Source organism: Panicum virgatum, chromosome 7K (genome assembly GCF_016808335.1).
Source record: "Panicum virgatum strain AP13 chromosome 7K, P.virgatum_v5, whole genome shotgun sequence".
Lineage (NCBI taxonomy): Eukaryota > Viridiplantae > Streptophyta > Magnoliopsida > Poales > Poaceae > Panicum > Panicum virgatum.
In genome coordinates, this window is record NC_053142.1 from 4,387,952 (window position 1) to 4,459,806 (window position 71,855).

Sequence of the window (71,855 nt, forward strand, 5' to 3'; positions counted from 1 at the left end):
GTGCCCCCAGGTCTCCCACCCTTCGGATGGACGAGTAAAACACTAGAGCAAGCCCGAAAGCACAACGAACCTCTATCCGTACTCGGATCATCTGGCCTAACCAAGATCGTAGCATAACTTATGAACGAACTAAGCATGGATTGATAAATTATCAAGATAGTAAAGAAACAATGGCAAAACTCTATATTATGAATAGAAGCCTGACAAGTCGGATACAAAGCCATACCAGGAGCCGAGGATTGCTCAACGACCCCGAGGATGACTTGCTCGCTAAAGAGAACTAGCCTAGCTCCACTACCTAGCTAAGAGAGCAAGAGAGAGGAGAGCCTTCTTGGAGAGAATGGAATGAAGTGTGTGTGTGTGTGTGTGTGTGTGTGTGTGTGTGTGTGTGTGTGTGTGTGTGTGTTGAGGGGGGTGGAGGAGGGGCCTATTTATAGCTCTAGAGGTCGGTTTCCCGCCAACACACATATGGAAGGTGATTAGGTGCCTTGGCAGCCACTCCTCCTCGAAGTGCACCTGGACGGGAACCAGGCCAGGTTCGGCCGACCCCACCTGGCAGCCTCTCGGCCTGATCTTCTGCTGGATGGTATATTCTTTAATCCTTATCCTTATCCTCTGGTGAATCTTACGTGGAGGCCCCGTTTCCTCTGACATGTGGGCCCTCTTTGTAAGGGTGTGACGCCGGATGTGATATTCGGCATAGTTGTATGGCGTCTGCTACGTGTTTTCGTCTTATTCCGCTCCTGCTCATCTGAAATGTACAAAACTCAAAAACAACTGTGGAGCGAGGTTAGTGATACAAATATGTGAGTAAGGCATGTAGTTTTCCTTTATTATTGAGTATAGTTGACGAGTGAAAATGTCACTTAAGCACCGTCAACAACTCCCCCAAGCTTGCCCTTTGCTCGTCCCGAATAAAGTTTTAGACTTAGGTTGTTGATCAGGAGTTGCTACAATGTCGCATTCCTGACTTATGCCCAAGGCACAACCGAGTGTTCTTACCTTTATTCTGAATAAGTTGGCCTTGTTCGCACCTTTTACCTTATTCATGTGGGGCTTATAGCATCATCCTCATCTTTGGCGGTTGAGGGTCAGAACGGCTTGTAGAGTACCACTTACCACTCCTTTGTTCAACCGTCAATCCGGAGGTTTTATAAAGTTTTTGAAAAGAAATATTGTAGTTCCTCGGGTGATCTCTCGGATCGCTCAATGTGTTTAATTCCTCACCAAGGCCTTTTTATGCGCCTTTCTTTTTCCATCCTACTTCTAATGGCTTCTTTTTGGTGGATCTGTAGGTATGGAGGATATAATGGCAAACTTGCTTCTCATATTTCGCTAAGTCAAAGACTAGATCCATAGGAGAAACAAGTCATAATCCTTGATCAAGATGTGCAAGTGTGTGGATATTTTTGGTGGATGGTGGATGAAACTCCTTCATATGAATTCTTTCCCTTATAAATTTTTTTTGGTATGGGCTATATTTTCTCTTTCTTTTTTTCTTTTTTTTTGACACGCCTTGTGGGCATGTGGCATACCTTCTTTGGGTATGCATCTTTTATTTCTTTTTGTATAGCCCATACATCATGATGATAACTTTGGAGAGAGATAAACATAGTACAACATGGAGTTTTATTTGTGGATGGATGGATGTACTTGCTATCTTCCCGGTGTTAGAAGTATAGCATGTGAGTGGTCGTGTACGTGATCTTGATCATGGGCGTATAAAGTGATTCTCACAAAGGGTCACAACAATTTGACAAAGCTCAATGAGAAGACAAGTTGCATATGTGGAAAGGCTTTCAAACTTGTAACTCATATGGCTCTGGATGGGAATTGCATATCACCGAGGAACTTTTATTTTTATTTTTGTATTTTTGAAAAGAAATACTCCGGATATCAAGCATCACGTAGGAGAAGATCATAGCAACTCTTTTCAGCCATATCATAACCCACAACAAATTAGATTTGAATTCTGTTTTTTCGCTACCCACAAGTTTCAAGCTTAAGGTTTAAACATCTAGCCACCAAACTCAGAACTTAGGGAGAGCACAAGGTTGTAACTAGGCATATGAAAGGAACTAATAGAGCAACTATTCATCATCTCAACAAGGAAAAATTGCACATGCTTACTACACATACTAGAAAGCAAGTAAATATTTTTGGATTTTTAAAGGTTTTGCCTATTTTTATTTGATTTTAGTTATGCGAATTTTTATGGATTTTCATAATTTTGCAAATTTTTGTTTGGTTTCATGCAAGGTTTTGAAAGCAGTAAAGATAGAGTTTGATACAAGGTACCTCTCATGGGGGTCCTCCCCCAAGCTAGCTTCAGGCTCACTGCTGCTGGTTGGGATTAAACCCAGCCCAACAGTAGTAGGCCCTCCACTCCTCCTGGGATTGCTGCTGTTGCTGCTCCAGGTTATGGATCCTCTCACCTGTGTATCGCTACCAGTTTTGAGTTGACTCAATGTGCTGGCCCAACGACTCGTCGATGTTGGTGGTGCGCACGTTCAGCTCGTCCATCTACCGAGTCAGAGTGGCGAAGCCTCTGGACGAAGCTGTACGACGCGGGGGACCACTGGAGCTGGAACTGGTGGACCGGTGCCCTGAGACCTGCCGCGCCCACTTGGTGGAGCTGGCACTCTGCCATGACGAACCTCCAGTCTCATATTGCTGTGGTTGAAGCTGAGGTTGCTGCTGCATGAACTCCTCCCTTCTGGCCCTGCTTCTTATAACCCTGCCAGGAAGACCAGAAACACTATGCCTACGGCTCTCCTCTTGTGGAACAAGAGAGATGGTTAGCGAACGGCAGTTATACAGATGATACCCCGCGTTTGGCAACGGGATTTCATTTGCATAACCAAGCGAAAAGAAAATCAAGGAGTCATCCGGGCCTTTCTTGAGTGTGTGGCCTTGAAACAAGTACGCATCATCGATCATAACATGAGGCTTCTCAATGAAGGGAACGGGGTTCCCATCTACGATTCCCATGTTTGATGCGATGCGGGTGATCAAAGAAGTGCATTCAATAGGACCCGTCATCCGAAAACTTGTGAGCCATTGCTTAACCATTGCTTGTGCGGGAGAGATTCGGATTTTGTTGACCATGGCGTATAATATCATCAACTCATCGTTCCGCACTGGTTGTGGATCATCTCTTGGAAAGAGAGTGATAGCCACCCACTTGAGCATCAAACGAAGAGTCGGATTTTGAATGTCATTGCACCGAGGTGCAAACTTGCCATGAACAACTTGACCCGAAATCAAACCCCAAAACTCATGTCGATCAAAACCACGGCAAGCTTTTGCAAGGGAAACTGGCAAGCGCGCGCTAAAACCAAGGAGGTGACTGAAATTTCTCCAATTAAAATAGTGTTCAACTCCAAAAAGTTGGAAAGAAACACCATCGTCCACCTCCCGAAGAGTGCAAAGAAACTGGATGGTGAGGAGACGAGAACCATTCTCCTTAATAGGCACAAAACCATCCCATCCAACCACATGCCAAACACGAGCGAAGTCAATGTAGATACCTGTTTTTTCGAGAAGGTCCGGATCGAAGGCTCTGGTATGACCAAAGCTTCGATTCTTGATCATGGCGTAGGCTTGACGCTCGCGGTCATCTTGCAAGTCGAGGTATGGTGCATCATCTTCATCTATCTCCATGTCCTCGGCTTGCGGTTCTGCAGCTTGCTCCTCGAACTGTTCTTCTTGTTCGTCTTGCTCATAATCCATTGTAGTCAGTGTTGGTGCAGGTTCGGGGCAATGATGAGAGCTCGACTCGCCCTGTGAATGGGACGAGCCCAACCTCGTCGTCCTCTTGAGAGCTCCGGAAATTTTACGCCCTGCACCTCTCATGCTTGCAACAAGAACGAACAAGAATGAATGAGAACAACTCGATTCGGGCTACGTCAGTGAAATGAAAATGAAACTCTTACCCAAAAGTTGTTCCTCCAAATATGTGATCAATCTTGCAGCAAAGAAATGAGAGAGACAGAGTGTTCTTGCAATCAAACTTGAGTCAAAATCCAAAGGAAACCCGAGCAAGAATGTGTGAGAGGGAGTGAGAGTGGAGAGAGTGAGCATGAGAGCTCATCACCCCTCTCGGCCTCTATTTAAAGGAATTTGAGCAAGTGCACCCGAGGAAGAGCTAGGCACAACGGTCAGGTAGCCGTTGGAGAAGGTGGGGCCCAGGAGCCGTTGGTCCTGGGTCGGCCGGCCCCAGGGTGGGCCCCTGGTGCCCCCTTTGGCCAGATGCTTCCTCAACGGTTATGAACTTTGGAAATTTGGTGCACGGCCAAAAGTTTGCTAAAAAAGATGTTCAAATTATTTTTCCCAAAGGATTTTAAAACTCAGAAAATATTTTTGGTCTTTCTGTAAAAAGGGAAAAGTGCTAGAAAAATTCCAGCATGCAGAAAACAATTTTGAAAATTTCAAACATGCAGTGGAGAAAAATAAATAAGGTGCAAAGAGAATGTTAAAAAGCGGATGAAACAAACATGATATAAATACTAATTTACCTTTGGCAAGGGCGCGTCGTTTAAAGTCCGACGTGCACGACTTTTCTCCATCGTTCTTACCGTTCGTCGGCTCGTCCTGGAGAACTGGACGAGGCCGAACTCTCGACCTTCTGCCACACCTTCTTTTCCTTCTTCTTTCTTTTAGGTGCGGATGGTTGTTGTTCTGGCTGGGGTTCTGGTGCACCCCAGAGTGCTTGCCCTTCACTGTCTTGTTGGATCATGAGGCGCTGCTCTTCCTTCTTCTTGAACCTAAAAAATATATCCTCCCTTCTGACACGGAAACGGATTTCTCCCTTTCCGACATCGATCCTTGCCTTGGCAGACCTTAGAAAAGGTCGCCCAAGTACGAGGTCGACTCTGAGGTCGCCCTCCATATCCATTACCACAAAGTCGGCAAGGATGAAGGAGTCTCGTACTCGTACGAAAATGTGTTCAGCTATCCCTTTGGGATACCGAATGGTTGAATCTGCAAGCTGTACGAGCATAGTTGTTGGGGAAAGAGCAGGATATTCAAGTGCTTCATATATTACCTTGGGCATTATATTCACGCTTGCCCCCAGATCGCATAGGCATCGCTCGAAGTGTTTGATGTAGATCGAGCAGCTGATCATGGGGACCCCTGGATCCTCTTGCACCGCTACCACCATGTCATCCCAAATGTCGTTCCTTGGGGGATAGTACCTACCTGCATGGTTATTGTGTGGTGGCATCCAGGACGAGTTACCCCGTCCGGTAGACACCATGCTGACATTTTCAATGGGAGACTCGGGTTGTCCCGGGATCTTCCCGCTCTCAACAGCAGGTAACGAAGCAGCAATTTGTGCAAGCTGGGTTTCGATCATTTTATTGAAACTTAACTGGTTTTTAAGAGTAGAAGACAAAGCTTCAAGCTTAACATTTAAACTTTCTAGGAATTTATCATTGGCCAAAAGCTTTTTATTTATATTTTCGTTGATTTTAACTTGGCTAAGAACAAGTTCTCTCAAGGGAGGTTGGTTTGAATTGAAATTCGAATTATAAGAATGATTGTAGTTATTACCTCCCTGAAAAGGTGGACGTGGCTGGTTGCACCCCTGGCCTCCTTGTGGTGGACGGTACCCGTTGTTGTTGTTGTTGTTGTTGTTGTTGAGGTACGCGCAGTCTTCACGGGTTTTGGGGCAGTCGTTCCCCGAATGTCCATCGTTACCGCAGACTTCGCACGTGAAGTGCGAACCCATGGCGTAAACGGGAGCATGGATCGGTTGTTTGCTCCCTTCCTCCATCTTCTTGATTAGGAGGTCCAGCTTCGCTGCAATCATATCCGTCTCTTTGACGGTATGCATGCCTTTTGTACGCGGTTGGAGTCGTTCATCGCTCCACCCCTGATTGGAGACCATCTTCTCGACCAATTCTTTTGCTTTGGCGATAGTCAGGTCGAGGAAGGCTCCTACAGCAGCAGCATCAATGTTGGCTCGAGATGTCGTTGTGAGCCCGTTGTAGAAGCTTTGCAGGACGAGCCACTCGTCCATGCCACAAAACTTTCATTTCGATCCCGGTCATAACTGGATTAGTATTCGAACTCTGGATCGGAATGAAAGTTTTGCGGCAAGTCGAAACTGGTCATACACTACCCTGTTTTCATATCAACAAAGACAAGAAAACAAAGCCAAGTTAGCCTGTTTAGCAAGCGAATACCAATTTTGATTTTGTTCATAACTTTGTCTATATACTTCAATATGTGCCTTCCCCGGCAACGGCGCCAAAAATGCTTGTTGGCGCCTACCAACGTCACCACCGGGAAAGCAGCGATGACGCCCGCAGACGCCAATTTGGGGTGGCAGTATTTCATGAACCATGAATAAATCCGTAATCGCACGGAATACTGCTGTAGCATTTTACCCGAGAGTATACCGAGGTGTCATTTATATTTCCGCAAGGAAGACGGTGAGTGAAGAGATATAGATTAGTTGATGAACTTTATCTAGATTGGATATTCTCATGCATAAACAGGGGTAAGATATATAACATGGTAGGAGATAGTGTGACACACACACAAACTACCTTCTGGATAAATAAATAAAAGAAAAGATAAAAGATGCTCTAGACCAGGAGCAAGGCAGAAGTTAGAGCTCGAGTCAACTGTGCTAGGCTAGCTATATCTATGCCATCTTTTGGTTAGATCGTCAGAGATTAAACTACACAATAGGGAGACCACTATCGAAGTAACGAGAGAAGCCCGTACACCCCGGCGGCTTTATGCACCTCCTACCTCCCATACCGAATGTGGAGGATTACTAGGACTCGAACAGGGCTGTCACCACCTGCCAGCTACCTCTACAAACCGTGGGTATAGTTGACATCCAACAACTCTTAGCTAATCTAGACACTATGTCTAAACTAGTAAGCGATACTCTAGTGTCCCGCGCGGAGCCCCAACAGGCCGTCCTAGGCCTTTTTGTCCTAACCCCACTGGTCTTGGTCTGTATTGAGTGGTTCGAACTGGGTACTTGGGCTACACTGGGTCCATTTTGAGCCTGAATCGTCGCTTTGATATTTTCTGTGATTCTATGTCGGGCCAAAGTGTGCTTGCAACCTGCATATTATATCAAAAACACAACTTGAATTTTCTAGAAGGTGAAGTGTGATTTAGAGACTTTATTGGATAAAGATGCGTGTAAGAAATGCAAACTCTCATGATTTTCTGATCAAGTTGACGCCTGAAAATGGTCGTTAGTGAGCGTCAAAAATCCTCTCTTTGACTTTACAATATATGGAATGCAAGTATGCTCTGTTCTTATCCTACCTTGAGCTCCATAAAAGTTTTTTAGCAGTAGGAAAGACCGAAGGCAGATACTGCCCTGGTGAGGATAATAAAAGTTGAGTGCTTCGAGAGAATCATCCTGGGAACTTTGCCATGTTTTCAAAAATATATCTCCAAATGGATTGCAGATCGAAGAACAAGTAAGTACTACTTTATACACCATTCTAACTATCAACATCCCAAGACAAGGAGACAGCTAAGAAGTCCCATGAAGGAGTAAGGTACTTGTGCAAAGGTATGATAGCCAACTCATTTAAACTTATAGATGAATATTTTTGCTTCAGACTATGACATGACAGGTAAGGTATGAGTCAATGTGATTTCCTGATTTGTCCTACTTTGCTCAGGACGAGCGAAGGACAGCTTGGGGGGATCTTGTTGACGCTCACCAACGGCCATTTTTAGGCGTCAACTTGATCAGAAAATCATGAGAGTTTGCATTTCTTACACGCATATTTATCCAATAAAGTTCCTAAACCACACTTCACCTTCTAGGAAATGCAAGTTGTTTTTAGCTAATATGCAGGTTGCAAGCACACTTTGGCCCGACATAAAATCACAAAAAATATTAGAGCTTCGATTCAGACTCAATTGGACCAAGTGTATCCCAAGAACCGAAGCAAAACCAGTTAAGACAAGGAAAGCCTCAGTGTTTAGACAAGGCCAGGCCCAAACAAGCCCAACACCAGGCAGTTGGGGGCGGTGGGCGCCACCGGCAGGCCGGCCGACCACCCTAGTCGGCCGACCGGCCCGTGGGCCACACCGCCTTAAACCTGCCACGTGGCGATGTCTCATAGGCTCCCAATGGCGGTTCACCGAGGATTGCAGCTTCTCATCCCGTGGCTCCCTGCTATAAATATAAGGGGAGGGGTAGAGATTAGAACACATACACACATCTGTCCACATTCACCTCTCTTGCTTATCTTGCATAGTCTTTAGCCTTAGTAGAGTTTGGGAGAAGTCTAGGAGTCATCGAGTCACCGGAGTTGCTCGAGAGTTCTGGTATGGGTTCATCTCTAGCTCTCTCTTGTAATATTCGGTTGTTTGTAATAGAATTAGACTATGGTTGTCGATATCTGCTCGAAGTATGTTCTGAGTTATCGGATATATGCTTCTTGATCTGGTTGCATTATTGTTCAATGCTTGCATTGCATGATCGTCATTTGCTTGCGATGGTTAACATATCGGCCTTAGAAATCTATCAACTGCTCCAGTATTTGTATGTTTGCTCTATTGTGATGTCTGTCCATCCGAAAAGTGGGGGCTCCGCGCGAGACACTATAGTATCGCTTACTAGTGTAGACATAGTGTCTAGATTAGCTAAGAGTTGCTGGATATCAACTATACCCACAGTTTGTAGAGGTAGCCGGCAGGTGGTGACAATCCTGTTCGAGCTCTAGTAATCCTCCACGTTCGGTATGGGGGGTAGGAGGTGCATAAAACCGCCGGAGTGTACGGGCTTCTCTCGTTACTTCGATAGCGGTCTCACTGTTGTGTAGTTTAATCTCTGACGATCTAACCATAAGATGGCATAGATATAGCTAGTCTAGCACAGTTGACTCGAGCTCTAACTTCTGCCTTGCTCCCGGCCTAGAGCATCTTTTATATTTTCTTTTATTTATTTATCCAGAAAGTAGTTTTTGTGTGTGTGTCACACTACCTCTTACCATATTATATATCTTACCCCAGTTTATGCATAAGAATATCCAATCTAGATAAAGTTCATCAACTAGTCTATATCTCTTTATTTACCGTTTTTTCTACGAAGAAAATATAAATGACACCCTGGTATACTTCCGGGTAAAATGCTACAGCGGTATTCCTTGCGCTTGCGGATTTATTCGTGATTTATGAAATACCTGCCACCCCAATTAGTCTCTGCGGACGTCATCGTTGTTTTTCCGGTGGTGACGCTGGTAGGCGCCAACAACCAGCTTGCTCCTCCCATAGCCACCGCTGCCTAAGGAGAAACGGTGCGAGGCGAAGCTGCGTGCAGTGGAGCAGCACAGTGGCCGCTCGAGACGGAGCAGCAGAGCAACGTTTGGTGCACGCGGCCGCATAAGGTGAGGTGGCGGAACGACACCGTGCTCGCCCAAGGCAGAGCCACACGCGGAGCGGCCCCGCAACCGCCAGTGGCGGAGCCGCGCATGGCGCAGCATGCACCCACCCGAGGCAGAGGACCCACGCCGGAGTGGCCCTGTGACTACCTGAGGCCGAGCAGCTCACAGCAGAACGGCATGAGGAACGGACATAGATTCAGTGCCTTTGCTCTTCATATCCACCGCGAATCACACATTCGAAGGCTGCAATGATCTGCAGGTATAATCTTATTATCCATCCAAGTCTTTTTCTTGGGAGCCAGAAGCAGGAGAAGGGGGAGTTCCGCACCGCGCTGCAACTTAGGAGGTGTGTGGATCAACTAATTCGTTTTATATACTTGTAATGACTCTAAAACTTATGCAAGTGGTGTCTTGAGCAAGAGCATTATTATTGCTATTTAATACTCTCTAATTTTCCACTGCATTTTACTTCTGACTTTATGAAAACATGATAGGTTATCCACCTAGACATAGAATGCATCTTAGATTATAAAGATTTTTTTCTTGCTGAAAACCCTTATGGTACACAGCATCCAAAAGAAATGGAGAATAATGGCGGCAACGTAGGAGCAAGTGTGAGGGTTGAAGAGTACAATGTTATTGGCAGTTTTACCCAACTCGCGACTGCTCTAATTTGTGATGATGATATTCTCCATGCTGGCGATCTGTTCTAGTATGTGCAGGTTGGTTAGGTAATATTTTGGGCAAGAGTAACTATAGTATTTTGTGGATTAACTATAGTATTTTGTGGTCTAATTGTACAAGAGAAATGGCCAAGTGATAGTATTTATTGTGTCAAACCCTCAATTTAAATGATTGAAAGTGCCATGTATTGGTGGTTGTACTATGAATGTCATTTCAAATGGTTCAAAATGCAAATTTTATTTTATGTTATGTGCATGTTAATCTCTAATGAAGTATGTATAGGTTGTTGTTTTGCATGCTCAATGTTTAATGCACATTGTCTAAATGATAAGACAAATTGTGTTAGTGGATTTGCTAGGATACAATGGCTTAAAAATACTAAGGGATACAACTTTGCCTGGGAAAGAATGGGACAAGTTAGATTTGTGGTTGGATATAGAGCCAAAGGTACAACGTGCCTTTGAAGAGCAAAGGCACTGAACCTGTGTCCGCCGGAGAGGATAAGGCATGTGGAGAAAAAATAAAAGAGAAACGGGCTGAGCCTGAGGGCATGGAGGAGGTTATGATCAGTTCGCCCCACAAAACAAAATGCAGTCCAAGCCCAAAAACAGACCAAGAAAACAATTCTTGTTTTAGAAATAGATATAAATACCATCATTCGTATCTATATAATATATAGAAGCAACCCACTAAGAAGCATTTATTGCTATTTCTCTCTTCTCTCAATCAGCCACGTTACCTTGATTATCCTAACCATCCGATTAACTTCATGCACAAGTTCTATCATTTAGATGGGTGTCTTTGGTTTCTTCCTTCTCCATTCATTAATTAATCAAAGAGTAATTAAAAATTCTATTATTTTTATCCAAGAGATTGCACACATGGCTTTCAACATAATCTCTACAAGTGCATGGTTTATTCGAGCAACTAAAAAATCACATTGGTTTTTTATTTGATTTAATTATTAATGGTTTATTCCATAAGATAAATATTGATGCATGTGTGTTAGCTACTATCGGTAGAGATATTCATTAATGGTTTATCACATCTCTAAGCCAAAACTACCTCTATGTATCGTAAGCAATATTCATTTTTTTATATAAATGCCGGTAGAGATATAAGTGCCACGAACACATATTTAATTTTCCTTCCATCAAGTAATGATACATTTATTTTTATTTCAAAAATAATACACGTCTTTCTCTTCCTTCCATAAAATAATAATGTCAATTATTATCCTTCCAAACAAATAATAACGTGAAATATGGGTGAATGCATGTGCAAAGAAAAATAAAATATGTGCCAAAAAAAGTAATACGCATGTACAAAAGTGGATATAGAAAATTGTTGGTGTAAAAAGTACTATGCTTTAATTTTTTATTATGATGCCACTCAACTCACACACGCGTCTTAGGAAAGTCCATTCATCAAAGCATATCTTTTCATAGTTTGATTACACGTCCATTCATTAGAGCATACCCTTGCTAATATTACCACGCATATTATGCATCTTCGAAGAATATTATTGCAAGCAAAGTTTGAGAAAGCTAGCCACGCTTGTGCTGAGGAATCTTGTATTGCTCTGTTGTGATATTACCAGTAACACACCATTTTTTTCTTTTAAAAAATCATATACAAAACTTAACATTCCAGTAAATTGCCTTCCCGTTATGGGTTTAAGTGAAAAAAACCAGTTCCATAAAACCCTCGCTGCTGCCTGTATGCAGTAGCCTACCTCAGCGCGCCGCCGCCACGCCTTCACCATGGCCGCGACGGCGCCGGCCACCGACCCTCCGGACTCCTCCCCGGCCGTCACTACCGACTCTCCCCCTCCTCCGCGGCCCTCCCCGGAGGAGCTGGTGGCCCGCGCCGTCGCCCCCGTCAAGCCCGCCTTCCTCCGCCCGCCGCCCATCCGCGAGGTCCCCAAGGAGGAGGGTAAGGCCGCCGGCGGCGGGGCCGTCGTCACGGGAGAGAAGAAGTCCAAGCGCCAGCTCAAACGCGAGCGCCAGCAGGTAACTACCGCGGTAACGGGCGCAAGGTGCTTGTTCTACTGCCTCAGGGTGTCATTCAGCTCTGCTTGCTAGATGCTCGTTGAAATGCCTGTGCGCACTAATGTAATTGCTCCACTTTTGGGTGCTATTTGCGTTGTGCTGTAACTTGTTCCTAACAAAATCGTGTCGATTCCCATGGCCTGTGTGTCTGTGTATCAAAATACTGCCAGATTGATGAGCTCTCAGCTATTGTTGGCACTGCAGTAATCGTATGCAGCATATGAGCCGCTGCAATACTTTTTTAGGGCATATTTTGGTTCTTGCAGTTTGAGCCTTTTTTGTTCTTTTTCTACAACATGCATGAGAATTGCGTGTCTTTGCATTAACTAATGGAAAAAGATGTTTCAACCTGTTTGGATATAGTTTCCGTCTACTAGCGAGGTTCAACTGGTAGCTATATGTAAAACACTTGTGGCATTTCAGGGTATTTGTTGTGTTAAATTTTGTTGAAGGATAGCGTGTTGAAAAATGAAAACCATTGCATTCTTATTTATATGATCTGTTTTTGTCTTTTTTGACCTCTGCACTCACTTATTGCTTGATTTAGTAAGCTGAAACATTTTGTTTAATCTTTGCATTTTTTTGTTTAGTCAAATTTTATATCCTAAGATGGGACTTGGGAGTGACATTGCACTGCTGTGTTTCTTCTGATGCTTTGTTCCAGTAAAACAAAATAACTATTGTTTAATCTGATTTATTATTTGGGCCTCCTATAGTTTAAGTACTTGTCAAAACTGAACGTTGGCATATGTTTCTCTTTTTTTTTTGAGCATATGTTTCTCTTTGTATACCTGCACTTTGCACTGTTTTCTCTATGATCATAAATATCTGCATGATTTATGGAATTATAGTGCATGTTTATACTCATGGAGTGCCATCTTTGCATGCAAATGCCCAACATTATGTTGGTGATAGCTTTATTTATTGTTGTACTGCCAATGATATCACACTAATGTCATCTTAATATGGGCAATTATGTGCTCCACTGATCTTATTGCATTGTGCAGGAACAAAAGTCTGCTTCTCATCTTTGTATTGAAGTAGGGAAAAGTGGAAATGTGGACTCATGCAAATACGGTACTTCTTGCCGTTTCAGCCATGACATCAATGCTTATCTGGCTCAGGTATTGTTTTATTTGGTTATATATACGGATATTGAACTTTGTAACTTATTTAATTTTAAAATTGCTTTTCTATCACAGAAACCAGGTGACCTTGAAGGAACATGCCCATTTACCATGTTGGGGCAGTTGTGCCCATATGGATTAACTTGTCGGTTCCTTGGTACACATAAGGATAACCTTGCTCCTCAAAATCATTCAGAGGGGAACCATGAGAGAAATCCTTTGAGCAAAGATATTCAGAAGCTCTTATGGAAGAACAAATATAAATTTCCCAAGGCCAGTGCCCAGATCAAGCTTCTCGGTCTTAAGGTATATAGTCAAGTTTTACCAATGTCTATCTCTGATCCCAAATTTCTTTTTTTTTCACGTGCTTCGTGATTTTGAACAGTACAGTAACATTCTTTTGAACATTACTTAATTTCTTGGAGTATATATATATGAATTTCATTGTATTTAATTTATTTCTTAAATGGTTATCAGTTACTGATCATGGGTGCATAATACATAGGGTAGTGGTAAGCTAATTTCAAGGAACTGGTGTAGTTTTATCGCTTTCCCGATCTTAATGCACCTCTAACTGTGAAAATTTGATGCTCGAATCTTTCTTTTTACTTTCTCAAAGTGTGCAACCTTGCATTGGGTAGGTGTTTTCAACCTAAGCATGTATATACCAGTGTGTATATGTTGCATTCCAAAATGTATGGTAGTAACATAAAAATAAATATTACATTCGCAGTAAGGTTCACATGTTTCTGCTGATATTTACAAAATGGCACCAAAAATGATTTATGCTCTAGTATCATTCTGCAGAACAAACAATTTCATAGCAAATTATAAAAAAACGATTATGCCATAGTATCAGTCTGCGGTATGAATGTATGATGAACTACTAGTGCGCTAATGTAATGCATCTACCGAAAGGGAAGGTGAGCTTTGTTAGTGCTTTACTTCTTGGACATTTAGTAATTAGTCATGACAAAGGGATTTCAAATTGGAAATATCACGGCAGGTAGCACACTAATACGATTTTATCAGGAATTGAAATTGATCCATGCATTTTAAAGCGCTATTGTATTGTATTCTTAACTCTAGACAACAGATTCATGTTGCTGCTATTGGTACCAATGTTATCAGATCATTCGACTAATCACGATTAGTCATGACTAATCACCCTTATCAGTTCCTTGGTACCAATTATACCAACCGACTCGATTAGCTCGACTAGATTGCAAGTTGTCTGATTAGTCATCGACTAATCATGATTAGTCATCAATTAGACATAGAACGACTAATATCTGATTCATAATACACTCTTTCAGGTTTGTACTCCATGCTTAGGGATACTTGTTTCGTGAGATAATTATGTGTTGGACCAACCAACCATGGCTGAATTTTAATCTTTACGGTTTGCCTCCTTATTCTCTACTGTAATTTATAATTGACCATCTATTTAATATATAATATACATCGTATGTATCAGGGGATTTAGACAGGACGACTAGACTACCGACTAGGTTCGACAAGCCTCGACTAATCAGCCTGATCAACAACTAACCATGATTAGTCATCTTATCGGTGCTCTTACGACTAGGTTCAATAATACGATTTAACGATTAAGGGCAAATATTCTCTGCCCACCTTGCCTTATGATTAGTGGACAAAAATACATGTTTGGTTTGAATTTAGTACGAAGAGTTTGGATTTCCTTGCTTTTGAGGGAGATCCAAATTGTCCTTCTTCCTTCAATAGATAATTATCATGGCTATGTTAGTTTAGATAATTTTGTATAGAGTAGGACAAAGTATATCGTCAGGAATCTGCTCATGGATGATCTATGAAGTTTCTACTTAAACATGTAGTGGTGTTGGTCTACAACTTTTTTTTTTCTCCCACTCGAACAAGCAGTCCAGAACCTGTCATGGCTGCTATTTTCTGGTTACCGCTATTTTAAATCTGTTTGATATATTTATGATGCAGGATGGAAACAAGAATAAAGCTAAAGCAGCAAATGATGATAATCCAGATGAAGCATGTGAGCTAAATGACGATGACAAAACTGAATCTCTTTCTTGCATTCCCGTGAATGTTGAACCTGATCCCACTTTGTGCAAAGAAATAAATAATTCAGAGGGAGAACCTTTGGTTGTTAGCTCAGTTCAATGTGTGGAGCCAAGGCCATTAAAGAAATCAAAGGTTGAAGTTGATGAAACTCTGAATGATGGGACTGGTAATTTGTTCTTGAACTTAGATATTGTTTAAAATTCTCCTTCTACTTTTTTTTTGTTTCTTAAATCTCTTCCTATTACTTAGATAGTTTTAACCCTTTGTGTGCACTACATTATGGATTAGGTATTCATGACAATGGGGCAGAATCTGAAGATCTTAATTTAATCAATGGAATAAAAGTTTCCTCAAATAACCAAAGTTCCTGCAGAGTTGACCTCATCACAACACCTCATTTACGTGAAAAGAAAATTATAGATTTTCGAGAGAAGCTTTACCTTGCTCCCTTGACAACTGTCGGGAACCTTCCTTTTCGGAGGCTCTGTAAAACCTTGGGAGCTGATATTACTTGTGGAGAAATGGCGATGTGCACAAATCTTTTACAGGTAAATCAAAATCTTTGCTCTGTTTCATATTTCTTAAATGCACTATATGAATTGCTAAAAAGCAAAGTTAATGTGTTATTACTAGTTTGATTTTCTTTGTGAGGTCTTTCCTTATGATATTTTCATATTCATATAGGGGCAAGCTTCAGAGTGGGCTTTGCTACGACGGCATCCATCAGAGGATTTGTTTGGGGTGCAAATCTGTGGACCGTATCCAGATACAGTAGCACGAACGGTTGAACTTGTGGATAATGAATGTTCAGTTGACTTCATAGACATAAATATGGGCTGCCCAATTGATATAGTTGTCAACAAGGGTGCTGGATCATCATTGCTCACAAAACCTATGAGGATTAAAAGTATTGTACAAGCGGCTTCTACTGTTACTGAAAAACTGTTAACTGTTAAGGTAATGCTGGTGCTGGTGCAGCCATTTAATTTTTGAGGATGGCTAATTAATGCACGAGGGCTAGGTTTTTGTATTTCACACAGATGAAGAGATGCCTTGCTATATGCACCCTGACATGTATTTATGGTGCTAGACATGTGACAAATTGCTGAATTGTTATACTGATGTTCCTCTCTGTTGTTTGGTTTCAGGTAAGAACAGCTTTCTTTGAGGGCAGGAATCGTGCTGATTCTATAGTTTCAGACATATACGACTGGGGCGCTTCAGCCATAACAATACATGGTCGATCACGGCAACAACGCTACAGCAAACTTGCCGATTGGGACTATATTTACCAGTGTGCACAGAAGGCCCCTGATAATTTGCATGTCATTGGAAATGGTGATGTATTCTCCTTTACTGACTGGAACAAGCATATTTCGGACTGCTCCAAAATTTCCACTTGCATGATTGCTCGAGGTGCTCTTATCAAGGTACTTATCTGGTATTATACATGCTTCTGCATATATATGAAAATAATGACAGCAAGATTGACCCCTTCCACATTTTCATCTCTGATGTGACTTATGTTAACCTTGTTTCCATATCCATTTACATTTGTGGGAACTCACATTGAAATAATTTTATATTAAATTTTCAAATGGAGATGCACATGTCCGGCCAAAGGAGTACACTTCAGTCAGAACAATCATATTTACAAACAGAAGATAGATTTCTAAGACTTAGGAGTACACTTCAGTCAGAAAAATTACAAACGGAAGATAGATTTCTAATACTTTTCACTATAATGTGACAAGCTTCATAAATGTTTCATCCTTCGATGTTATTTGCCTTTTGGTCTTCTGCTCTTCCTAAAGTTAAAACATCAGCATCTAGCAGCATTGTTGTTGTCCAGAGCTTTTAATATGCTATTTAATTCCCTACATCACTGGAGCCTGCACATCCCGGTTGAGCAAATAAGAGCAACTCCTCCAGCAGATTACTTACCCCCCCCCCCCCCCCCCAATACCAAAAAACTCATCTTTTGGTGATTGGAGGTGCTCCAGCAGACTACGTATCCAATCCTCATTACCAAATAATTTTTGGTGATCACCAAAACACACCTCCCTCTCACCTAAATGAAAGGGATTCATCCCTCTACCCTATCAACTGATGATTGGATTTTGGTAGTATGCTGCATCAACCATCACCAAAAATTCAAAAATAGTTGTTATGGAGAGAGAGTTTTTTGGTACGATGTATGGGTAATCTGCCGAGATGCTCTAAAAGGGTGTATCCAGCAGTTCATGCTCTTTAAGCGGTCTACTTGTCAGTCAACCAAAGCTGCTTCGAATCCTACCATGGACATTAGGTTTGGAAGCATTGTGTTAATAATATCTTCTGTTTCATCTCAAACCTCCCTCTTGTGAAGTTAGAATTGCAAATTTGCAACTACACTGAACCGATTAGATCAATAGCCTAGGGCATCTTTCATGCATATGTATCCTTTGGGTATTTTTGTTCTATCAAATGTCTCTTTACCGCCTCTTCCATGTTAGGATTGCAGACCTGACATGGTTTGTTGTATGCAGTTATTAGCTTAATAAGTTTCATTTAACTTCTTTAGAACATACCTGATAGGATCGTTGATCCTACCGCGACTGCGTAGCGCGTATGGATGGGAGGAGGACGCTTGCGCAGCGGTCGGCGAGTAGGCGCCGTGGCTGCAGCAGGGAGCGGCGGCGGCGTGCGTGGATGGCGGCATGCGTGAGGGAGTCGCGCGAGAGAGAGAGATCGTGAGAGCTAGGGGGCGGCCCTGTGAGGCAAACTGGAATTAACTCCCAGCCTAATCTCATTCCATCTAGAGGAGAGTATTTAACTTACAAATTGTCCCACACTTTAGGAAAGCAAATAAAACCCAAAGGAAATAAATCGTGGCTCTCCTAGCCACTTGGGCGGCGCCCCCGGCGTTGGTACGTGATCCATGCCGGGGCCGCCGGCTGCTGCACCGGCTGGGCCTGGGCCGGCTGCTCCTGGCCCGTAACAATACCAGGATGTTCATGGATAATAGTCTGGTCACCATCAGTATTTACACATTCAAATCATTAACAGATCACATGCAAGACACTGGCAGTAAATTTCTTCCAAAGGCATTCCAACACCTAAATAGCAAAGTCAGGTAATATGGTTGAGATTTGCTGGTTAAAAGGACAGAAATTTTAACCTCCTGCTAAAAAATTGTAAATGACATTGACATATCAAGTTCGTTCCACCACTGCAGGAGACAAATGCATACTTTCTGTGCTGCTTATAATTGCCGCATTCTTTGTTCACAGTTGTTATTACTAACTTGCTTTTGTTCCTCATGAATATCCATGTCTATAGTGGCATGACTTTTATACGTTGTATGACTGATTCTGTGCTGATGCATGACGCTTCACAGCCTTGGTTATTTACTGAGATAAAAGAACAAAGGCATTGGGACATTACATCTGGTGAGAGATTAAATATCCTTAAAGATTTTGTGCATTTTGGTCTAGAACATTGGGGCTCTGATTCCAAAGGTGAGTTGTCTTTTCTTATCTCTGTAATAAACATTATAAGATCATTAATGCATCAGTTTTCCTATGTTGCAATGTCAATTCATGAACCTTCTGAATGTTCTGGTTTTGTGATTTTTTCCAGGTGTGGAGACAACACGCCATTTCTTGCTAGAATGGTTAAGTTACACCTGCCGCTACATTCCGGTTGGTCTGCTGGATATCATCCCTCAACGATTGAACTGGAGGCCACCAAGCTACTATGGCCGGGATGACCTTGAAACCCTGATGGCATCTGATTCAGCAGCTGACTGGGTAACCAGAACACTCTTTTTTTTTTCCCTTTTTCCTTGGTGCTGTACGTACTACTAAGGACATGGCTGAAAAGCTGATATATCTGTTCTGTGTACACAGATAAGGATATCTGAGATGTTGCTTGGTAAAGTTCCGGAAGGATTTACCTTTGCACCGAAGCACAAGTCTAATGCCTATGATCGGGCAGAAAATGGCTAAACACTCACCAGGCATGGGACTGCATTTATTCAGAGTTAGCCACAGCCTCTGAGGTCCATGCTGCCCTCATTATGTTTGAACCCATCAGCCATCATGTAGTGTAACATGATTTTTCCTTTATCCAAATGGCGATTGTATCAATTTGAATATAGGGTGCCAATAACTGAAAGACCAATTCTCGATTCAAAAGCAATATTTGAATAATTTCAGTGGATTTCGGAAAGGCTTGTATGCGTTAGCGCAGCACCTTCAAATATCTTCGTGTTTGTCAGATCTCAAATCTTTGGCAATCTATTCACATTTTAGCAGTGTCACCTCTCATTTTTCTCTGCTGTTCATTGTCCCACTTGTCTAGTCAACCATCTTGCCGAAACCTGGAGGATTTGTTGGAAGCTAGAGAATATACTGGCTGCGTTGTTCTGGATGATTCCAGAACATGCTTCCAAGTATCAGCTGTCGGTGCTTGTACAAAAAGTTGCCTCATTTCCAGACAAGTGCTAGTGCCAAGCGTTCCTTTGCAGGGTGTTGACGCTAATCTGGTCAACACACCGGTGCGCTAGCACGCGCGGATCGCAAACGATCTTCACCAGCGGGCTTCAGACGGCGACCGGTCAGACCGGCCGCTCCAACCGGCCAAACGATCTTCACCAGCGGGCTTCAGACGGCGACCGGTCAGATCGGCCGCTCCAACCGGTCAGACCGGTTGAAGGCAGAAACACACGAAACCTAGGGCCTCGAGCTCGTGAGGGACCCGTTGGAGCTCGAAGAATTAGGGTTGTCTTGAGGTCGGCAGGCCACTCAAGACATCCTTGAATGCCGTAGAGACGAGCAAAGAACAACAAAGGTGTTGGAAAAGATTAGGGTTTGAGAGATTGAGTAAAGAAAATAATTTTGATATGATTGTGGTTAGAAAACCCTCAATCGGCCGCAGCCTTTATATTTATAGGCCAGAGAGGACGTACCCCTTCTAAATCGGGTTACAATAGCACTCTTAACATAAAACCCTAACCCTACTTGGATTACAGGTCCAGACCGGTCTGACCGGTCGGCCCAACCGGTCGGCCTCGGTTATTGCCAATTTTGGCCTCCAACATATGCCCCGTGCCTTTTTGGTGAGCTATGCAAGCCAAAAAGCAAGTACCTAAACATGCTCTAATAATACAAAATTACAACTCTAGCACTGTCCTAAAAATAATGCTAAGGGCGATATCCAAATATCGGCTGTCTTCATCTTCAAGCGTCTTGCCAAACACTTGGGTAGTATTTCTTCAAGTATCTCCCATTCAGCGTCCTGGGTAGACATTCTCCTTGTAGCGTCTCCACCATATAAGAATTTCCGAAGATAACTTTGACAATCTTGTATGGACCATCCCAAGCCGGCGACCACTTGCCAAACTTATTGCTCTTTGTCCTAAGAGGCAGAATTGTCTTCCAAACCAGCTCACCAACTTAAAAAGATTTAGGCCTTACCTTCTTGTTATAAGCTCTAGCCACCCGAAGCTTGTCCTTCTCAATTTCCTTCAAAGCTTGCAACCGCTTGTCGCTCACTTCATCAATATTATCCATCATCAAGTCATGATAATCAACAGCGAAAAAGTCATTTTGTTTAGCCAATCTATAAGCGTCCAGATTTACCTCAACGGGTAAAACGGCCTCTTGACCATAAACAAGCTCAAAAGGAGTAACTTTAGTAGCACCATGTCTAGATATACGATGAGCCCATAATATACGATGAGCCCATAATATACGATGAGCTCATAATGCTTCGGATAAAACCTCATGCCACCTCCTAGGATTTTCTTCTATCTTTTTCTTGATGAGCTTTATCAAAATCTTGCTACTAGACTCGGCCTGACCATTGGCCTGAGCATAATATGGAGATGAATTGAATATCTTAATTTTGTAAGATTCGGCAAATTCTCATACCTCCTTTGAAATAAATGACGAACCTTGATCCATTGTCAAAGTTTGAGGAATGCCGAATCTATGAATAATATGATCCGTAATGAACTCAATTACCTCTCTACGTGTCATATTCTTCAAAGGTACCGCTTCGGTCCATTTAGTAAAATAATCTGTCGCTACCAACATGAAGCGATGCCCTTTTGAAGATGGAGTGTTAATTTGACCAATGAAATCCAAACCTCATCCTCTGAATGGTCAAGGCTTAATGAAAGGATGCAACATGCAGCGGGCATCAACTGAATATCACCAAACCGCTGGCATTCTTTACATCCTTTATAATATCTAAAGCAATATGAAATCATACTTGGCTAATAAAAACTGGCTCTCCTAAGCAACCACTTCATTTTAGGAGCCGATTGATGTGTACCACAGATGCCTTCATGCACTTCTCCCATAACAAGATGGGCCTGATCGGTACCCAAACACTTGAGAAGAACATCATTGGCGGTTCGACGATAAAGCTCAGCGGCAACCAAAATATATTTAAATGCCAAACACCGAATATTTCTCTCTGCACCACGACCAGAGTCCTTTAAATATGATATGATAGGCACCCTCTAATCTTGCACTTTGGCCTCAACCTTTTGAGTAGAATTCTCGGCCGAATTGTTGTTCATGCCGCCCTCAGCAGTCAGGCCGGTCTCTGGACCAGTCAGACCGGTCGGACCGGTTCGTCAAGAACCAGTGACTCGGCTTTAATTCGCATCAGCTTTCTAATGTTGAAATATTTCTTCGTCACATTATAGCCTGATGCTTGTTGAGCCAGAGCATTAGCCTTTTCATTATCTTCTCTTGGAATATGTCGAATCACAAATTCATCAAAGCAAGAGATAATATCAAGGCATTTATCAAGATATGCATTCAAAACTCCATTGTAACATTGGCATACCTTGAATACTTGCTGCACCACCAGAAGTGAATCACCAAAGGCATCAACATGCTTCATGCCCATGGATTGCAAAAACTCCAAGCCAAATAGAAGTGCCTCGTACTCGACTTGATTGTTTGTGCAAAACTCTTCCAATCGGTTTGATAACTCAAAAACAGCACCACTTGGAGAGATAAGAACATCACCAATGCCAACTCCTCTCCCATCATCACAAACCGATCCATCAAAATATAATTTTCATGGTGTGCAAGTAATATAGCCGACTTCCAAATCATGCTCATTATTAATCCGATGTTCAACAATAAGATCCGCTACAATTTGGCCTTTTACCAACTTCAAAGATTTATAGGCCAAATCATATTCTACAAGTGCATAAGCCCACTTGCCGATTCTCCCACTCAAAATCGGCTTTTGCAACATATGCTTAATAACATCGGCTTGACAAGTTACTATGCATGTACTAGATAACAAATAATGCCTCAACTTGGTACAAGCATAGTATAAAGATAAGCACAACTTTTCAATAAATGTATACCTTGTTTCTGCATCAATAAGTCATCGGCTCAAATAAGTGATAATATACTCTTTCCCTTCAGTTTCTTGAGTCAAAACAACATCAATAATTTTATCTTCCGCAGCCACATAAAGCCTGAAAGGAACCCCTCTCCTAGGCGCCTTAAGCACCGGCGGTGAAGACAAGTAATTCTTAATCTTCTCAAATGAATCTTGATGTCCTGCCCCCAAGTAAATTCAGCTTCATCTTTTAACCGAAGAATAGGAGTAAAACAATCAATCTTCCTGGACAAGTTAAATATAAACCTTCTCAAGTAATTCACGTTGCCTAAGAACTTCTGCAAATCTTTCTTATAAGTTGGAGCCTCAACATGCTTCATGGCTTCAACTCGCTTTGGATCAATTTCTATGCCTTTCTCATGAATAATAAAACCCAAGAACTTCCCAGCCGATACTCCAAAAGCACATTTGAGTGGATTCATCTTCAAACCATACTGACACATTCTTTCAAGAGCCAACCTTAAATCAGCCAAATGATTTCCCAAACCGGCCGATTTAATCACAATATCATCAATATAGATCTCCAATATAACACCAAGTAAATCATGGAAGATCAAATTCATAGCCATTTGATAAGTACCACCGGCATTCTTCAAACCAAAAGTCATGACAACCCACTCAAACAAACCGATAAATTCCGGACATCTAAAGGTCGTTTTAGACATATCTTCTTCGGCCATAAAAATCAGATTGTAACCGGCGTTACCATCAAGAAAACTAATGACACGATGTCCGGAAGCCTCATTAATCAACATATCGGCAATAGATTTAGGATATTCATCTTTGGGAGTAGCTTTATTAAGATTTCTGAAATCAATGCACACTCTAATCTTGCCCGAATCTTTCTTCTCAACGGGCACAATATTAGAGATCCACTCCGCATATCGACAAGACTGAATAAATCCAGCTTCCAACAAGCGATTAATTTCTTCTTTAATTCGGTCATTCATAGCAAGATTAAATCGCCTAGTAGGTTGTTTATAAGGTCTAAAACCGGCCTTAATCGACAGCCGATGCTCAACCAAATCATGACTCAAACCAGGCATTTCAGAATAACTCCATGCAAAGCAATCCACATACTCTTTCAACAACTTTATTAAGTCGGCTTTATACTCAGCCGATAAATTTGCATTTACAAATGTCGGCCTAGGAACACTACCATCTCCAATATCTACCTTTTCTAAAGGATCAGCCGACGTAAACCCCTAGCCTAACTTGTCCATGTCTTCAATGTCCTCAATGGCCTCGCACATATTGTTCATCCATGACCAACAGTGCTCAATCCTCTCCATCAACCAGTCTGCGTCAGACCGGTCTGACCGGTCAGCTCTGCGCGCCGATCTGATGACCGGTCTGGACATCTAATCTGACCGGTCTTGCCTGAGTTGCTTGCTGCACTCATTTTATTTGCAATAATGTAGCCGATTCTCCATCGTCTTTAGAGTAGCAGGCACAAACCCATCCTTGGTGCAACTGATCAGTTCAAAATCAAACAAATCCAACCCAGAGAGACACTTGATATCATCATGCACACCAAGAGTGCTGGAATCGGCGGTTGCAATGTAGGATGAAGTATCGCCATGGACTACTTCAACCTCATCACCGATCCACTGAATAAGAATTTGATGCAAGGTAGAAGGCACACATTGATTGGCATGAATCCAATCACATCCAAGTATCAAGCTGAAATTACCTTGCACCTCAGAGACGAAGAAGGCTGTTGCTAGCGTCTTGCTTCCCATGGTCAACTCCATGGAAGCCACCCATTTAGCACCAATAGGGTCGCCTCCACCTATGCCGCTGACCGTTATGTTCGTCTTGATCAGCTCTTCATCTGTCCCTCCAAGTTTCTTGTACAATGAATAGGGCATCAAATTTACTATTGCCCCTCCATCAACAAGCATGCGAGAAATCAGTCTTCCATTAATGTGCCCCCTGATATAAAGGGCTTTCAAGTGATTGTCCGATTCCTTTGGCTTCTGGAATACAACCTTGCATGGCCCGAAATCCAGAAGAGCCGCTTCCTCCTCCTCCAAAACGGCGTAGTACTCTTCGGAGAATCGCACAACATTTATCTCCATGTTGCTACGCGCCGGAGAAGCCTCATAATCCACCAGTTCCTCATCACCCAAATCTGCAGGAACTACTGGAACTTCATCGCGTGAAGCCGAAGTAGCCTCTTTGGCTTTCTGCTTGACACCAGGCTCGACCGGTCTGACAGGTTGCACCTGGCAGTCAAACCAGTCCTCTGCACCGGTCAGACCGGTCACCTAACGCGGCTCGACCAGTCCTGTTGACTGCACAGTGGGATTGGCCCGCCATTCTTTGCCCTGAGGAACCATTGGCCGATATTTATTAAAGTGCTCATCTCTGAGCTTCTCGGCCTCTTGCTCCTTCTGCTCCTGGCGCCTTAAGCGCTGCAATCTCCTCTTTTGAGAATGGCTCAAACCCGGCGGGCACCACCTAGGTTGATGGTACTTGTTCGCCGAGCCACTGCCGCTAGCCTCATGATCATTGGCCAACACACGCTTCTGGGAATCATTTTGAGCCGATTTGCCAAATACCATCGGCTTCTTTCCAACATCTTTGACCACCACATTCACATCACCGATCTTCACAACATCATCGGTGGTGGTCTTCCCAGAATCCACTTGCATGGGTTGCACATCCTCCTCCCTCTTCTTGGCACGATATTCTTGCCTTGGAGGATGAGAATGGGCCGGTCTCTGCTGAGACCGGTCAGACCGGTCGGGCTGGACCGGTCTGACCAGTGCAACCTGCTGTTGCTGACCAGATTGGCATGAGCCCAATCGGTCATGCACCGGCGTCCTGGACCCTTCCCCCTGATAATGCGGTGGATATGGCATGGGGAAGCACTACATCCAGACTCCTTCGTGTTCCCATACTAGATCTGTAGCATTTGACGCCGGAAGCATCCATGGCATGGAAGCATATGCCTTCTGTGGTGGGAACACGGTGACAACATCACCTCTGCGTTTGTTTTGGCCCTTCCCTCATTGGAGAACCACCTCAACGCGGGGGGTGACCAAGATCTCTTTTTTAGTGGCCGATCTTGTTGAACGGCATGCGTGTACTTGTTCAGAAGATGGCCAAAGGTTGGTTTCAAAGCAACCATCTTCCCTTGAATCTTTGGCACATTCTTCTTCCAAGTACCCTCTTCCGGGCGCTTGGGTTTGAAAGTCCTTAGTCGGCTCTGGGGCGGACCTGTCTGGCCGGTCGGTCCTGGACAGCAGGCTGACTTGCAGCAGCAGAAGAACTTTCTTGCCCCCCGGGCACTTGAGCTCTGATAGTAATTTTTATTAGCTCCTTGCCATCAGGAGCCTTTTCCAGAACCACTTCCCTGGACAGAATCTTATCATTGACATTCTTCGGCATTGCTTCACTAATCACCACATTTTTGCCCTCCACTCCTTCGGCTTGTTCTGGCCGAATCGGCACCTTGGCATTGCTCAGATCGATGGTATGCGTGTTGGTGTGAACAGGGAACAGTGTCTTATCAATCTTCATCTCAGGAAAAATCAATCATCCTTCATTCATGGCCGATTGAACCTGGCGACGGAACACATTGCAATCGTTAGTTGCATGAGAATGAGAATTATGAAATTTACAATATGCTCGCTGCTTTAACTCTTCAAGCGGCGGTATGACATGATTAATCTTAATATGTCCCAAACGCAACAACTCATCAAAAATACAATCACATTGGAAACATCAAATGTAAATTTCATCTCTTCTTTCCGATCCTTTTGAGTCGGCTTAAACGATGCATAAGAACAAGGTTTGGCCGATGATGGCCAAACAAATTCAGCGGTGTAGACCTCATTATCCTCATCGGCCGAAGAATCGGAATCATATTCAACAACATGAGTATTAGACTGATGAGGCTTATATGCATCTTTGGAATTTTTAGTTTTATACTCTTGGTTCATTGCCCGAAGTTGCAAAGCATTAAGATTAAAGTAATCAACTCCTTTGAGTTTCTCTTTCAAGTATGAGCGCAAACCATTAAGAGCAACATCTACCAAATCCTTATTAGAAATTGACAGATTAAAGCATCGGTTTTTAACTTCTTTAAACCTCTTGAAATAATCGGATACTGATTCATCTCTAGTTTGTTTAACCGATGTTAAATCTGTCAACTTTGCTTCATTATCCCCACTATAAAAGTGATCATGAAATTTTTGTTCTAATTCGTTCCAAGAGCGGACCGAATTTGGTGGTAAAGTAGAAAACCAAGAAAAAGCAGGTCCAGTTAACGATAAAGAAAATAAATGCACTCGCAAAGAGTTACTAGAACTAGCTTCACCCAATTGAGCAACATATTGACTTATGTGCTCCCAAGTTGACCGATTATCGTCCCCGCTAAATTTAATAAAATCGGGAATGCGCCACCCCGTAGGATAAGGAACCAAATCATAAGTATCGGGGTACGGTCTTTGATAAAACCGATTTCTATCAGGATTTATACCCAACTGACTAAGTTTGGTACCAAGCAAAGTATTCAAATCCGCTCTCATCCTAGCAAGATTGGCTTCATAATTCCCGCTACTAGATGTTTGGGCATTTGTTGCTAAATGATTAGTTGCTGGTTCAGTAGTACTCATCGTCTGTGTAGCATGATGGAGATTATTTTTTGTCAAATCATCCCAAACATCTAGTGGCATAGCGGGTGGGAAAGGAGGTTCGCCGTAAGATCTGGTGGTATACAGCGGCACGAAACCCTCCAACTCATCAGTTCGGCCAGGAGCAGCCGAACTCGGAGTTGGTGCAAGAGCCGGAGCAGACGCCGAGCCCATCACCATGGTACTGGTCTGACCAGTCTGAGGGACCGGTCTGATCGCACCTGCCGCCGAGGCAGCGATCTGACCGGTCGTTGCAACCGGTCTGACCGGTTCGGCCGTGTTTGGCCGAACGGCGCCTGACGGTGATGACTGCCCAGCGAAATAATTCGGTGGCATCCCAAATTCCACACTAACTGTAGACGTAGGAGCTGCCAAACTAGGGATAAGATCTTTGGTAGAGTATGCAGTATTTATAATCTTACCCTTCTCCATCCTATCCATACGCTCAGATAGATCAATCAGAGTGTTTTGCGTGGACAGTTGCGCGGCATTGATCTTCTTCCCAAGATCAGATAATAACATGCTGTATAGACCTTGAGGGGCAGAACTTACATTGACGACTTGAGGAGTAGGCGGTGTAGCAGATTGGGTCCCTGGCATGACGAACTTTTCCTTCTCGATCACACCTTGCCGGGTCTTCCCATAGCATGCAAGCATCTTCGCCTTGATCTCCTCGTTCTACCGCTTCAAATCGGCTTCGAACTTCTGGCGCTGCTCCTCGGATACTTCATAAGTGACATTGATATCATTCAACGGATCTACCTTGGAAGCATCTCCTATTTCACCGATAATTGTAACCGATGTAGATTGCTTCTTCTTCCCCAGCGGAGTTCCCAAAAAGTATGTTGACGCTAATCTGGTCAACACACCGGCACGCTAGCACGCGCGGATTGCAAACGATCTTCACCAGCAGGCTTCAGACGGCGACCGGTCAGACCGGCCACTCCAACCGGTCAGACCGATTGAAGGCAGAAACACGCGAAACCTAGGGCCTCGAGCTCGGGAGGGACCCCGTCGGAGCTTGAAGAACTAAGGTTGTCTTGAGGTCGGCAGGCCACTCAAGACGCCCTTGAACGCTGTAGAGACGAGCAAAGAACAGCAAAGGGGTTGGAAAAGATTAGGGTTTGAGAGATTGAGTAAAGAGAATAATTTTGATACGATTGTGGTTAGAAAATCCTCAGTCGGCCGCAGTCTTTATATTTATAGTCCCGGGAGGACGTATCCTTTCCAAATCGGGTTACAATAGGACTCATAACATGAAACCTTAACCCTACTCGGATTACAGGCAGACCGGTCGGCCTCGGTTATTGCCAATTTTGGCCTCCAACACATGGTTCGAATAAAACCAGCAGTTAACGATGGAATGTTAAAACAATTTCATGAACTGAGACAGAGCACAAGAAAATCCCAAACGCAGGACTGAATCAGGACATGAAGTGCACACAATATTAAGGGCATGTTTGGTAGAGCTCCATCTAATTTTGATTCTCTATGGGAGCTGGGCACGGAAATGGCCACCATATCCTCGCCTTCTCAGCTGGTGATTCTTGCGAGAGAGTAGCTGATTCACGCTCTGCAGATTTTCCATGTCGAAGCTTGACTCCTTGTTCTTGTTGAATAGTTCCTCCTGCAGTCTTTACACCTCTGTCCAAATGGAATATATCCAGAGAAGCATGTAGTTTATATTAGGAAAAAATTCGGTTTACACTCTCGAACTATCACAAAAGTTTGATTTTCAACCTTCAACTACAAAATCGGATAACAGAGACCATCCAACTATCGAAACCAGCCAAATTTGACACTTTAGATGGTTTCAAAGGTAGGTTTTCATTTTGTGAAAATTAAAAATATTTAAATTTAAACTTAAAAATTTAAATGTAATTCATTTTAAATGAATAAGTACGGAATAGGTATCAAAAGTTTTCTAAAAATGTAGCCTATCTATATATTTATCAGTTATTCAGATCCAAGTTTTTCATATTCATAGTATTTAGTTGCTTGTAATTATGCCTATTATTTTTGAATAACTAAAATTCAAATAAAGCAATAAAAGATAGGTTATATTTTTAGAAAACTTTTTGTACTAGTTTCATATTTGTCTGATTTAAAATAAATTAGTTTTGATTTTGTCGATCTAATTTGATTGTTTTATTTTTTAATAAATACCTTTGAAATGATCCTAAAGGCCAAGTTTCCTCGGTTTCGGCAGCTGGATGGCCTCTGTTATCCAGTTTTATAGTTGAAGGTTGAAAATTAAAATTTTAAGTTAGTTGGAGGATGGATTTTTTCCTGAATTTATATTACTGAGTGAAGTTGATCGCGCAGGTACCTTGTGTTCTCATGTGTGGTCTTCGCCTTCTCCTGAACAAAAGTTTCCATAGGATTATGTATTTTGGCATACTGCTTGAGGACACCTGTCTAAATGGTCACGTGACACTCTAGGCTAGAAAACAACCGGCTTGATTAGTCATTGTAAATAGAGATCAACTGAGGCCCTGTTTAGTTCTTAAAAAATTTTCTATAGTACTCATCACGTCAAATCTTTGGACATATGCATGGAGCATTAAATGTAGTTGAAAAAATAACTAATTATATAGTATAATTATTTTATATGAGATGAATCTTTTAAATCTAATTAGTCTATAATTGGATATTAATTATCAAATAATAACGAAATGTGCTACAGTACCAAAACCCAAAAATTTTCGCGAACTAAACACAACCTGAAACAGAGTTCCCTCTTTAGAGTAACGCTACGAGCTGCAAGGATCTTTACAGCCCATCTCACAACTCACTCGTACAAGTTAGCTCTTCACCATAATACATGGTCCACTTGTCTCTCTTACAAAATTTATTGGTTCTTATGTCGAGTTCAAACTTAGAGCCCGCTTCTTCTCCCTCCGCCCTACTCTCTTCTCCACCTCAACATTTAGCCTGTAGCCTGCTTACAGCTTATTATAATACTTGCTCCTACATCACTTACAATGGGAATGCACAATAGTATGCCGTGTCCAGAAGGAATTTTTTTTTCTGTGCCTCCCTTTATGACATGACACAAATACAACATATTCCAGCACCAAAAGCAGCAGACCATGGATTTGCACTATAGGATACGAAGACGTCCTGCACAAGATACACCAGCAAATGATGACTCGAGACCGGCAGTGTGTAACACCCAGGTGTTAATCACTTGTAGTTAAGGTTAATCATGTGTTTAACATCATCTTTAGCATTAACCGTGCATGCAAAAAAAACTATTTGATTAAATTTTGCTAGCACTTTAATACATGAAATGATGCTTAGATTTCAATCTAATAAAACATGCTTTAACAATAACTTTTAAATTCTTGCTCAACTAAACTTTTGTCTAAAAACAAAGTTGTAGAGTTTGGAGTGGTGAAAAACTTTCTTGTTTATGGTTTTTCAAGTTTCAGCACAAAATTTGAAAAAAACTTTTAATTTTGCTTTGAATAGGACAAATTTCAAACACTCAAGTTTAAGGTTTTAACTTTGAAACTAAGCTTCAAATGAGTTTGTGCCTGAAAGGAAAGTTGTAGGATTTAAAATTTTGGACAACTTTTGTATTCAAAATTTTTCGAGTTTATTTTGAAAATTTTGAGTTTGGGAGGTCAGAAAACGGACTAACTTCGGTTTGGCCGTGACCGATCAGACCAGAGGCTGGTACCGGTTAGACCGGTCCTCCTCTACTCACGCCGTCGCCGCTTCTCGACGTCTGCGTCCACGCGTCGACCGTCCAGCGATCCTTGGCCTCCAAATGAGCACGTTCTTATCCATTCACGGCGCCCGGTTCTCGTTTTCATTTTTCCCCTCTTCCTTCTCGGGTTGAGCCGAGCGGCGCCTCCGCAGCTCGGGCCTGCCCCGCCGCGCCGGCTACTCCCTGCCGCTCCGCTCCGATTCGGCGTGCCCCGATCCTTCTTGCCCCACTCCGCACCCACGCCACCCCTCCCCGAACCCAACTGCGCGTTCCCTCTTCGGAATCGGCTCCCCAATGCCGTCCACCATGGAAGCTCCGCCAGAGCTCTGGCCGCCGTCGATCCGCCTCATCCGGTCCTCCTCCGTTCGAATCAAGCCCCTGGTGAGCTTCTCGCGACCCTCTTACTCTCCTCAGCCTTCCCCCTAACCTCCACTGACCCCTGGCCTCGCGGTAATGCAGCCACTGCCGCCCGCCATGGCTGCCGCCGGCCCCGTACGCCGCACCCCCACCTCCGGCCCTTCTCCGCCCAATCTAGCCCTCTGAACGGGTTCTCCTCGTCGCGCTGAAGCTTCCCAGCCTGACCCCGCTACTCACTGCTCCCGCCGCCGGCGCCTCTCCAGCCGCCCCCAACCCCGTCCGAACCCACCAACGGGTAGAGCTCGACCTCCTCTTGCTCCTCCCCCTCTTTCCCCTCGCCACTGGTGAGCATCGTCGCCGGAATCGAGCTCCCCGTGCGCTCCTCTGTTCCAAATCGCGACCAGGGACCTCGGGCAACAATTGACACAAGTCCAGGGGGTTTTCTGCACAGCTATAGACTCATATGAATTGAATAGTGCTGCGAAGGGCTCTTTTCCAATAATTGGCTGAAACTTTGAAAAATTATAGTAAATCATAGAAAAATCAGAAAAATGCAAACTAAAATTTGTTGGATTCCTTGTTCTAATATCTACAACTTTCCTTACAGGTTGATCTTCAGTTTATAAATAATTTTTTCTCTAATTTAAATGTTAGTTTAAGTGGTTGCAAGCTTTGAAAATGCATAGTAAATGGTAGAAAAATCGTAAAATAGCAAATGAAGATGTTTTGGAATCCTTGAAAATATATCTATGCAGTAGATGCATAATATTGTATGCTTTAGTAGAAAAATATTGCTCTAGGTATTTATCTATGTTTGTTAGAAATAAATTCATATTTGTAGTTGTGTTGCTCCGTTTGCTATGAAAGTTTTATGGTAGGTTCCTCATACGATGTATGTTCTGTGGTAAAAATTTCAGAATTTTTACTGCATGTAGGACTAAGTTCTTGATTTAACTTGGATAGTGCTTTATAAATAGTCTTAAATGCTTTATAAATAATATATAAATGCTAAAATAGAAAATATGTTTCCACTACCTTTGTATGATGTTGTGATGTCTTCCCAACATTCAATATGGCCATGTGTTTACAGAAATTGTTGAGTTTTGCATTTATATTGCTCTCACATGCTTATTTTCAATAAAAGCTTGTTTTGTTGGCGCTAAATTAATTGTAAATCTTGAGCATGCAATATTCATGCATTAGCCTAGTCTTTGCATGTGTATTTATTGGTAAAGTTTCATGACCATAAGAGGTGCGCATTCTTGTAGATATTTAATTGTTTAGCTTATCTTGCTGATATATGTGTGTTACCAAATCATGGCTGCTTGTCAAGTCTTGCATTTGATTAGTTTCTAGCTAGAGCTTTTCCTTCCAATGGTTGCTAGTTAATGCTTTTCTGCATGTTTAAATGCAGCAGCTAACTTTTTGTTCATGTGTGAATAATGTTAACCCTATTAGGACCAATTGTTATTTACCTTGCCTATGCTTAGTCTCTCTAAGCAGGTTAGTGATATTTCTTATAGGAAACACTTCAGGCTAAAATAAATTGAACCTGAATTCTCTTATTGCAGCACCAACCCTTTTGCCTTTTGAGTTTGTTTGTTGTGTTTACTCGATAAATGATTGCCCAGTCAGGTCTTTCTTTTAATCGCGTTACATTGCTTTGCGTCATCAGCGCCCACGCAATTGTGACCTTATACTTGCCTCTGTGTTCTTTTTAAATGCATCATGTGGTGTTTCCTTAAGTTCGTGTGCTTGCATCGTTGCATCTCATTTAGGTACGCTAGACGCACAACGTGCGGACGTGGATCACGTGCTGACGGAACCGAACCACAAGACGGTGTTGGGTGGACGCATCCTAAAGCAAGAAGGAACCGCTGGAGCAACCGAAGACCCGGCTCAAAGTCGGGAAGGCCCAAGGCCTTGTTAATACTAACACTAGCTTAGTGTTACTCTCAGACAAGCCCCGAAGCATAACCTCTATTTTCAGTATTCAATGTTATTTTTTAAATATTGCGCAATAAGTTTTCTAGGAGTTGACTGAAACCCTAGTATGCATGTTTCTCCCTAGGTACCTATGGGTCTCTACTAGTATACAGGCACTGTTAGAATTGCTTTGCTAATTAGGAACCGGTAGAAGCCGAGTGATTCCTGTCACTCGCGAGAGATAGGTCTTGTTACTTATGAAAAAGTTATTGGAGAATGAAGCATTGAGAAAAGAAAGGAAAAATGGAGACCGGGCGGAGGAAAGTTGGACATGATTATGGGTTAAAGGAAAGTTGAGTCTCTGCCTGTGTCGATTGAGGACCGTTCCGTTGTTGGCTCTTTGACTGAGGATTGAACAATACTAACCACATGCCGGAAGTAGGAGGTAGTCGAAACCAGTAAGCTAATTACCTAAATTGCGTCAGAATCTGAGTCTCGACATGCGATGCTGGGTAGGGATGACGGATGGTGAAGTGGTCCACGGGTTCACCGGGTGTTCGCACGTGCGGGACTCATCATCCGGGTGTTTGCGGGCTCGATTCAGACTTCGGGGTAATCATGGGAACAGTTGCGTGGTGTGACCCGACGGGTCGCACTGGGCGTGTGAGTTAGGCCCACCTTGCAAGGTTAAATCGGATAGATTCGCCGTGACTCGCGGATATGAGAGCCTTGGTCAATGCGTCGCATCGTAGTAAGGATTGAAAGGACAGAAAAATGAAAGGTGGATGTATGGTTATGTTCTTAAAAAGATAATATGATCATCCGTGTGTGTATTAGCTGTTCAGGCAAATCTAGTGTTATTTATCAAACTAATTGGAGCTAAAATATTGAAAGTAAGGATCCAATACTAGTGGCTTTTCAGCAAAACAAACTCCAGAGCCAAAAAGCTTTGCATGTTTAGATAGTGGGCTAAGTATACCCGTGTCGGGTAAGTCTCGCTGAGTATTAGTATACTCAGGGTTTGTTGTCACCCTGTTTTTAGGCAACTGCTGCTGGTTGGAGCTAACCAGGATCCACATCGGTGGGCTCGATGTGACATCCTCACGTCTTCGTAGTATCGTGATTTTTTGAATCAAACTTCTATTTAATTGCCGCTGCTTTTTGAACTTTGATATTTTACATAAACCCCTTTTGTTAAGCTCTATTTTGTAATTTAAATTTGAGAAATTTCTGTCTGCATGTAACCATCTGCGCTCGCTTTCGGGTGAGACTTCTAGTGTTTTTGATCCTTAACCCAACAGGCTGCCAGATTACACCGTTTTAAGTGCGCGGTTACTTGATTAATTCTTAAGATGATAGTTAGCGCATTTAAACTGGTTTAATTTAGCCGGTTCTGTCACAACTGGTATCAGAGCCGAAACGCACTGGGGATGATTACTTGTATGCTTAATTAAGTTTAAAACTAACTTTTTGGCTTGCAAAATGTTCGGTTTCGAAAGTTTGACGCTAGTTGCGCTAAGGAATAAGATAGATAGCTCGTACACCATATCTAGGTTTTATTAGTCATGGTGGCATCTATGTATCTATTTTATTCCAGCACTTTCAGCTCTTTACTTTCTGTTAAATCTTACTTTTGTGCACCACTGTTATTCCGTAACGACGCACCTACGCTGAGGTAAGCAAGGTGAGTGCTCTGATAGTCCTTAGAATAGCCCACGTGTTTCATACGTGCGCTGGTCCCGTATGATGAGCATACCAGGAGGTGATAAGGCTCAATTCAAACGAGCTGTCGCTATCTGCCGCCTGATATGGACTGCGGATTTCCCACCGTGTGATTGTAACGTCCCGCCTCTCGCGGTTTCACGGGCACGTACGTGCGTAAGTGCGGAGGCATGAGCACGGGCACGTGGGGGCGCAGATGCCACCGGCATATGCACGGGCGCGTGGCGGGTCAGTGCGCGGGCATCTGGGATGCGCCGTTGGCACTGGACGCACGGACGTGGCACAGGGACCATTGGCACTGGACGCACGGACGTGGCACATGGGCTGCTAGCACTGGACGTACGGGACGTGGCCAAGAGAGCACGTTCCTGGCTTGGGATTGACCGACGAGGACGTCGGTCTCTTAAGGGGGTGAGCATGTGACACCCCGGCCCAGGGCTTAATAGGATTAATAGGATACTCATACCAACAAGTTACAACTTCTTTTCCGGAAGCCGGTCTCCAAAGAACTCCGAGGTTAAGCGTGCTTGGCCCGGAGAAATTTGGGGATGGGTGACCGACTGGGAAGTTCTTCCCGGGTGCGCACGAGTGAGGACAAAGTGTGCAGAAAAGACTGGTGGTTGTCTATGTCCTAGAAAGCAGCCAGATGTAAGCGGGCCTGGCCTCGGGGAGGCGGGACGCATACGAAAACACGCTAAAACCTTAATAAACAGCAGAGAAACATATGAGCAAGTTGCACCACCAGAAACAACACTTCACAAGGAATCTAGAAAAATTTGGTTTGACATTTTTAGAGTAGTACTCAAATAACTGGGCATTAAACTCACTTTTGAAAGATAAAACTAATCTAAAAAAATTTGGTTTGATATTTTTAGAGTAGTACTCAAATAACTGGGCATTAAACTCACTTTTGAAAGATAAAACTATAGATAAATCTACAGTAAAGTAACATGCAAAACCATATTTTTCTTGAGTAGATCTAAGCAAGTTTTGTACCACGAACCAACACCAGTCTTTTCTGCACACTTTGTGCTCACTCGTGCGCACCCGGGAAGAACTTCCCGGTCGGTCACCCATCCCAAATTTCTTCGGGCCAAGCACGCTTAACCTCGGAGTTCTTTGGAGACCAACTTCCGGGAAAAAAGTTACAACTTGTTGGTATGAGTATCCTATTAATCCTATTAAGCCCTGGGCCGGGGTGTCACATGCTCACCCCCTTAAGAGACCGACGTCCTCGTCGGTCAATCCCAAGCCAGGAACGTCCTCTCTTGGCCACGTCCCGTACATCCAGTGCCAGCAACCCATGTGCCACGTCCGTGCATCCAGTGCCAATGGTCCCTGTGCCAGGTCCGTGCGTCCAGTGCCAACGGCGCATCCCAGATGCCCGCGCACTGACCCGCCACGCGCCCGTGGACATGAAGGTGGCATCTGCGCCCCCACGCGTCCGTGCCCATGCCTCCGCACTTACGCTCGTACGTGCCCGTGAAACCACGAGAGTCGGCTCTGATACCATTCTGTAACGTCCCGCCTCCCCGAGGCCGGGCCCACTTACATCTGGCTGCTTTCTAGGATATAGAAAGTCTCTTTTCTGCACATTTTGTCCTCACTCGTGCGCACCCGGGAAGAACTTTCCGGTCGGTCACCCATCCCCAAATTTCTCTGGGCCGAGCACGCTTAACCTCGGAGTTCTTTGGAGACCGGTTTCCGAAAAAAAAGTTACAACTTGTTGGTATGAATATCCTATTAATCCTATTAAAGCCTTAGACGGGGTGTCACAGAGTGGCGGGCTCACAATTTAGCTGGTGGATATTCAAAATTTCAAGTAGTACTAAAAGAATTTATTTGACAGCTCAAAGTACAATTAGTAGCACATAATTAAATACCAATAATATAAATTATTTATAATTTAAAATGGTTCAACATATATATTAAAATGGGAATACATGAAATAAATAGAGAATAAAATTAGAAAACAACAAATAGCATTGCAGTAACCGTTTCTACGTCTATCTATAAAAACAAAATCATCCTCTACATACCTAGTAATTGATACGGAGGCACGGAGCGCCGCTGGTCGCCGCACCCGGACGCCGGCAGCCGGCAGCCGGCAGCCCCTGCCAGCCCGGCTGGCCGCCCGCGCTGCTAGCGCCTAGCGGTCAGGGGCTCAGGGCGCTGCCTGCCGCCGCCCACCGAGCAGGGCAGCAGGGAGCAGCTGCAGGGCGCGGCCGCCGCTGCTGCCTCCTACCGTCCTGCATGCGCCCCTGCCGGCCAGCCTCCTGTGCCTTGCGCCAGTGCCCAGCGCCCCAACCGGCCTCCGCTCCGCCCCTGCGCCGCGCACAGCCGCCCAGGCCTGGCCGCGCCGCCGCCGCCGCCGGCCCGCCGGCCCTGCCGCCGCCTCTAGGGATTGGGAGAGTTGGGAGACGGGAGGGAGGCAGTGCAGGGAATCTGGAGCGCGGGGTGGGCCGGGGAGGAAAGGAAGGGGCGTGTGGGCCGGCGGGGGATCGTGGTCCGCTCGGTTGGATGAGAAGTTGTGGGTTGTTTGTTATTTTGGAGCCCATTTGTACTATTAGAGTGTTTGTTTTTTGTTTTTCCTGCATATACTTGAGAAATGCCTATGTATACAAAATTTGTCAAAAATAATGGGTATTCAACTGAATACCTTTGCTCCATACTGAGCCCACCCCTGAAGACCGGTTTTTGTTATGCAATAGCCGTTATGTATTACCATACTGAAAAAGCTAATCGGATAGCTGCAACTGCAAATCTGTACATATTAACAATATAATACGCAAATTACAAGACTCAATGGTTGAATGAAAATGTTTGTTTCTCTGCAATCAGAACATATTTTTGTTACTCCGATCTATCCTCCTGTACCCACCCAAGAATCAAGGACAGGGAGGACAGAAGGATCGATACCTGTAACCTCTAGACCTTGGCAAAGTTAGTGAAGACTGAAGAGCCAGGTCGATCCCATAAAGGGAAGATAAAAAAAATTGCTATCTTTGTATTTGAGCAGAACAATACGCAATGTATTGTTGTGGTAAAATGAAAAAAAAAAGTCATACACTGGCAGGTCTAAAGTTATGATTGCACATTGTATATTTGTATTCCAGTTAGGGGGAAAGCACATGATGCTTGTCACAATTTGATCTGCATAAATAATAAACTTGCTTTATTGGGACAGCCTAGCACAGCCTTTCAACACAAGCAGCTTAAATACTTGATCATACTATACAATTTATAGCTAGCATACCTTTCCTATTTTGGTAAAGCACTAGGAGGTACCGAGAGGTACCTTTTTGGTATGGGTCATATCTATTTTGGTACTGATTGATACTTTTATATAGTTACCTCTTATGTCTTAGGCCATTTCAGCCTGATAGGCGATCTTCATTTATTTCAACCTTTGTAAAATTTCTCTTGTGAAGAATCTGTGAAGAATTGAAGATAGCTAACAATTGTAGGAAGATGCAAGTTGGACATGCTATGCATGGTGTATTCTTGCTGTCTTGCATGCCTCTGTACTCAATTTCCATGATCAAGAACTATATATATGATTGCCTTAATATGCTCCTGGTGAATTTCACAAGGTGACCTCGACATCCAGGACAGGATACGATATCGATCGATCAACTCCTGTTATGGCTGGATAATGATCCGTCCAACAAATTAAAGTCTGAAAAATGAAAGCATCAATTCCGTCCGTTATATAGAGATGGTCGAGCAAGTAAGGTTCTATCAAGACTCCTTGCGTGTGCAGGAGCAGGGACCAATTCATTCATGACCTCAAGATGTATCTCTCACGGAGCGTTTGGTTTACAGAGTTATGGATTACTGGGAATCTTGCTAATATTCCAACAAATGTATTCCTAAAAAAATGATCTTAATCAAAACTAGACATTGAAAGGTTCGGCTGTAAAGCAGTTTCAGACAAATGGTACCTATGCAGAACTCTGAACCCTGCAGCGACAAGAGAAGTGATTAAACCGAGGAATAAAAAGAGGGGCAAATATAAAGCAGACAGGCAGAGATATGGCCTCGTGTACAAGTGAATCTGAACCACCTCATCACATTGAAGCCACAACGACATTGTTCTTGAGCGTTCGTGAAAGAACATTGTCCTTGAAATGGATCGGATGCTCTGATCCTGTAAGCTGCAGAATATTATTAAACTGCAAGCTACTATTAGTGCTGTTAGGTATCACTGTGAGGCTCTTATCCATTGGATTCAGATCAATTCATTTTCCATAGGAGCCGCTCCAAGTTTGAAATTTCTAGAGCAGTTCCCCTCTTACAAACATGCCCAAAGAATTGTGGTCCTATGCTTTCTGTGCTATTGCGATGGCTCTTTACTTATTACTGCCTCCAGTCAGATTTACTTGACATTTTGGGCAGCCAAAGTGCTGTGCAATTAGTGTTATCATACTGTCTGAAACGTCAAGCTCTCCTGACCAGAGGGAGAACTAATTTAAGACGCAGTGAACAAAACAGAGCATAATAATTTTAAGCAGTATAATAACAAAATCTAAAAAGTTACTCCCTCCAGAAACTAGCATATTTGTAAATAGTAGGAAATTTATATTGTTTGAGAAATATTTTTCAATAAAAGAAGTGTGGGCACATATATTCCATTGGTGACAACTGCAAACCGTCCCTTAAAATTCTTTAACTGTTGGAACCTTATTATGGCGCTTGAAGACACCACCTCCTATATATAGGTAGAGCTGCATATGTAGCTCACCTATATATATAGGAAGGGCGGGCCTGGTGCAGCGGTAGAGCCTACCGTCTGTAACCGGAAGGTCTCGCGTTCGAGCCCCAGCCTCTGCACATTTGTGTGGGTAAGGCTTGGGGCTTAAAGACAACCCTTCCCCAGACCCCGCACAGCGCGGAAAGCCTACAGCACTGGGTACGCTCTCTTTTTTGCATATGTAGCTCACCTGCAAGCTTGCACTGAGACGACCATCGACCGATTGTACCAAGACAGAGATCAACCAGCAGAGCTAAGCACATGGCGTACAGGGAGTTGGAGCTGACCCTCCTGTCGGCGCGCGACCTCAAGAACGTGAACCTGATCACGCGCATGGACGTGTACGCCGTGGTGACCATCTCCGGCGACCCGCTGACGCGGCAGTGCACGGCGCCGGACCCCTTCGGCGGGCGGAACCCGCGCTGGGACGCCACGCTCCGGTTCGCCGTCCCTCCCACCGCGGCGGCGGCGGCCGGCGCGTGCCTCCACGTGCTGCTCCGCGCCGAACGCGTCCTCGGCGACCGCGACGTCGGCGAGGTGATCGTCCCGCTCGCCGACCTCCTGCAGGCCGCCGGCGCGCCGACGTCGTCGGAGTCGGGCCCCCAGCAGCCGCGGCTCGCGTCGTACCCGGTCCGCAAGGTGCACCGCTGGGAGCCCCGCGGCGTGCTCAACGTGTCCTACCGCCTCGGCCCCGTCGTCGCCCCGGTAGCAGCTGAGCTCCAGGAGAAGCCGCCGGTGGTCATGGCCTACCCGGTGGCCGTGCCGTCGTCGCAGTCGCCACGTCCCGCGGCCGATGCCTATCCGCCGCCGCCGCCGCCTCCACGTCCGGCGGCCATGCACGCCGCCAAGCACGAGGCGGCTCCGGCTCCGGCTCCACCGCAGCAGCAGCCGAGGAACGGGAAGAGAAATGGGCTGGGTCGAGAGGGCCCCACTCAGGTTTGTGTGGGCCCCCATACTCAGATCATCCTTGGTGCCCAGACCGGCCCGCTGCCGACAGGGACGATGACGATGTCCCCTGCTCGATCCAACAACAGCCCACGGAAGCCAGATGGAGCACGGCCCAAACAGGACCTGCACCGTGATGATGACGCCGGCGCCTATGCCCCTACTCAGCCCATCATGAGCCCAAGGAAGGAGGATTCAAGGTCCAAAATGTTGTCACAGCACCATGCACAAGCACGAGTAACAGCAGCAGTTCCTCCCTCAAAGGAGGAACCATGGACAAGTCCACGTCCGCCCTCCCGTCATCCGCCGGCTTCCACGTTTTCCTCCCGTAGCTCCTCGTCTTCCTCCTCATCGCCCTACAGCTCAGGTTACCCATTCGCTATCTCTCCCTGCTCCTCGGCCCATTCATCCGCTCCCTCTCCTTATTCCTCAACTCACCGCTCCACCCCTTCTCCCCGCTCTCCTAGCCAACCGGCAGCGAGAGACGGCCACGGTGACAGGGCAATTAGCCCCACCACCAATTCTCCATATTCTGCCTCCACTCCTCGAGCGACATGATATACTTTTTTTTTATTTCCCTTTGATACAAGTACCGATGGCTTTTGCAAACTTACTCAAAGTCTCAAACCAAAACATCTTTTAAGCTCTGATCTATGAGTATAGTAGTTCGCTTGTGAATAGTGGATGTGGGAACCTGTGTGTACTTGACATGTATCTATGAGGTTTCAAAAATAAACCTGTGTACGAATAACATTAATTGTTGCCCCATAAAGTTTGTATGAATGAGTTGCCCCATAGATGGTACCCAATGTCTGTACTTATGTGTCTGTCTAGATTCAACGACACACAAGGAGACAATAATCATGGAACTTCAGAATCAGAAAGAATAAAAAGAACATCGCCAGACCAACTATGCATTCAGAGGCCTACAGGTGCATCGACCCTGCAGGTTGGTTAAGCTCAAATATGCTACTGCAAACGTGTTAAGATACATGATTTATCTTCGTCCAGAAGGTTATGCACTCAGGCTGCGAAAGGGAAAAAATACAGGCCCTAAATGAAAGTCATTTGCACTAATTGCTCAAAGCCGACATTCAGCTGACAGTGTGGGCCTCTACTCAGGCAGTCCGCAGGATGATGTGAACCCCACTGTCAGTGTCCACGAGGTCGCTGAGCTCACCAACCTTGAGGGCAAAGGTAGCGTCCTCAAAGGGTTTCTGCATCTGCCTCCTCCCAAAGGAACCTGTGGTTAAAATATTACCATTGGAAACATGAGATCCATGAACCAGGACTGGCAGGGCACATGCTGCTTGTGCTAACAATGATTGCATACGAGAGGGCTACTATATTGTTTAATATTCAGTAGATAAGATTTGCAGAGATATTTTTCTTCATGTGCAGAACCCCTTTAACCATCAATATGTGTTTTTTTCCCGGCTTAATTCCAGCACAAGAGATGCACGTTGAACTACTATGCTCATGGTACACTTGGGAATTAGATGATCCAAACTCTCTTTCTTGTGAGTTAAACAAGTAAGATTCACACACCTTCAATGTCAGAGTTGTTACAAATCACTAGCTTCTGATTCTCATTAGCCACTAGATAATTAATTGGTTTTATTACTCTAAAGAGTTATTGATCTTAAATGACAAATTCTTCAAGAGTAAGGAGGGAAAACCATATGCTACCATTCATTGTGTGCAGCCATGTAGTTTCACTAAGAAAAAAACAGATTCCCTCTGACATGGCAAATATATTACAGCAGCTGAAAAGTCTAGCAACACAAACATGCATTATGGAACACCAAAACATGGAATAATGAAGTGCCGCAAAACACACACAAGCACATCCACCACAGGGTGCAGAAAACTGAAACTGACAATACGAAACAATTGTAACCACTAAACATGTACCAACCAATTGTAATGCCTTTGGAGTTCGGATTGAAAGCAACAAAAAATTATGAAACTATTTAAGCGCTTCTAAATGATTATAGCTATTATCAAACTCCGTTGATTTAGCTCTAACTAAAGATCCCTGGACTGCTACACCTTACAAAGCATGGCCTTGTAAAGAAATGACTCGAATCACATGAACATATCTTCCATAAACTACTCATACGCTTTTTATTCACACCATGATGAACCAACTCTTGTAAACAGATCATCTCATAAATAATGGCAGCAATTGAATGGGCAATCTTTTGTGCCAGACATACCATGACCAGCAGGCAATGTGATCAGGAAATGGTAAATTCAACTGATTCGTTATACTACTTCAATGATTCATTACTGATCAGGGACATAGTTAATAGTTAACACACTATCACTACCAAAAAGAGGTTGATCCATGCAGAACACACATTGTCAGTTTATCAGCTAATGAGGTCAATCAGTGTGCAGCCCATCTCATTGTTTATGCTTAAATTACTTAAATAGCCGCATGATAAATTCAACGAACTGAGGTATTAATCAGACAGTTGACAGTACTGTCAAAATTACACGACTTCAAAGATCAATGTAATGTGTTTTCGTTAAAATAAAAGGGCCCTGCCCTGGTTTTCATTACCAATAACCAAGTGATACAAATATTATGTTTCCACTTTCAACACCATGAAATCATGTAATACAAATAATATGTTTCCAATTTCAACACCATTAACATGAGTTGTTTAAACTTTAAACCCCCAAACGTGAAGTCTAATCTGCAGTATTGTGTGCTGCGCAACAAACCTATAAACTGGTTAGAAAAACAATGTCCAAATAATTCCCCAGATCTATAATAATATTCTGTACCTATGTTGAACAGGACCAAGCGGTCAGGCTGAGTTTGGAAAGCGTTTTTCTGCAATCAGTCAACAATGTTACAGCTTTACTGATTCTGTGATGGCAACTGACATGTATTTCTAGCATTCTAGACTGCAATAACACCAACAATCTATTCCGAACAGCAGTTAGTCGCATTGTAAACAAGTTTTACTTGTATGCACTGAGCAAGGCAGTTTATGAGCTAACAAATGGGTTTAGAGTGCAATTTGCGTCAGTCAAATTAGACAGGTGCACAGTCGATTCCAGTACAGAATATGTAAAATTCAGCGGATTGCAAAGGTAATCAGAAAGCTGCAAGGCTGCATGCCACCAATCCCAGATTACACGATTTGATGGCTGAATAAATTGTGTTTCTCTGCAATAAGAAGACGACATCATAGTTTGTTTGCTCCGTGATAAGACGCGAATCATATTCCCATCTGAAGACGTTTGTGTTACTCTCATCTATGGACACACCCCATCAATGCTAATAAACATAGCGCCAACAACTTGGATAGACTGACGGATCGATTCGAGTAACCACCAGATCTATCTAGCACGGCACGACGGGAGCGAAGAAATCGAAGGAGCCGGGACAGGGATATAGACCGTACCGAGGTCTCCGCCGCGGCGCGCGGAGGAGCAGTCGGAGTGGCGCGCGGCGAGGTCGGCGAAGTTGGCCTGGCCGGCGAGGATCTGGTTGCGGAGGTCGAGGAGGCGCGCGGCGGCGTCGGCGCGGGTGGTGGCGGAGATGACCCGGCCGTCGGGGTCCTTCCAGGAGGACTTGCGGCGGGAGCCCTCGTGCTTGATGAGGATGTGCGACGCCCGCACCGTCTCCCCATCTCCTGCCGCCGACGACGACATGCTGATGCCTTTCTCCGCCGCCTCCCTCGCTCGCTCGGTTGGCTGTGTGTGGGTTGGCTTTGTGCAGTTCTGCCTAGGTACAAACTGGAGAGAGATATTCTCGCTCTCGGGTTTGTTTGGAGGAGGTACAAGCGTGGAATTTGAGATTAGAATGGATGAGTGGGGGATTTAAATGAAAAATAACTTACCTCTGTTCCTAGCCATTGGATGACCATCTCCAAAATTTGCACAGGATGGTTGGTTTCTATAGGATACGCTGTCATATTAATATCTATGTGGGGCCGAGCACGTGGTGTGCGTGTGTGCGTGTGTGTGCGTGTATTGCTCAGTAGGCGCGTTCCGAGACTGCTCAGGCAGCCTAGTTTGCGTTGAGTCCGGTCAGCGTGGACGCCTAACTTCTTACATGACTCCCCAGTGCTCTGGGTGCTTTCAAAAAAAAATTAGTATCTATGTATATGCTAAAATTTTTAAACCTAGACTAAAGTGTAGCCCACCTTATTAGTACTTCCATTTGGATAATCTAGTGCTAAAGTTTAGCACTTTCACCAATTAGCACTTGGATCCAATTAGAACTTTACAGCGGTCTTCCTTTCTCAATAAACTGTTAAATTAAGAAAAAGATAGAGTAAATTGCATCCCGAATACAACAACTAGGTATATGCGTGCAAATTAGTCCATGAACATGTAATCTGCTTAATCCGATACGTGAACTTGACACTGGTGCGTCTACAGTTCAAATCCCACCATGTCACGTATTTGTCTACTGTGAGCATGAGATAGCAAGGGGAACGGCTTAGCATGAGTAGAACGGCTCAGCTCGCCGTGCTGGAGTTACCTCAGCTCACCGCAGATGTTGCCTGTGGCTCACAAATGAATCCGCATCAATCTAAAAAAATATATTCGCACACACACTCAGCTCGCACCTTGAACTACGAAGGATACGGATGGTCTGTTGGATATTTATAAATCTGGAATGACATGATCCAATTTACTCTAAAAGGTTTGTACAAGCAATATGCATTAGAATCGAAACGGAACTGGAAGGTGAACTCTGTTCTAGAACAATTTAGAATGAAAGAATTCAAAATGTGCGTTAGAAAATGTGATAAAAATATGCATGTCAAAATGATGAATAAACTCAAAGACGAACATTTTATTCACGTGGCCCCTTGTGGCATGAACTCAGTACTTCCCTGGAGCTGATGCTGTATTTGTGCATTCTAGAATCCCCGACAAATCTCAACATACAATAGGGACCATGTATCAGTGTTGCAAAATTCAAACCAATCTATCTTGTTGTCCATATATATCCTGTTCTCGCCAAGTCCACAGAAAAATCCTTCATAATGCATCTCCACACTAAAGTAGTCACCATGAACACCTGCATTGGATAACTTATCTTACATCAGTCAGGAAAACAGTAAACATGAAACACTACAAGCCAGTGCTCCAACTGTGCTAACTTTCTCCCAGAAATTAATTAAATGGATGTGCAATAACATTAACTGAAGGAACAAGTCTAGGTATCATTTCAATGGGGCATGTACATGCAGCAAAGCAGGACACGAAGCTATAGAAATAGGTCAAATAGAGCATGGATTTCCATGGATTTAGGCTACTTGATTCAGAGATACACTAGCAGATTTGCACGATCTGAAACAACTCATTCTGAGAAACAAGCTTAACATGCAAAATGTTCAAGGCATGGAAACAAAGAGAGGTTCTTGGTCGAATAATCCACATGCACTGCTCGCACATACTACAAGCTAACTGGGCAAAGCTTCTATGCCAGCATACAAACAATGCTATGCTTCCACCATTGAGCAAATTAAGGGCAAGAATAGAGTATTAGGGCCACGATTGGTAACTAACTGTGTTAAGGAGGATTAGTTTTGGCTTTCCGACGTTGAGGCTAGGGGTGGTAAAGGGCCTTAGATTTTGGCCTAGAAAATCTAAGGGCCGGACCTTAAAAGGGCCGGGCTCTAATTTTATATAATTTTGAACTAAAAAATTTAAGGGCCATTGTAAAAAGACTACTAGGGCCATGGTTCATTACCACCGGCGGCGGCGGCGATTCCTGATGTCGAGCAGCCGCACCTATTTTTATTGCCCTAGTTCATGGGTCCTGCAAATCTTCATGCAATCTGTTCATTTTAATAGCAAGCTGTCCATCAAGCTGAGCCGAGTGCTTTCGACGAGCCAGGCTGCAACGAAGCCACCTCAGAGCCCATCGTAGACATACGCAATGTGGTGGGACGATTTGGACAGTAGACGCACCTAAGTGCCAAGTTCACATATCGAATTAAGCAGATTACAAGTTCATGGACCAATTTACACGCATGTGTCTAGTTGTTGTATTCCGGATGCAATTTACTCAAAAAGATATATTCCAGCAGCTTTCCAATACCTCCCCCTTCCTAATAATCATTAGGTTGTCCTAATATTTCACCCCAACTACTTTTAAATAAAGGGAGAATTGTGGCTCTCCTAATATGTTAGTTGTATTGGGACGAGATTATTGGAGAACCGTAAAAGTATCTCTCCCAATAAACTATGAAAATGGTATTAGAATATCCTAATAATATGTTATTAGGAGATTTTTATTCGAGGACTGCTGGAGATGCTCTTAGAACGGAGAGCATGATTTGGGCTGGCATTTTTTTTCTACCGACTTTTCTTTTTCCAAATTCAATATAAATTTTGATTCCGAACCCCAACTCATTATCCTTTCTTTGGTGCACGATTAATAAAAAATAAGTTACATTGTTTGTTAAATGAATTATGAGTGAATTGTATCCGGAATACGAGAAAGAAACACGTGCGTGCAGACAGGGACGAAGTTAGGACTGAAATAACCCTGGTGCACTTTCCATTGCATAGAATAAAACTGATATAATTTACATGGTAAAAATTGAATCAACTACTAAGAATTTGCTTTTCACTGTGGTGCATGTGCACCAGGGAAAATGAACCTGGCTTCGCCCCTGCGTGCAGATTAGTCCGAGAAGTGTAATTTAATTAATCTTGTCGTGGGCTTTTGGGGTACCCACAGCCGGGTGGCGGAACGCACCCGTCTTTTCCCCGAGGGGGAGTAGTCGGGGAAGTGCTAAACTATTAGGCCGATCTAGCTTTGGGGCAAGAACGCAAGAACACATGGATTTAGAGTGGTTCGGGCCGCCGGAGCGTAATACCCTACATTCACTGTGTGGTGTATTGAACTAGGAATGAATGAGTCTATCCTCTGCCCCCAAGTCTTTCTTTTGGACTTGACCTTTCTCTAACGGGCGTCTCCCTTTTATAGAGCAAGGAGGACGCGTACACAGGCGTCGGACCCCGACAAGTGGGTCCAACAAGGATGTATATTTTACTAGACAGTAGTGGTGCTACAGTGATGGAGAATCTCTTGCTGGATACACTTCATCGTCCTGTAGACTCTCTGGCCGAGGGGGTCTTCTCCTGTCTCATCGGCGAGGCGCCCGTTGAGACAGTGTAGGTTGCGGCGTAGACTGTTGGGTCTACCGCGTAGGCGTTATGATACTCCGTCGCCGAGTTGTCGTGTCTAACTGGTGTAGCAGACTGACGTGCGTGGCGTGAGTGGCGCCAGCGGCTATACAGTGTACCTTGGTAACGCGCGGTCAACAGTACAGCCTGGCGAAAGTCTCCTCGGGCTCTGCTGTGGCAGAGCGCACTTAATGCCTCCCACATTGAATGCGGTAGGTGGCCAAGTCTTCCCGAGGAAGCTTGGCAGCCGCGCGCGTATCTGCGTCTACGGACACGCGGCGGCTCCGGACCCCCCAGGCGGGGTGTCTGTTCCCTCCCTGCCGAGGTGTCCGGATAGTATATGGGGGTCCGGGACCCCGTGGGAGGTCCGGGGCCCCCGGCTGTTTTGTCTGAGTGCTCCCTTCTCCGGGACACGTGGTGACACTGGACCCGACCCCGAGTGGGTTGCGGGTCCGAGACCGTTGGTCCGGTGAGATGGAGTCGGACCCCAGGGGTCCGGTTGCTCAGCTCCATTGGGCGTAGTTACGGATAACTACGAGTCTTGACAAAACAAGAGGGGGTACCCTAGTCCAGAGGTATCGACAGTGGCCCCCGGGCACACCTCGGGAGAGGTACGAACCCGCAGGTGGGGCCATTATTGTGACGCAATGCTGATTGCGTTGGCGTGCTCATGTTGAGAGCGAGTGCTCCGGACCCCTTCAAGGCCGTAGCACTTGTTGCCAGGTTCAGGTACTAGAGCGCTCTCCGCAAGGCGGCGAAGGTGCAGGCTTAGGGTATGGAACCGAGCTAAGCGGTTGCTCGGACCTTGAACCGCCCAGGGAGCCAGCACTACTTCCCCGGACCCGGCTCCAGGCGACCGTGGCGAGCGGTCTCCGCCGGAGCGGGCCACCGGAGTGGACTTGAATCGACCGTGGCGAGCGGTCTCCGCCGGAGCGGGCCACCGGAGTGGACTTGGATCGACCGTGGCGAGCGGTCTCCGCCGGAGCGGGCCACCGGAGTGGACTTGGATCGACCGTGGCGAGCAGTCTCCGCCGGAGCAGGCCACTGGAGTGGACTTGGAGCGACTGTGGCGAGCGGTCTCCGCCGGAGCGGGCCACCGGAGTGGACTTGGAGCGACCATGGCGAGCGGTCTCCGCCGGAGCGGGCCACCGGAGTGGACTTGGATCGACCGTGGCGAGCGGTCTCCGCCGGAGCGGGCCACCGGAGTGGACTTGGAGCGACCGTGGCGAGCGGTCTCCGCCGGAGCGGGCCACCGGTGTGGACTTGGAGCGACCGTGGGGAGCGGTCTCCGCCGGAGCGGGCCACCGGAGTGGACTTGGAGCGACCGTGGCGAGCGGTCTCCGCCGGAGCGGGCCACCGGAGGACTTGGATCGTTGCTGACGATCCCATGAATTACGTCACCGGGCCTTGCAGTAAGGTGTAGGAAACCAGGCCTTATACTAGAAAGGAGCCCGGGACCTCTAGGGACAGCAGACTCGGATACTAGGGGACTCGTAACAGGGCAGTGAAGTACGTAGGCTTAGGGTACATTACCAGGCTAAGCTACGCAGAACTTCTCTACCCCAGGATACGGGCACCACTTCTCCTGAGCAGGTCCCTAGGGGTCCGAACTGCCTTCCAGCTAGAAGGGGTGTCCCAACCTGACCACAAGCTAGCAACTCAATTTGGATTGTTAGCAACTAAAGAAAAAAAACTCCGTGCGGGAGAAAGAAACATGGAGGTTGAACGAACAAGTGCTATTAGGTTAAAGTAAAGATAGGACCGAGGAAGCAAATCTCCTTTATTGCTTGACTCGTGGTGTACATCAAAGGTCGGGATTACGAGGGCGGACCTCTACCGCTATGGACCACTTGCTGGTGTCGCCTGTTTGTGCGATGAAGCCAGAGATCGGATTTACAAGGGCGGACCTTTACCGCTCTGGACCACATGTAGGCACCAAATCATTACAAAGGAGAAACACACTCAATCCTATCTAGTGATAACCTACAGCCGTCGCCCCGCCAGGCGTGCACGTTGCTGGCCGTAGTGGAGCTACCTTCTTGGGGGCTCTTCTGAGTCGTTGGGGTGATGGCGCCTTGGACATGCTTGTACAACATCATCCTGCATCACCTCGGGATCTTGCGGGGCTCCTCGCAGCACAATAGTTGTCCTATGCTCAGATAGCATGGGAACAAATTTTTTGACTTTGAATGGGAGTGGCCCTGCCGTTGCTAGCTGTCGTCGTCTGCCGTCGGAGGCCGGCCCGATGACCTCTCATCATGAGCTGGGTGCTTGTTTGAATGAGCACGGAGCGTGTAGAAGGGCGGTCGTTCGCCGGCTCGACCTTGGTGCTGGCGTTGGGCCCCCGCGCCTGGTGGCGGAGTCCTGTCTGCAGCAGCACCGAGAGAGACTCAGCCCTGGGGAGGGAGGAGTCGACGGTCAACTTCCCCAGGGCGACAGTGGTGGGCTCCAGGCTTCGTGTTGAGAGAAAGCCTTGAGCCGACATCATACCGCTGCCGGGGAACCCTGGCGGTTGCTTGAGAGAAAATCTTGAGCCGACGCAGAGGTGTTGTAGGGTGACGCACAGCGGGTATCTCCGCGCGCGCGCCGCCGCGCCGGCCTTGAGGTGTCGCAGTGGCGACGCATAGCAGGCGCTGCTGCCGCGCGCCGCCGCACCGAGGGCATCGTCGTCTCGGTGCCGTGGCATGCGGCGTGGGTGACGCCATGCCTTTCTTCATCTTCTCGTCGCTGTTGCAGAGGATGAGCTCAGCCTCCGAAGCCTGGAGATCTAGCCAATGCTTGCATATATCCCCACGGATGGCGCCAAATGTCGTGGGCTTTTGGGGGTACCCACAGCTAGGTGGCGGAACGCACCCGCCTTTTCCCCGAGGGGGAGTAGTCGGGGAAGTGCTAAGCTATTAGGCCGATCTAGCTTCGGGGCAAGAACGCAAGAACACACGGATTTAGAGTGGTTCGGGCCGCCGGAGCGTAATACCCTACATCCACTGTGTGGTGTATTGCACTAGGAATGAATGAGTCTATCCTCTGCCCCCAAGTCTTTTCTTTTGGACTTGACCTTTCTCTAACGGGCGTCTCCCTTTTATAGAGCAAGGAGGACGCGTACACAGGCGTCGGACCCCGACAAGTGGGTCCAACAAGTATGTATGTTTTACTAGACAGTAGTGATGCTACAGTGATGAAGAATCTCTTGCTGGATACACTTCATCGTCCTGTAGACTCTCTGGCCGAGGGGGGTCTTCTCCTGTCTCATCGGCGAGGCGCCCGTTGAGGCAGTGTAGGTTGCGGCGTAGACTGTTGGGTCTATCGCGTAGGCGTTATGATACTCCGTCGCCGAGTTATCGTGTCTAACTGGTGTAGCAGACTGACGTGCGTGGCGTGAGTGGCGCCAACGGCTGTACAGTGTACCTTGGTAACGCGCGGTCAACAGTACAGCCTGGCGAAAGTCTCCTCGGTCTCTGCTGTGGCAGAGCGCACTTAACGCCTCCCGCATTGAATGCGGTAGGTGGCCAAGTCTTCCCGAGGAAGCTTGGCAACCGCGCGCGTATCTGCGTCTGCGGACATGCGGCGGCTCCGGACCCCCCAGGCGGGGTGTCTGTTCCCTCCCTACCGAGGGGTCCGGGACCCCGTGGGAGGTCCGGGCCCCCCAGCTATTTTGTCTGAGTGCTCTCTTCTCTGGGACACGTGGTGACACCGGACCCGACCCCGAGCGGGATGCGGGTCCGAGATCGTTGGTCCGGTGAGATGGAGTCGGACCCCAGGGGTCCGGTTGCTCAGCTCCATTGGGCGTAGTTACGGATAACTACGAGTCTTGACACAGCAAGAGGGGGTACTCTAGTTCAGAGGTACCGACAAATCTGATGTAAGAACCTCACATTTTGGTGCGTATATGGTTGAAATCTCGTCACATCGGGTATTTGTCCACGATGGACTATAACGTGGTTTGGTTGGTCCTTGACAGTCTTGGCTCATCATAAACATGGATCGGGCTCGGCTTGACTCCATGGACGATGTGCTACCATAATCGGATCGCATGAGGGTTTGCAGGTACGAAATAGGTCCAACTCATCCTGGACACGCGGCTGCTGGAGCCCCTCTGTCATGCTTTGTGTCCATCGGGGAACCGGCTTAGCCGTCCGTCCGCGAAGAAAAATGAGACGGAGAAGACAACGTAGAAGAGGGACAAGTCTGTCCACGCGATTTGGCCTCGTTCGGTTGCTGGGGCTTGGTTCCTGTCCCTGAACAGTTCCTGGACAGGATCAAGTGGATCCTCTTCCTCCACTCATTCCAGGTCCGATTCAAATCCTGTTCTAATCCATTTTAGGTCTGTTTGAAATTGTGTTCGGCAGGACATGAATAAAGACTGTAAACGTCACAGATTAATTAGTACTACAGACCAGGACTTGCAAGACATGTTATCACTTGCATTGATTGATAAGCTTCAGACTACCAGTAACACTACACCAGATCAGTTTTCTCCCGTCGGTGTGCAGTATTCCCCTCGGTTGAGAGGCTTCCGTCAGAGCCGCACAAGTTTTCCCTCACCCTTGCACTGTACCGTCTGGGAAACTCACTCCCGTCGGAGAGACACCGTCACAGGCCAAAAGCTGAGCACTTGCAGTGCCCTCCGCGCGCTGCAGATTGGGCTCGCGCGCGCTGCAAGCGGTGCGGTGGCCACGTTACAGAGAGACACAGGGCACAACCACCAAGGCCCTGTTTAGTTTTAAATTCCAAAATTTTACAAGATTTTCCATCACATTGAATTTTTCAACATATGCATGAAGTATTAAATATATCTAAATAAAATAACTAATTACACAGTTTATCTATAATTTGCGAGATGAATCTTTTGAGCCTAATTAATCCATAACAAGACAATAATTATCAAATACAGATGAAAATATTACAGTGCTTTACACCCAAAATTTTTTGCATCTAAATAAGGCCAAAAAAAGCGCGCGGGGTGGATGAGAAGCGCGTGGCAACTGAGAAAAATTCCCCGCTCTCCGTCCGTCTGTGACTCCATAGTTTCCCCCAAATTTGTCCTCTTCCAGTCTTTTTCCACCTTCTTTTTATTATATGTTAAACGCGCACTGCTCGGCGCCCTCTCATGGCCACGATAGTAAAAATAATTTACAACATTCGATGGTAAATCTGCGGTTCATGTTTACTCCACCCGCACATCACTGTTCCAGTAAATGTCTCCACATCCATCTTCTTCCCGACGCCTCCTTTCCTCTGCGCCCCGTCCCCGGTCCTCTCCGCGCCCCTCCCCGGCGCCGTCTTCTCCGCCTCCCCCGCGCCCCTCCCCGGCGCCGCCGTCTCCGCCTCCCCCGCGCCCTCCCCACCACGTGTCCTTCCTCCTGCGCCCGCGCGCTCTCTGCCCCCGAACTGCCGCCGCCGCCGGCCGTCGCCTCCCCATCCCCGATCCCGCCGCTCTCTTCCTCTCGCTGGGGAAGCCCGCGGCGGCGGTTGCTCGGACGGCTCCGCGCTCACTTCGTTTAGCGGGGAGCGGCGCAGGGATATGGCGGTGGCAAGCACCGAGCAGCCGCCGGCCTCGGTGGCGCCGTCGTCGCTACCTGTACGCCAGGGTCGCCGCTCCGCCACCGCCGCTGCTGCCGGCGCATGAGGCGCCACTCTGCTCCCCTCCCACCGGGGCTCAGGTGTCTCCTTCCTCATCTATTGCTGCCGCTGGTGCCGCCCCCGCCTACCCGCGTCTTTCCTGTGACCTTCGTTCCCATTGATTGCTCTGTTGTTTCCCAGGCGTGCCGTTCGATGGCCGTCCCTGTGCGCAACGCTCGTGGGTTCTCCCAACCATGAGTGGCTGAGTGCATGTACAAGATCAAAATGATTTGTACAGTATGGTGGAGATGATGCTCACCAGCGCTCTCCTTGATCCCACAGTTGCGTTGTTCTCTGCTCTGCAGGCTCAAATCGACCGGCATCGATGTCCAAGGCGGATGCTGGTTAAGCGACCCCGACGCCCAGCTTTTTTTACCGCCTGGACGCCTAGGCGACGCCTTGAAAACAATGGTTGTAAGTGCTGATGAGCAAGTACATGACCAAACCTTGCACTCTAGTCTATCTGCTGTTGCTCGTTTATTGGCTATTAAATCTCAATACAATCTCTCAGTGGCATGCTATGATGATTTTGTGGATCTTCTGCATGAACTCCTCCCTCCCAATTCTAGGTTTCCTAAGAATTTTTCCATTCCAAACAATTATTTGAGCACACTGGTAGATGCAGCTGAATTTCTACTTACTTTCAAGCTTAAGTGTGTTTCCTTTTCTGTTTTTAGCTTGCGACTACTAACTTTTGTTATTTCAAGGATGACTACAATGCAGCACTCCAGGAGAAGTATCCAGATAATTGGCAAGAGAAACCTTTTGATGGGCAGATAGCATATAACGTTGATGGTGGCTTGTCCCATGGTCGTCTTGCAATAGGAGATGGTGCTGTCAAGAAGGGTCCAATTATTGATTCTGCTAAGGCAAGTGAGATAAGGCCATCAACCTCAAGGTCTTACCAAAATCTCTTCAGAAGGTATGAGGAGGAAGTTCAGAACAACCGTCGCTTAACTCAACAAAATGCAGTCTTGACTCGACATGTGAAGCGGACGGATTGTCTACTCGAGGTCAAATTCTAATTTGCTAGATTGTCTATTTGCAACTGAAGGTCTAAAAATATGCTCATGTTGCTACTTCTTTGCTTGCAGTTCATTGCTAAAAAAGCCAACATAGTTATACCGCCTGACATGCTTGTGGAGGAACAAAATGACATGGTAAGGTGGATCAGATTGCTAGAACATTGACTTTTGACAAAGAACCAAACTATACCTAGCTTTTTTGTTAACTGTATAGTCAATCATGAAATATCTATCCTCATGAATTGTTTCTTCTTTGGCTTTGGATGTAGAGAGAGACTGGAGATGGATCCTCCCATGCTCCAGCCTACTTGGACAACAATAGTGACGGTCACTGAGTAGCCTTCTATTGTGATGATCTCTGTTTTCAAGGCGTCGCCTGCGTCCAGGTGGTAAAAAAAAAACTGGGCGTCTGCGTCGCTTAGCCATTCCTCGCCTTGCCGCCTTTCCAGAGCTGCGCCGTCGAGGGTCGGAGCCGCGCGCTGCCTCCTGTCCTTTCTCCTCCGGTCTTGCATCGTGCGGACACAGGCCTCCATCGGACAGAGAGAGTCCGCGGCCGGAGGAGGAGGCAGGGGTGGGCGACGGAGGTGGAGGATGTCAGACCCGGGGCAGCGGGACTGCTCACAGGCGTAGAACATTCTTGAGTACGCGGGCCTCCACCGGACAGAGAGAGTCTGCGGCCGGAGGTGGCAGGGGCGGAGGAGGAGGCAGGGGTGGGCGGCGGAGGCGGAGGAGGCAGGGGCGGAGGAGGAGGCAGGGGTGGGCAGCGGAGGTGGAGGATGTCAGATCCGGGGTAGCGGGACTGCTCACAGGCGTGGAACATTCTAGAGTAAGGAATAGCACGTGGATGTACCTTATCTCTATTGTAACTACTCGTACGGATGTAGGACTAGTTGATGTACATGGAAACTACTTGACCTCATTGGAGTAGGACTCTAATAGTACTCGGCTAGGACTTTCCATGTAACTCTGTTCTCCCAGACTATATAAGGGCGGGTCGGGACCCCTCCAAAAAACATCAACACCTAAGGCAATACAAACAACCACATAGGATGTAGGGTATTACGCTTCGGCGGTCTGAACCTGTCTAAATCTTTGTGTTCCTTGCACCATCGCATTCTGATCTCGGTGAGTCCCTACCTACAAACAATCTCCTCGGGGTATACCTCGGAGAGCTTGGCGGTAAAACACCGACAGCTAGCGCGCCAGGTAGGAGGCTTCGCCGACGATCATCGAAAGAATTCGATGGCATCCTTCAACTTCGACCTCCCTGTGATCAGTGCAGGCACAACCTTCATCTTCGGCTCATGGATCTGCACGGCCAACGGGTCTGGCGGCTTCGATAGCCATCTGGCCACCACCATGAGCGCGGAGGCACCTTAGCAAGAACAACACGATGGAATCATTTCCGCCGAGTTCTTACTGCCAGAACTCGTCGACGAGATCAAAAAGCTGTCCCTATCAGACACTTCTTCGACTTGCTTGGCGCCTCTCGGATTAGATTCGATCTACTTCGAACCATCTCAACCCGAACTATCGTTGGGACTTCAGAATGCGGCCGCATCGTATGTGACAACCATGTGTGGCAAATTCAACCAAAGGATCGTCAACCGGGAGGTCACCGCTCATCGGGAGGCACCTGTTTTCGACTCCTACCCTGACTCGGATGACAAATTCGATCCAGAACTCGCTGATCACCCGAGTTTGACTATCATCGCTACGCCACGAAGCCGTTTCGTGTACTGGAAGGGCTTTGAGCCTGCCGAACTACTCGATAACGCTCGTCTCGTCGCCTGCCTCCAGGATCTACCCTATCAAGCGGGTAGACCACTCTCCCCGATCGAGGAAGAATGAGTAGGCGACATTGCCCTGGTCGACTACAGTACTACTCATGCGACACTCGATCGTCAGGTGTACATCTCGATTCATGGAGAGAACAGCGGCCTCGGTTCTCAAGCTGAACAATATGCCAATGAAAATTTGGATCAAGTCTCTGATGATGGGCTCTCGGTAAACGCTCCGCAAGGCGAATCCCAGCAAGACAAAGATAATTGACGCCGGAGGAATCGTAGTCGCGCTATCTGCAGAAGGAACGCCACTGCACGAGCTCAACATGCCCCTGTAGAACCTTATGGCCCACGCAATTTACAACAGGATTTTGATGAAGTTGGCGGACCAGCATTCTGCAGCCAAGTAGTCAACTTGGCTGAAGCGGCCATATTGATGCAAAATACCAGACACACCAGAAGTCCGTCGAATGCAGCGCCTTACCAGAGAAGCCCTTCACCAGATCGACAGATAGAACCCGATTCCTTCTGGTTCTCGCAATAGCCGCACCTCGGCACGGCCACAAGGAAATCAAGAAGCTAACCAGCAACCATGTCCACCCCACCACCAACGATCAAGATACCAAGACGAAAGTTGCTACTCGGGCCCATCAAGGAACCATGATCATGGTCGTGGTAATTTCTGCGATGCACGGGAAATTATCAACGCCCGACGCCACGGACGCTTAGCGGATGAAACGGATCGTTTCCCCTCATTCAGCCAAAACATCAATTACGCCGAGTACCCGATCCGCTTCAACCCTACCAACATGCAGAATTTGAAGAAATACGACGGTAAGCAAGACCCTCATCAATGGCTTCGTATTTACTCTACCGCTATTGAAGTTGCAGGAGGGACAAATTATACAAAAGTAATCTACTTCCCAATGGCTTTGGAATCCGCACCCCTCACGTGGCTCGAAAGCTTAAAGCACGACTCGATCCACTTATGGGAGGACCTGAAGCAGCTCTTCGTCGACAACTTACAAGGCTCCATCCATCGACCCACCACTCGCCACAACCTGCGCGTGTGTAAACAAGAATGTGGCGAGACCCTGAGGTCATACATCAAGAGGTTCTTCGACACCCGCTCGACCATCGCCAACATCGCCGTCGACGACGTCATCGACTGCTTCCACAATGGCCTCGCCACTCAGCAGCTCTATTGTGACTTCGGAAGAAACCAACCCCTCTCGGTCATGGCCCTCCGCGACATGATGCTGGAGTGGGCCGATCAAGAAGAACAAGAGCGCGATCGCTTTCCTCGTCGCGATGATAACAATCAGAAGTGCAATGGCGTCTCGCGCTTTGACAAGAACCAGCACAATTTTGACAAGAAACGTGCAACGACGACTCACGCTCTGACAAGAACCAGCGCAATTTTGACAAGAAACGCAAGTCAGATGACACCGTCGCAACGATGGATCGAGGCCAGTGTGGCAAGAAATGAAGCCAACAAGACGACTGTTGGGTATTTTAACGATGCGAATAAATTCGCAAGCGCACGGATACCGTTGTAGCTTTCACTCGAGGGTATTCAAGGGTATCATTTCCATAGGAAACGTGTGTGCACTAACTCCTAATTTAGTTGGTCCAAGGACACACCAAGATTAAGTGGCAAGGCTGGAGAGGATTCCTGCAGTACCATTAAAGATGAGTTAAATGTCGATCTCTTGGGTAAGACTCTCTTCGGGCACCGGCTTACCCCTGAAATGGTCAGGAGACTCTGGTCAACAACTCTACGCTATATCCGAACGTGGAGGATTACGAAGGACCGACAGAGCTGTCACCACCTGCGGCCTACCTCTAACAACTGTGGGATATAAGGCAAACAAAGGTAGCCCTTAGCCTAGACACCACGTCTATGCTACTGATTACTACTGCAGTCTAACTACATCTGATATCCCATAGCAAACTACTGCACTCTGTATAAATATGGAGCGACGAACCCACGAGTAAGAGAACTGATCTCACCCATACGAAAGTACTATGCAAGATAGGAATCATAAATACTAACTTACTCATACCAGAGGTAGCCAGCATCCGTAGAGGTACAAGATTGGAGAAGACCGCCGACAGGCTCGGCGCTTCCCCGAACTACTCCTCATCCTCCTCCTACTCTAAGCACTAGCCTAGGCAGGGCCCCGCTTTTGCAATGGAGCTCTACATCTTCTCTTGTGTGGTGTGTCCTGTGTTGAGGGCTCTCCTCCTCCTTATATAGCCTTTCCATGGGTGGATCCGTGGTTGCATTCATGAGTTGGAACTATCTCCATCCGGAACAGGCGTAGGGAAACGGCGGAAGACTGCAGGAGAAAGTTGGACCTATTTAGGCCCAGTGGGGGGCAGCCGGCCTAGGGGGCCGGCCGGCCCCTTTTTGAGGCCGTTTGAGCTCATCTTTGGTTGGCGCACTCCTTGTGGGATCCTTATGTGGATAAGGGGTGCACGGGCTGAAGTTGAGTAGGCACGCCATATGGGCCCTCAATCTTTGTGTAACGCAGGATATGATCTTCTGTGCATTTGTTCTGTGTTCTCTGCGTGTTTTCATGTTATTCCGGACTTGTGTACCTGTAATCAATAATTCACCAACACTTGTGGAATTCGTCAGTAATAACTCCTATCACTACTTCTGGTGCTTATTCTTTAAGCGTTTATGTAGGAGTTGACGGCATTTATTTTGCACTTAACAGCCATCAACAATACCCCCACACTTAGTCTTTGTTCGTCCTCGAGTGAAGGAGAAAGGACTAAGGTGGATGCCACTCCTTGGATGTAACCTGCATACAAGTTATTCCAAGTTTCCTCCAGTTTTGTGAACTTTGGAGTGGCTACCATGCTTTCTCGGGTAATTGAAGAATGGAACAATGCAGAATTCAGGTTCCTAGCTCTTCCAGCTTAGAAACTTGGGTTTTAATATTTTGAAATAAAAGAACAGTCTTGCTCCTCAAATTAATCTCTCGAATCACTCTTTTTGTTTCAGATCCACACCAAGGCAAAGATATTGCCTTCTTTTCTCCTATCATCTAATCAGGCTTATGTGGAGCTCAGGGTAGGAATAAAGAGGCATGTTTGCTTTGCTTATATTGTTAAGTCAAAAACAAGATCCAAGCAGAAACGAGTCATACAGTCTGATCAAGATGTGCAAGTGTGTGGGAATTTTTGGTGGAGGGTGGATGAACTCCTTTGTATGATCCATCTCTCTTCTTTATTTTTTATGGATGTGGACTATCTTTCTCTTTTTCTCTCTCTTTTTTTTTCTTTTTGACATGCCTTGTGGGCATGTGGCATACCTTCTTTGGATATGCATCTTTTTTCTTCTTTTTTTTTGATATGCCTTTTGAGCATGTGGCATACCTTCTTTGGGTATGTATTTTTTATTTCTTTTTGCATAGCTCACATTCTTGATGGTCAGTTTAGAGAGAATGAGTCATGGAATGTCATGGAGTTTTATTATGTGGGTGGACGATAATGTTTGCTATCTTCCAGTGTAGAAGTATAGCATGTGAGGAGATGTGTATGTGATCTCTTGATCATGAGAGTATGACAAGTCTCTAACATGGGTCAAAGAATTTGACAAAAATCAAAGCAAAGTCAAACTGTATAAGAAGGTTTGAACAAGAAAATCTAACTTTGGCTTTAGTAGGACTTTTCATTAATTTGAGGAGACAAGCCATTGATGATTTTTTTTGAAAAGAAATTCCAAGTGCTTTGCAAGCAAGAGCATGGTTCCGTTCATCCAATCATATCACATTAGTCAATTACTTAGATAGCATGGGGTCCCTATAAAGATAGATGTTCACAAGAACTAGAAAGAATGCGAGGAATAAAGAGTATGCAAGCTTATTCATGGAAGTGCATGGAGTGCACAAGACGATTGGCAGGGTTCTTTGAGTTTAATTTTAGTGATCAACATGCAATTCCTTTAAACTCAAGGATGAGGGAGTTTGAGGGTAGTGTTGCACAAACCTTCGTTTGTAGAAGAAGAAGAGGAGAAAGGTGATTCAGGGGTGGTTTGGCTGAACCAGAGGTTCAACCATCCCTCCCTGGATCTCATCCATCCTGTTCTTTTGTATGCTGTGCCATCTAAATTTGTGCAATGTGTTGGGGGAGATCTTGAACGAGTGGTTGTTGAGTTTGATAGTTCTCCTCCACACTTATTTTTTTAGCTATTTTATTCATCAAAACAAAAGTGGAAACAAACAAAGACTCTACCGGTTTCGAACACCGGAGAGTCTAAACTTTATTGAATCAAAAAACGAGAAGTGCTTGAAGCACTAGAGTTTATTTTTATTTTTTTAGTTATTATTGTATTTTTATTTTTTTATTCTTGGGATGGCAAAGTGGACAAGATGTGCAACTTAGCAGGATGGAGACATGAGTGAGAATGCATGAGGTGTGTGGGATACATACCTGAAAGAACTCACTGAACAAAAGTGCAAGAGTTAAGCTTCATATACATGAAGCAAAGATTTGCATTTGTTCAGCTTGGTTCCTCAAGCATCTGCCTTCTCATGGGACCAAGGAGCGTTGTGTGGATGATGGAGTTCTTGTACGCCGCTCCTTGATTGTTTATTTTCTGTCCTGCAAAAGTGTTGACACCGTTTTTTTGACACGTGTCAAGGAAGGTGATTTTTAATGGAGGGAAGGTGGCCGATTTGGAAGAAACCAAAAGATGCACAGTGTTGGAATCGGCCGATGGAGTCCGTCCGATGGACCAGAGGAATATGCTTTGAAGATGCAGATTTGCCCACTCTGGTGCTCGGCCGATGGAGAGTTGCCGATGAAATCAAGGGAGGAGAAGAGGACCTAGACTCTACGAAAATCTTGATGATTCAGTTGTAATATTTAAAGTAGTTTATTTTTAGTAAGTCTTTTCTTTTAGGTCAAGTAATGTTTGTCGTAATCAGCTAGGACTTGATAGCACTAGGCTATAAATATCTGTTGTAAGGGACCGGAAAAACTTGATACACATCCAATACAACAAAACTTTACAATTCCTTTGCACTTTTTCGGCGACTTCGCCTTTTCTTTTTTTTCGACGAGTTCTCTCAAGTTGATCAAGGACGCCTCACATTCGAGCGACTTGGTTTGCTGGTGAATTTTCGTTGAACCGAGTATATTTGAGCTTTAGCTACCGGGCGCATCGCTGTGGCTTCGTTCAGATCTATTCAAAAGTTATCGAGTTTATCTAGGCTTTGACTTCCGAGCGCATCGCTATCGTCTCGTCTAGATTTCTTCACAAATTATCGATATCGGCTAGATTTGTAGGTTTTCCTATACTTTTTGGCCATTATCAGATCTATCTGCTAAAAATATATTAGATCGGCTTTATGTTTTGCAGTAACACTTTTGTTATCTCAAAAGCCGGTTTAGATTTGTTTTTAGTTTACATCATTTAAGTTATACATTCGTAGCTTAGATTTTGTTTTATACGCGTAATCAGCTACTTCAAGTCGGTTGTCTTTTAGTGCATTGGCTGATACTGACGACGTGCTCGTTTATTGCACGTTCGCATTTAATGTTCTTTTTGTCGTTTACTGTATCGGCAAAGCTTTCCGATACGCCTGTGTGAGAGATATTCGGAATCCTAGTCGATATGCTCTTGAATTTGACTTTGTTTTCTTCCTTATCAATTTCAGGTCAAATTGACTTGGTTGACTTTTCGGGGCTTGGCGAATACTTGCCCTCGGATTCCAGTGTGTTGATTTTTACGTCAACACATCTTTTGGCACGCCTGGTGGGACCGAAAGCTTCAACATGGTGGACATTATTGATAAATCTGCGGTTAGTGAAGAGAACCAGATTTCTGGTCCTGAAGAAGCTCAAAGAAGAACAAAAGAAGGAATATGAAGAGCTGGTGGAGAAGTTTAAACGTGAATGCCTCAAATTGTAAAGTGTCACCAGATCTGGCGAGGTGATCAAGAAGTTTGATCTTCCATCCTTCCAGCCATTGACAGAGGCTCAACATGAAAATAAGATGATAGATGCGGTTGGCCAAGCTGTGGTGCAGGCTTTCATCAAGAGTGCGACCATTATGGCAACACGGTGCACAACGCAGTGGTCAAAACTTTCATTGAAGGTACGTTTCCAGGGTGCATGGGTTCTTGCAACATACAACCAGATCGGATGCAATATGTCCCTTTGGAAGTGTCTATGGAAGCAGCTCTGTCGGATCAAAATAGCCAGGCAGGAACGAGCAACAGTCAGGTGCCACCACAAACTACTGCTACAGCATCGGCGACTACAACAGCTCCTGTCTACATGACCACTTCGCCAATCCCTACAACTATGCAGGGTGGATCCGCATCTAGATTTCCCAAAGGATGGGATCCAACGACTGGATATGGTATGCATCCAGATTTGTTTACCACACCAGTCAAAGGACAGTTCAACGCATCGGCTTCTCAGCCGATGACCTCTCAGCCTGATCCATCGGCCACCCAGCCGATGGGTACTCAGCAGGATGCATCGGCACCACCGCCGATGACCCCACATCAGTGTCTTGCTATCCTGCTTCAGCCCCAGTCTCCTTCAGAAGTATTGATTTCGCAATCACCTCATCAGAAGGGAGTCAACTGTGTTTTCCACAATCAGGCAACTGGACAGATACGATGTGTTAGCATACCGTACATGGAACCTACTGATCAACAGTCAGCTAGTTCATCAGTTCCACAGCCGACGATGACTCAGCAGACACCCAATCGGGTGTCCTAGCAAGGGCAACAGATGCAATCGGCTGGTCAGCCGATGCTGTATATGCCACAACAGCTTGCTATGATGGCTAACATAGCGAGCATGGCTTCTCCTCAGTAGATGCTAGCAGCTGATCAGCAAGTTGATTGGAGTACAAAGATAGCTGAAGTGATGAGGGAGCAGTTTGGCTTAAGGCCGAAGCAACAATCTGTTATGTACAAGACTCCCTATCCTCCGACTTATAATCAGATTCCTCTCCCACAGAGTACAAGATGCCTGACTTCACAAAGTTCTCGGGGCAGGGGGAAGTTTCTACAATGGAACATGTTAATAGGCTCCTTCTACAGTTGGGAGAAACGGGCAACCATGATGCACTCAGAGTCTGTTTGTTCTCCTTGTCTTTGTCTGGATCGGCCTTTGCTTGGTTCACCACTTTGCCAGCAAACTCTATATTATATTGGGCCGATCTAGAGAGACAGTTTCATCAGTTCTTTTACTCTGGGATTACTGAATTGAAGTTGACTGATTTGACTAGCTTAAGGCAGAGGAATGATGAATCAGTTTCTGCTTTCATTCAAAGGTACAGGGATGTCAAGAACCGATGCTACAGTCTGGTTCTGTCCGATCAGCAGTTGGCAGAAGTGGCATTTAATGGGCTCCTACCGCACACTAAAGACAAGTATGCGTCTCAAGAATTTGAGAGCATTAGCCAAATTGCAGCCAGGATGTCAGGAGAGACTCGATCCTACGAGTCCAAGAAGCCTTTTTAGAAGAAGATAAACTATGTGAAATATTCTGCTAACGATGATTCTGAAGAGGAGCAAGAAACGGTCGCATCAGCTGAGTGGATACAGAACAGCAAGAAGCCGGTGACGTGTCCGTTCGGGAAGAAAGAGCCTGAGTCGTATGGGTTTGACATCACCAAAGCCGACAAGATCTTTGACTTGTTATTGTCGGAAGGATTGATCAAGTTGAAGCCGTACCACAAGATCCCATCGGAGAAAGAGCTCAAGCATATGAAGTATTGCAAGTGGCACAATGCCATGTCGCATGATACAAATGAATGCAAGGTCTTCCGGCAGCAGATTCAGATGGCTTTCGAGCAAGGAAAGTTCAAGTTTGAAACTCCCAAGAAGACGATGAAGATTGACGGGCATCCTTTCGCTACGAACATGGTTGATGTGGTCAGAGACAAAGGTCCTTATCAAGCCAAGGTTCTGACGTCGTCATCGGCCAAGAAATCTGGGGCTGTTGATCCCAAAGCACAGGTAGCGGCCGATGAGGTCGAAGGGAAGGGTCCACTAGATAAAGCTGAATGTTCATCGGTGCCACGTAGACGTGTCACGTCTCAAATGCTGTTGAACAAGTTTCAACGTGATCGTGAAAGGTAGCAGTGCAGAGAAGAGGAGGAACGTCGTGAGAAAGATCATTGAAGATGTCCTTTCTTTGTCTACTGCTGGGAAGAAGGGTTGACATTGCCATCGGCATATGATTGTCCCGAATGCAATGGTCAAGGCCGCCGATCATATAAGAGGCCACGTCATATTGATGAACCCTATCGACGTGAGTGCACTCTTGTGCATGATCGGCTAGAAAAAAGGTATCGGTGCATGATCGACTGGGGGCCAGGACCATGCTACGTGATCCTGCTGGAAGAAGAGCACCCGCACGCGATTGGCTAGAACAGATGGCCGATGACAGGATGCAAAATGATCAGCCGATGCAGAGAGATCTAGAGCGTGAACCTGATCGTACATGTCAATCTCAGTGGTGTCCAGGAGGTTTGACCAGGTCTCAGAAGTGACGTGTTCAGAGGCTATGCCAACTGGAGATCATAGAGGAAGAGCAGAAGCAAACCCTAAACAGGAAGGGAGTCAAATCGCAAGTCGGTTCCACACCGATCCAAGCAGTCGGTTCTTCAGAAAGTTCCTAATGGATGAGTTCCTAGAAGAATGAGGAAAGTTGGGGCATGGGTTTACGTTGGCCGATTTATTAGAAGAAATTGATATCGGAGATGGTGATAGACCAAGACCGACGTTTATTAGTGCCAACTTGGATCCCAAATACAAGCAGGAACTGAAGAATTTATTAAGGGAATACAAAGATTGCTTTGCTTGGGAATACTATGAGATGCCTGGCTTGGATAGATCTATTATGAAACATCGTTTGCCTATAAAACTGGGGTATCGGCCATATCAACAAGGAGCAAGACGATGCAATCCTAAGATTTTTCCAGATATAAAGGCCGAAATTACACGGTTAATTGAAGCTAATTTTATTCGGCAGTGTTGTTATGCCGAATGGATTTCTAATGTGGTTCCTGTTTACAAAAAGAATGGCAAATTACGAGTGTGCATTGATTTCAAGGATCTTAACAAGGCTACGCCAATGGATGGTTACCCTATGTCGATAGCCGATATGTTGGTAGATGCCGCTGCTGGGCACAAGGTGATCAGTTTTATGGATGGCAATGCTGGATATAATCAAATTTTTATGGCAGAAGAAGACATCCACAAGGCTGCGTTCAGATGTCCAGGGCATCTTGGTTTATTTGAGTGGGTAGTCATGACCTTCGGACTGAAAAATACTGGTGCTACGTATCAGAGAGGCATGAATTATATTTTTCATGAACTCATCGGCAAAATTGTGGAAATATATATTGATGATGTAGTTGTGAAGTCGAGGGGGCACCAAGAGCATTTGGCTGATCTGCGTAGAGCTTTGGAATGCACAAGGAGGCATGGTTTGAAGATGAATCCGAATAAATGTGCCTTTGGTGTGTCGGCTGACCAATTTTTGGGTTTTGTGGTACATGAGCGAGGGATTGAAATTAGTCAGAAGACTATATCAGCTATTGACAAAGTCGAAGCCCCCAAGACAAAGGTTGAACTTCAGTCATTGATCGGCAAGATTAATTTTATTCGAAGATTTATATCTAATCTGTCTGGGAAAATTCAGTCGTTCAGTTCTTTACTGAAGTTAGAGGCCAATCAAGAGTTAGTATGGGGAGAGGAGCATCAGAAGGCGCTAGATGAAATCAAATATTATTTGGTTAATCCTCCAGTGTTGGTTCCTCCCAAAAAGCATAAGCCGTTTAAATTATATTTATCGGCTGATGAATGTGCTATTGGATCGGCCCTTATTCAAGAATTTGAGGGAAAAGAAAGAGCTATATATTTTGTGAGCAGAAGGTTGTTGGATGCTGAAACCAGGTATTCTCCCGTTGAGAGATTGTGTCTTTGCTTATATTTTTCCTGTACTAAGCTTAGACATTATTTATTATCGGCTGAGTGTGTTGTCATGAGCAAAGATGATGTCATTAAATACATGCTCTCGCTGCCAATTTTAAATGGGAGAATAGGAAAATGGATCCTGGTTTTGTCAGAATTTGATTTGAGATACGAATCGGCTAAAGCAGTTAAGAGTCAGGCTATGGCCGATTTTGTTGTACAACATTGTGGGCCAGAGCTAAACATGGTAGATCTTGTCCCCTAGACTTTATTCTTTGATGGATCTTCATGCGGGAATGGTTATGGAATTGGTGTGGTGCTGATTTCCCCTGGGGGGGGCAAATTTTGAGTTTTCATTTTCGATTGAAGCGTCCACAACCAATAATCAAGCTGAATATCGTGCTATTCTTAAAGGGATTCAATTACTTCAAGAAATCAAAGCCTATGCTGTTAAAATTTTTAGAGATTCTATGCTGGTAATTAATCAGTTAATTGGAGAATATGAATGCAAAGATGATATTTTACGATTATATCATGAAGAATGTCTCCAATTGCTGAAGGAATTCAAGAGGGTGACCATTGAGCATGTTCCAAAATTTCATAACAGTGATGCAAATTGGCTGGCTCAGCATGCTTCAGGGTATCGGCCGATAGAAGGAGTGACGGCTTTAGAATTAATGGCCGATGATTGGAGGAAGGAGATTATTGATTATTTGAAAGATCCCTCCAAGAAAGTAGACGGAAAAATCAGATTCGAAGTAATCAAGTATGTGCTGTTGGAAGAAGATTTGTATTATCGAACGATTGATGGAGTTTTGCTCAAATGCATCGATAAAGAAGAAGCAAAGGTGTTAATGGGTGAAATTCATGAAGGGGTCTGTGGGTCCCATCAATCGGCCTATAAGATGAAATGGGTGATTAGGAGAAACGGATATTTTTGGCCAACAATGTTAGAAGATTGCTGCACATATTACAGAGGTTGCTAAGAATGCCAGAAGTTTGGGAGCGTGCAAAGGGTTCCTGCGTCAGCCATGAATCCCATAATCAAGCCGTGGCCATTCAGAGGATGAGGAATTGACTTAATCGGTCAGATATATCCACCGTATAGCAAAAATCATAAGTTCATTTTGGTGGCCACTGATTATTTCACCAAATGGGTTGAAGCAATTCCTCTGAAAAATGTTACATCAAAGGAGATGATTGACTTTGTCAAGGAACATATTATCTATCAGTTTGGTATTCCACAGACCATTACGACCAATCAGGGTACTATGTTTACATCAGATGAGTTTGAAGAATTTGCTACTGGAATGGGGATTAAATTGTTGAATTCTTCTCCGTATTATGCCCAAGCTAATGGTCAAGCAGAAACATCTAATAAAGGGGTCATTAAGTTGATCAAGAGGAAAATTGATGAATATCCTAGAAAGTGGCATACTGTGCTTAATGAAGCTTTGTGGTCATATAGGATGGCATGTCATGGTGCTACAAAGGTGTCTCCATATCATCTGGTGTACGGACATGAAGCTATTCTACCATGGGAGTTGAAGCTTGATTCACGACGTGTCACGTTTCAGGATCAGTTGACGGCCGATGAGTATTCTGCTCTGATGAAAGATGAATTGGAAGATTTAGCTGGCCATCGGCTGAAGGCTCTTGTGAATGTTGAGGCGAACAAAGCCAGAATTGGCCGATGGTATGACAAAAGGGTAAAAGCCAAAGCCTTTGAGCAAGGAGAATTAGTTTGGAAATTGATTTTGCCAATAGGAACAAAGAGTTCAAAATTCGGCAAATGTTCTCCAACATGGGAGGGACTGTTTAGAATAAGTAGATGCGTTCCTAGCAATGCTTACATTTTGTAGATGCTCGAAGGGGAAGAGTATTCTAGAGCTCTTAATGGAAAATATTTGAAGAAGTATTACCCTAGTGTTTGGGTGGATGCATAGCCGATTGATTCAAGTTATCGGTTGAATTGTTATGGACGATATGACATATATCGCCCTTAGTGCAAAAAATCTACACAAACCGGATTGTTCAGATTCAGGTCAAAGTTGATTTTTTTGCATTATCAATAGAAAAGTTGCAGTGGAAGTTAACAAGAGAAAGGGATACTTCATTAATGATGTTGTTTACAAAAGGGCTGATCAGTTGATCTGGCCGATACAAAAGACTATTTCTAGGAAGATGCTACTCCTAGAAATCTAATCATCGGCAAAGACATTGCCGATGACTGCCTCTATGCTAACATCTTCAGAGATGGCGGCGGCTGCCATCTCCATGTTGTTGGCGAGCTCCTCGAAGATCCACCAGTCCTCGCTTCCCAGCGGGAGGTGGACCAGTTCGACCTGCAGGAGGTCGTGACCAGTCTGGAAATAGGCTGTGGCGAGGGCTACGACAGTGCCGTGACGGACCCCATGTCCGGCGACCTCGCGGATGCGATGGGGATGTCCTGTAGGCGGGCAGCGATGGTGTCGCCGCGAGCGTTCACCGATCCGGTTACGGTGGCGGCTGCGGCATGGAGGGCCTACATCTGCGACTCCCGGACTGAAGCGAAGTATCAGAAAAGAGATCAGAAAACCAGAAGGGATACTACTTTGGAAGCAGTGACTCACAAGCAACCCTAGAGTCGGCGGCGGTGAGTTGGGCCCGAACAATGGCCCGGTCGGCTTGTGCCGCCTCCAATTTGGAGGCGAGGCGCTGAGACCTGATGGTCTCCTAGGAGTAGTTCTGCCGAGCCTCGTCCTTCTCACGAAGGAGCTGGCGGATGAACTCCTTGGTGCTCTCGGGAACACCATGGAAAGGGGGCCCCTCCGAGCCAGAGGAGTCCGAAGAAGAGGAGGCGCCGTCGCTGTGCAAAAATTGGAGACTAGAATCAAGCCAGAATGTGGTAATTGGGGGTAAAGAGGAGAAGCTTATCCCAAGCGACGCCGGATCGCCGGAGGGACGTCGGAAGGACCCTCGTTGGAGCGCTTGATGCCTGCCATTGCTACAGGAAGACCTAGGGTTTTTACTGAAGGAAGAAGGAAGGAGGTGCTGTAGCTAATAGAGGCTTGTTGCCGGTGCAAGGCCAAAGGGTGATATTTATGGCCCAATCTGGGTAGATAAAAAGGCAGAAGGTCAATCGGCGCGTTGGGTTTGCGCGGGCGGAAGGCAAAGAGCCAGGGGCAAAGAAGAGTTTTACTCTGTTGTACGGAGTAAGCCGTGCGCATGGGATATGAGGAATGGCTATAAATGCTAGATTGAAATAGTTTCAGAACAAAATAAAATTACTCCAAAACTGGAGGGCATGTGTTGACACCATTTTTTGACACGTGTCAAGGAAGATGATTTTTAATGGAGGGAAGGTGGCCGATTTGGAAGAAACCAAAAGATGCACAGTGTTGGAATCGTCCGATGGAGTCCGTCCGATGGACCAGAGGAATATGCTTTGAAGATGCTGATTTGCCCACTCTGGTGCTCGGCCGATGGAGAGTTGCCGATGAAATCAAGGGAGGAGAAGAGGACCCAGACTCTACAAAAATTTTGATGATTCGGTTGTAATATTTATAGTAGTTTATTTTTAATAAGTCTTTTCTTTTAGGTCATGTAATGTTTGCCGTAATCGGCTAGGATTTGATAGCGCTAGGCTATAAATATCAGTTGTAAGGGATCGGGAAAACTTGATACACATCCAATACAATAAAACTTTACAATTTCTTTGCATTTTTTCGGCGACTTCGCCTTTTCTTTTCTTTTTCGACGAGTTCTTTCAAGTTGATCAAGGACGCCTCACATTCGAGCGACTTAGTTTGCTGGTGAGTTTTTGTTTTACCGAGTATATTTGAGCTTTAGCTACCGGGCGCATCACTGTAGCTTCGTTCAGATCTATTCAAAAGTTATCGAGTTTATCTAGGCTTTGACTTCCGAGCGCATCACTGTCATCTCGTCTAGATTTATTAACAAATTATCGATATCGGTTAGATTTGTAGGTTTTCCTATGCTTTTTGGCCAATATCAGATCTATCTGCTAAAAACATATTAGATCGGTTTTAGGTTTTGCAGTAACACTTTTGTTATCTCAAGAGCCGGTTTAGATTTATTTTTAGTTTACATTATCTAAGTTACACATTCGTAGCTTAGATTTTGTTATATACGCGTAATCGGCTACTTCAAGCCGGTTTTGTCGTTTAGTGCATCGGCTGGTCCTGCCGACGCGCTCGTTTATTGCACGCTCGCATTTAATATCCTTTTTGTCGTTTACTGTATCGTCAAAGCTTGCCGATACGCTTGTGTGAGAGATATTCGGAATCCTAGCCGATACGCTCTCGAATTTGACTTTGTTTTCTCCCTTGTCAATTTCAGGTTAAATTGACTAGCACGCTTGGTTGACTTTCCGGAGCTTGGCGAACACTTGTCCTCGGATTCCAGTGTGTTGATTTTTACATCAACAAAAAGGTTAGTGGACAACAGATACTCTAGGAATGTATAGAGAATTTTGAAATGATTTTTTTTTGAGATTTGTTGTTCACATCCATGCTTCATGGAAAATTAGGTTCAGAAGATCTAACGAGCATGGATCCTAAAATGCTTGCCATCAATTTATTCCATGATTATTTTAGAGAGAGTTTTTTTTACAAAGAGGCTTTTTTGTTATATTTATTGTTCACCAAATTCTTATTATTTCAGCAAAACTCAAACAAGGCTGAGATAAAACTGCACGAACAAAACATAGGGGCATTTGGTAGAGTTCGCAAAGTGCACTTTTGAAATGCGACTTATGCCTCCTTTGCATGTTGTGCAAATTTTATTATTTGAAGCTCAAAACGGGCATTGCCTTATCTCCAGCATGAACTTGATGACTTTACCCAACAAATTTGAAAAGTTTCTTGGAGGGGTTTGTCCAAAAAGATATGCATCTAAAGTTTATGGTAGTATTACTCCAAAGTTCATTAACCAAGATTCAACACCATGTCGAATTTGATTAAAGGAGGCTATTTAACCTAAGCACCATGCTTAATTTAAAAAGCCTATGGATGTACTGTCCAAATACATCCAAACCAGAGCATACGAATGCAAACAAAGGAAGCATGTTTTGCAAGCTCTACTCATTTGGAGCTAAACATGAGTAAGGGATTGGTGAATCTTACCTTTGCTTACCCGAGTATACTTACAGCCAGCATATACGATGGATGTCTGGGAATTGTTGCAGCCATGGCGTGTGATACTCATGTCTCGTGTGTAGGAACCATGTTCCTTGGAGGCATAATCTGTAGGCATAATGCTCTATGATTGAAGATGCAAGTTATGCCTCCCTCATGCAAGCATGTGCTAACCGGAGTGGAGCAGCAAAGGCCTACAAAGGAAGAGGACCATCCTTTTGATTGTATGTGTGCATGAGCTGGTTGAATGAAGTTGTGTGGAGCTAGGACCGAATGAAGTTTTTTTTTTAAGGTTGCCGGCTTGCTCTCACTCTTTCCTTCTTCCTTTCTCTCTTTCTTTTTCTCTCTGCTTTTTCTTTCTCTCTCTCTCTCTCTTTTCTCTC

At 45.3% G+C, this 71,855-nt stretch overlaps 3 protein-coding genes, 2 long non-coding RNA genes and 1 pseudogene across 5 annotated transcripts; 3 read left to right on the forward strand and 3 right to left on the reverse strand.

Moving 5' to 3' along the window:
• The first annotated feature begins 10,906 nt into the window (after window positions 1–10,906).
• Window positions 10,907–19,600, forward strand: LOC120639634 (tRNA-dihydrouridine(47) synthase [NAD(P)(+)]-like). Its single transcript, XM_039915489.1, has 10 exons — window positions 10,907–12,073; window positions 13,120–13,236; window positions 13,315–13,545; window positions 15,214–15,463; window positions 15,586–15,845; window positions 15,982–16,254; window positions 16,446–16,727; window positions 18,677–18,797; window positions 18,919–19,088; window positions 19,188–19,600. Exons 1-10 carry the CDS (start codon window positions 11,825–11,827, stop codon window positions 19,284–19,286), a joined length of 2,052 nt encoding a protein of 683 aa, XP_039771423.1. The 5' UTR covers window positions 10,907–11,824; the 3' UTR covers window positions 19,287–19,600.
• Window positions 19,601–20,519: 919 nt separating this feature from the next.
• On the reverse strand, window positions 20,520–24,794 carry LOC120639851 (annotated as a pseudogene).
• A 5,264-nt stretch (window positions 24,795–30,058) lies between these two features.
• Window positions 30,059–37,522, reverse strand: LOC120639635. Its single transcript, XR_005661529.1, has 2 exons — window positions 37,116–37,522; window positions 30,059–30,479 (listed from the first exon to the last, which is right to left on the reverse strand). It is a non-coding gene; the product is annotated as an uncharacterized LOC120639635 (long non-coding RNA).
• Window positions 37,523–40,031: 2,509 nt separating this feature from the next.
• On the forward strand, window positions 40,032–41,680 carry LOC120639636 (protein SRC2-like). Its single transcript, XM_039915491.1, has one exon. The coding sequence runs from the start codon at window positions 40,091–40,093 to the stop codon at window positions 41,330–41,332; it is 1,242 nt and encodes a 413-aa protein (XP_039771425.1). The 5' UTR covers window positions 40,032–40,090; the 3' UTR covers window positions 41,333–41,680.
• Window positions 41,662–44,584, reverse strand: LOC120639852 (peptidyl-prolyl cis-trans isomerase Pin1-like; the record flags this gene model as incomplete). Its single annotated transcript, XM_039915784.1, has 2 exons — window positions 41,662–42,017; window positions 44,197–44,584. Coding segments are annotated over 2 exons (513 nt in total), but the record flags the coding sequence as incomplete, so codon positions are not given.
• Window positions 44,585–53,929: 9,345 nt separating this feature from the next.
• LOC120639637 lies at window positions 53,930–54,935 on the forward strand. Its single transcript, XR_005661530.1, has 3 exons — window positions 53,930–54,579; window positions 54,661–54,726; window positions 54,861–54,935. It is a non-coding gene; the product is annotated as an uncharacterized LOC120639637 (long non-coding RNA).
• The last annotated feature ends 16,920 nt before the right edge of the window (window positions 54,936–71,855 follow it).

What these genes read in the sequence shown, in the direction of transcription:
- LOC120639636 (XM_039915491.1), top strand. Translation starts at nt 40,091, where the DNA reads ATGGCGTACAGGGAGTTGGAGCTGACCCTCCTGTCGGCGCGCGACCTC.
- LOC120639634 (XM_039915489.1), top strand. Translation starts at nt 11,825, where the DNA reads ATGGCCGCGACGGCGCCGGCCACCGACCCTCCGGACTCCTCCCCGGCC. An exon ending in TCAATGCTTATCTGGCTCAG is followed by an intron (nt 13,237 to 13,314) that starts GTATTGTTTTAT and finishes TTTCTATCACAG; the next exon opens with AAACCAGGTGACCTTGAAGG. An exon ending in AACTCTGAATGATGGGACTG is followed by an intron (nt 15,464 to 15,585) that starts GTAATTTGTTCT and finishes ATTATGGATTAG; the next exon opens with GTATTCATGACAATGGGGCA.